Genomic DNA, 72,089 nt, shown 5'->3' on the forward strand with positions numbered 1-72,089 from the left:
AGAGGGACCTTGAGTCTTCGAAAGACTCACGCCATGTGACATCGGCAGAAATCCCTTTTTGGAGTTCTGCATGGCAAACCGAAGGAGTACCTTGTCAATGTATGTACTCTGACTTAGGCCAAGCAACCTCTTAGATCTATCTCTATAGATCTGTATCCCTAGAATGTGGGATGCCTCACCTAAGTCCTTCATTGAGAAGCAACTCCCTAGCCAGGTCTTGACAGACTGAAGCATAGGGATGTCCTTCCCAATGAGCAGTATGTCATCCACATTCAATATGAGGAAGACAACTATGTCCCCTACAACCTTCTTGTAGACACAAGGTTCATCTTCATTCTTGATGAAACCAAACTGTTTGATTGCATCATCGAATCGAAGATTCTAGCTCCGAGAAGCTTGCTTTAGTCTATAAATGGACCTATGCAGCTTGCATACTCTGCTAGTATGCTGTGGATCTACAAAACTCTCAGGTTGTGTCATGTACACATCCTTGAGTAGGTTTCCATTCAGAAACGCGGTTTTGACGTCCATCTGTCAGATCTCGTAATCGTGGTAAGCTGCAATAGCAAGCATGATCCGAATGGACTTAAACATCGCTACTAGAGAAAAGGTTTCATCATAGTCAATACCATGAATCTGCTTGAAACCTTTAGCTACCAAGCGACCTTTATATATAAGTCCATCCATGTCAGTCTTTCTCTTAAAGACCCACTTACACCCTATGGGTTTTACCCCTTCAGGTGGATCAACCAAAGTCCATACTTGGTTGGTGTACATGGATTCCATTTCGGATCTCATGGCCTTTAACCATTTCTCGGAATCTGGTCTCATCATAGATTTCCTGATAGGTGGTAGGCTCATCCTCTATGAGCACAATGTCATCATCGTCAGACAAGAGAAATGAGTATCTCTCAGGCTGACGACGTACCCTATCAGACCTGCGAATAGGTATGTCTACTTGAACTGGTTGTTCCTCAACTCCTTGTGGAACAACATCATCCACAAAACTTTGCGGTTCCAGTTCAATTTCCATCGAGGCATCAGTGCTATTGTTCGCATCTTGAACTTCTTCAAGATTGAGCGCGCTCCCACTAGTCTTTCTAGAAACAAAGTCCTTTTCTAGAAAGACCCCAGTCTTTGCCACAACTACCTTGTGCTGACTGGGAATGTAGAAGTAATATCCCTTAGTTTCCTTAGGATATCCAATAAAGTAGCACTTGTCGGATTTGGGTCCTAACTTGTCTGAGACTTGACGTCTAACGTAAGCCTCACAACCCCAAATCCTCATGAAAGACACCTGGGCATCTCTCCCAGTCCATATCCTATATGGTGTCTTTATCACGGCCTTGGATGAAACTCGGTTGAGTATAAAAACTGCCGTGTCTAGAGCATAACCCCAAAGGTATGTCGGAAGATCTTCATGACTCATCATAGATCGCACCATATCTAATAGGGTATGATTCCTCCTTTCAGATACACCATTCCACTGTGGTGTTCCAGGAGGAGTGAGTTGGGATAGAATCCCACACTCAGCTAGGTAGTCACGGAACTCATGGCTAAGGTATTCTCCACCTCGATCGGATCAAAGTATCTTAATACTCTTGCCAAGCTGGTTCTGTACTTCATTCTAGAATTCTTTGAACTTTTTAAAGGATTCTGACTTATGTGTCATCAAGTACACATAACCATATCTACTGAAGTCATCAGTAAATGTGATGAAGTACCTATAACCGCCTCTAGCAGCGACATTGAAAGGGCCACATACATCACTATGTATGAGTCCTAACAAATCAGTCGCTCTTTCGCTGTGCTCACTAAAGGGAGTTTTGGTCATCTTGCCTCGTAGGCATGACTCGCATATCTCATATGATTCTAAATCAAATGAGTCCAGCAAACCATCCTTATGGAGCTGGGATAAGCGCTTGACATTTATATCACCTAAGCGACAGTGCCAGAGATAGGTTTGGTTCAGGTCATTTGACTTGAACCTCTTGGTATTTATGTTATAGATAGGGCTCTCAAGGTCTAGAATATAGAGTCCATTCATCAGAGGTGCACTACAATAAAACATATCGTTTAAATAGACGGAACAACATTTTTTCTTTATTATAAACGAAAATCCTTTCTTGTCCTAACAAGAAACTGAAATTATGTTCTTAGTCAAGGCAGACACATAACAACAATCATCTAATTCTAGTACAAGCCCAGAGGGCAGAGATAGATGGTAAGTTCCTACAGCAATAGCAGCAACTCGTGCTCCATTGCCTATTCGTAGGTCTATCTCACCCTTCGTCAATGCCCTGCTATTTCTCAGCGCTTGTACATTAGTACAAATGTGCGAAGCACATCCGGTATCTAATACCCACGATGAAGAAAAGAGAGGTTGACTTCTATAACATGTATACCTGAAGTAGAAATCTTATTTCTCTTCTTCTTAAGATCTTCCAGGTATTCTTTGGAGTTCCTCTTCCAGTGCCTTGTTTGTCCTTGATATAGGTGACAAAGATGTTCAACCATATCGTAAGCGCCCATTAACTCATGTTGCTTCTGAAGCTCAGAGTTCATGGTCGCGAGCATAAGACAGGACACATCTAATGCGTCATCTTGATGCTTCTTGTAAGCATCTCGATCTGCTCGCGTGACAGTGGCAGGAGGAGCCTCCGGAATGGGCTGCTCCAGAACGTACAGTTTACATTCTTGGGTGAGAACTATTCTCAGATTCCTGTACCAGTTCAGGAAATTTGCTCCGTTGAGCTTGCCCTTCTAAAGGACAGAACGCAGAGAGAAGATGTTCGTGTTTGACTTCATGGCAATTATACAACAGAAATAAATGCAGAAATAAGTATCATATTCTTAATCATTTAATTAGGCCTTTAACTAAATGATGCTCCCACTGAATTCTATAATTCATGTGGGACAAGATCCACATCATACTAACCCTTGAGTTAGCTTTGGCTAATACGCCCAAGACTTAGTATGATCGATAGGTAACGATTACCAATTACATCTCTATGCAACTCTTGTTTATAGGTTCAATATCCGCATTTATATTAAAACTCGAGTTAGCTGTGGCTAATACGCCCGAGAGTTAATATATATGTGATTTTGACCTATCTTTCCAACCGTTGGAAGAATGCCTATAGCTATACTCGATCCAACCGAGTTAACTAGGAATACTCAATCTAATTGAGTTGTACTCACCCATGCGTTGATAGGAGGGACCAAGATTGTCCCTCCGTACCCTACCAAGACGTGATTTAGATCTAATATAAACGATGATGCGTATCATATACTCGATAGATCTAATCTAATCGAAGGGTGCATCATGTGCACGACTTAGATCTAATCTAATCGTAAGGCACTAATTAATTACTTAATTAACTAGCATGCATCACATACACACAAAACAATTAATTAAATAATTAATCAAATAATTTTGTGATTATGTCATGGCCCTAATACGATCTTCTCAAGCCAATGAGAAGATCGGATGGTCAACCTAAGGTCAACAGCTTCTCAAGCTCCTTCCTTTGACCACCTCGTGTTGCTCGCGCCCTCCTCGTAACTCCGTCTCTAGTGGACCTTCCACCGCTTCAAAATTTACATTACATTTTGAAACTCGAGTTACATTTGAGTCTAAATCTAATTTACAACAAGAATAAAAAGAAATGCACGACGCGCAGGTCGCGAAAAATAAAAACATACAACACGCACATCACATCACGGCACGCAGGCCGTATTATGAATTACAACACGAATTATCCAATCAAATTGGGTCTTTGGGCCATGACTATCATAAAAATAATATATAATTCAAAATTATGTATTTCTATAATTTTTTGTAATTTTTTCTATAATTTTTACAATTTTTACGAGTACAATTTCCCGGCGGTTCTGTTTAGCGGTTTTCGGGCGCAATCGCGGAACGAATCCCCTTGCGGGGCCAGGGGCAGCACCCCTACCCGCGATCTAACCATCGCGAGGGTTCCATTGCGATCTAACAGCACCTTAGCCAGCTGTCCCAAAAATTTTTGGGGCGAAACTTGGCCGTTTTGGAAAAATCTTCCCGGTAGCGGAAGCCAACAAGCGCCGAAACACTTGTGCTTCGCTTCTACGAGAAAATTACCCATAAAAACTATAAAAACATGAATTTACAGAAAGTTTACAGATCTATATTTTTCATAAAATTACGAATCTAAACTCGTACTCGCTTCGCACGTGGCTCTGATACCACTGTTGGATTTTTCGGGCCGCGAAAACCGTTTTTTCGCGTCGCGGAAACCCCGAATCACCCTAGCCAACGGATCTCGTGCGAAGAAAAATTCGAAAACATACGAGTACGAGTTACAAAACTTCTAGATCTACATGATGAAGATCTTTACCCTTGTTGCGTGCCCTTTTGCGTATCCCGCTCGTCCTCGGTACGCCGGATCTCGAAGTTGTCAATGTAGACAACTCTCTACACATATCCACACGAACACACTAGGTGGAGGTGACCAAAAAACCAAGGTGTGCTAGCACCTATGTGGTTCGGCCAAGGAAGGAGGAGAGGGAGAGCTTGAGAGGAAGAAGATGTAAAATTCCACACTTGAATGAATGTTACACTTGCAAAAATGAAACTCTTTTCATCTAATTAAGTGGTTTGTAACCTCCATGGGATACCAAGAGTCACAACTCTTGGTAACTCCCATGAGGTGGCACTTCACTTAAGTAACCATGATGATGTGGAGCATCATCATTGGTCCACTTAATGCCAACCCACCAATGAGGTGGCATAAAGTCAAGTCAAACTTGACTCTTCATCTTCCTCTCAAGTCAAGTCAAACTTGACTTAATCTCTCTCATGGTTGATCTAATCCAACCATTTAATTCAAGCCAATTTAATATAATGAATCTAATTCATTTAATTAAATTGATTCAATGAGTCATAATCTAAATTAGACTCATTGAACACATGAATCAACTTGAGTCCAACTCAATTAGCCCAATTAGGATTACTCTTAATCCAATTTGATTCATCAAATGAATCTAATCCTCTTGGTTCATCATATAAACCTAATATCCATCAACTTGTTCTTTGTGTGTGACTCAATAGGTTCTTGTAACGTTGGCAATGCCCCTAAACTCATTTAGAAACATAAGTAATGAGCGGTATCTAGCAATACATCATTACTACCCAAGTTACAAGAATGTTGAGATCCAACATCACCTTGTGACTACTAATTGTGACTCCTCACAATATATGACAAGTGTCCTTCTATCCTAGACATCTAGATTGATCAATGTGAGACATAGATCGTGTCATCCTCTAATCAATCTAAATCTTGAACTCCAAGTAGACTCACTCAATCAAATGAGCTCAATATCTCATATTGACTCATTTGGGCATGGCCATGCACTTCGTGGTCTCACTCTATCAAAAATACCGATGTCTCTCCCGTCATATAGGAGGGATAGATCCCATTTACATCACTCACATCCCTCCGCATAATTTGTTACATACCCATTAATCGCCTTTATAGTCCACCCAGTTACGGGTGACGTTTGACGAAACCAAAGTACATAACTCCTTATGTAGGGAACCATGATGACTTCAGGTCTAAGGACTAGTAGTCATACTAATAGCCACATGGAAAGTATATGACACTCATATAACGATCCATGATACTTTCTCATGGCGGGTCATTCAGTATACATTCTCCAATGCATACCCATGTGTCAACTTGATATCTCTATATCCATGACTTGTGAGATCAAGTCATCGAGTTGACCTACATTCTAGTCTTATTGCATTAACATTGTCCCTGAATGTTAATACTCGACTAGGAATGATTAAGAGTAGTGTTCCCTATATCATCTCACTATCGGTTCAACTAACCGATTGATATAGGTGAGAACCTTCTACTCAAGGACGTTATTATACTTAGTTTATTTGGCACAAATACAAATAAGTATAATAACCAAAAACCAAATGCCTTTATTTATATAGAATATGATACAACAAGTCCAAAATACAATCATCAAATAATTGGCTCTAGGGCTCTAGCTAACAATTTTAATATTTTTAATCTGGTTAAATCTAGGTTCTAATCAAATCAACCTTAGTTCTCAAATAAGGTTAGACTTAAACAATTACTTGATTAAGTTTAAAGTCAAAATTTTAAGTTTTAAGTTTTATCTTAGGTATAAATTTAAAGTTTTAATTCCAAGTTATAATTTAAGTAGTTTTAAATTTATGTTTTAAAATTTTAATTAACTTAAGTGTCTTAGTTTTAACATGACTTTAAAATGATGATTAAAATAATTTATAGAAGAAAATTTCAAAATAAATTTTTAAAAGAATGTTTATTTTAACGAATTTTAAAATGATTTTAAATAATTTTTGATAGTTTTTAAATTAATTTTTAAAAGAATTTTTAAAATGAGTTTTAAAAGTTAAAAATAAAAAGTATTTTTAAAATGATTTGTATAAGTTTTTAAAATAATTTTTAAATGAATTTTTCAAATAGTTTTTAAAGAGTTTTTAAACTAATTTTTAAATAATTTTTCAAATAGTTTTTAAAGAATTTTTAAAATATTTTTTTTAAAAAAAATTTAAAATAATTTTTAAAATAATTTTTAAAGAATTTTTAAAATAATTTTAAAAGAATTTATAAAGAATTTTTAAAGAATTTTTAAAATGGTTTAAAAATAATTATTAAAATAATTTTTAAAAAATTTTAAAATATTTTTTAAAAATATTTTAAAATAATTTTTAAAGAATTTTTAAAATAATTTTTAAAGAATTTTTAAAATAATTTTTAAATAATTTTTAAAATGGCTTTAAAAGAAGTTTTAAATAATTTTTTAAAGAATTTTTCAAACAATTTTAAAGAATTTTTAAACTAATTTTTGAATAATTTTTCAAATAGTTTTTAAAAAATTTGTAAAATAATTTTTTATAAAATTTTTAAAATAATTTTTAAAGAATTTTTAAACTAATTTTTAAAGAATTTTTAAAATAATTTTTAAAGAATCTTTAAAATAATTTTAAAAGAATTTTAAAACAATTTTTTAAATTATTTTAAAAATAATTTTTAAGGAATTTTTAAAATAATTTTTAAAGAATTTTTAAAATGGTTTTTAATGAATTTTTAAAATAATTTTTATAGAATTTTTAAAATAATATTTTTTTAAATTAAAATAATAATTTTTAATTTAAAAATTTTTAAAATAATTTATTAAGTTAAAAATTTTTAAAATAATTTTTTAGTTAAAATAATTTATTAAGTTAAAATAATTTTTAAATTAAAAAAGTTTAAGTTTAATTTTTAAAATAATTTTTAAGATTAATTCTTAAAATAATTTTTTTTGGTTTGAAAAAAATTAAGTTTAATTTAAATTTAATTTAATTTTAATTTTAATTTTAGTTTAATTGAATTTAATTTAATTGAATTGAATTTAATTTAATTTAATTTTAATTTAATTTAATTTTAATTTAATTTAATTTTAATTTCTTAGTCATCTTACCCGATCTATGTTTTCGTTCAGGGAATCCTATAATTTTGTGAGATGAATTATATTTAATTTTAGAGTTTGTTTTTAACTTGTGTTAGATTCAGGTTTAGCTTTGGGTTCAACAAATATGCATTCTCTGGATAAACTTTTGGGCTATGGTGAGTCACTCGGACATCATTAAAGTAACCATGCCTTCGAGGTTTTCCAAATAGTCCTATCCACTGGACTTAGTACAAAACCTTGGTCTAACTGGTTGTGATTCATAAAGGGTAGCTTCGGTCAGTTCCACTTAGCCAAATGCACCAGGTCGAAGCCATATCTTCCTAGACATGCATAGATTAAGCTTCCCTAACATACTATCATCCAATATTTCACCAGTACCATTTTTCAAGTTAAACTTGAACCCTTTTTAACTAATCCTAATTACCCTGTCGGGTAGTGTAACGACTCGGCCCTCTTGGCCCATTTGGTGGCCCATTTGGTGACCTCTCATGTCGTCGACCGTCGACCCTTATGTCGTCGGCCCATTTGGCGGCCTCTAATGTCGTCGACCGACGACCCTTGGCCGTGTCATTACTCACTAGGACTTTCCACCCCTGGCAATGGATTTTTGCCTCTCCCAGGATTCGAACTCTAAACCTCCAGGCTTAAGTATTAGAGTTTATGAATCCTGGTAACCAAGTGAGATCATTTCACTTGGTTACCAGGATTCATAAACTCTAATACTTAAGCCTGGAGGTTTAGAATTCGAATCCTGGGAGAGGCAAAAATCACTGCCAGGATGGAAAGTCCTAGTGAGTAACGACACGGCCAAGGGTCGTCGGTCGACGACATGAGAGGTCGCCAAACATAAACGAACCGAATGGAACGCCAAAAGAGCCGGTCGTTACAATAAAAAGGCGCCTTTTTATTGTAACGACTCGACCATCTTTGCCCATTTGGCGACCTCTCATGTCGTCGACCGTCGGCCCTTATGTCGTCGGCCCATTTGGCGACCTCTAATGTCGTCGACCGACGACTCTTGGTCGTGCCGTTACTCACTAGGACTTTCGAGTGACGACGACTTTTGAGTTCACAGGAGTGCCAAGGAAGAAGACCCAGAAACTTCTCTCATCTCTAGCAGCTCACCAGATGTTAGCTAAAGGGTGTGCAGGTTTTCTTGCATACATAGTAAAGGCAGAAGAGCAGAAGGGACTCAAGCAGGAGGAGGTCCGGGTAGTCTGCGAGTATCCAGAAGTATTTCCAGAAGAGCTACCTGGACTACCTCCCAACAGAGAGATGGAATTTGAGATTGAATTGGTTCCTGGAACCGGTCCAATTTCAAAAGCCCCGTATCGAATGTCTCCAGTAGAGCTGAAGGAGTTACAAGAACAACTACAGGAGTTACTTGACAAATGCTTCATTCGCCCCAGTCACTCACCTTGGGGAGCTCCTGTGTTGTTTGTCAAGAAGAAAGATGGATCAATGCGGATGTGCATAGACTACAGAGCTTTGAACCAAGTGACAATCCAGAACAAGTACCCCGTTCCCAGGATCGATGACTTATTTGATCAATTAAGAGGAGCAACAGTGTTCTCAAAGATAGACCTACGCTTTGGGTACCATCAGCTGAAGGTGAAAGAAGGAGATATACCCAGAACGACGTTCAGGACCAGACAGATATGGACACTACGAGTTTGTGGGCATGCCTTTTGGAGTGACTAATGCACCTGCGGTCTTCATGGACTTAATGAACAGAGTGTTCAGAGAATATCTTGACAAATTTGTCATCGTATTCATCGACGACATTCTGGTCTATTTAAGGACCCCAGAGGAGCACGACACGCACTTGAGGATGGTACTGCAGACTCTGCAGCAAAAGCAGCTTTATGCTAAATTCTCAAAGTGCGAGTTCTGGTTAAATCAGGTGGCGTTTTTAGGTCACATTATTTCTAAAGAAGGTATTCAAGTGGATCCAGCCAAAGTGGAAGTGGTCAACAACTGGAGTAGACCCAAGAACGTCAGAGAGATCAGAAGCTTCCTTGGTTTAGCTGGGTACTACAGGAAGTTCGTGGAGGACTTTTCCAGGATAGCCTCTCCACTAACAGCCCTCACCAGAAAGAACAAGAGATTCGAATGGTCAGATAAATGTGAGCAGAGTTTCCAAGAGCTAAAGAAGAGATTGATCAGTGCTCCCATTCTGACTATTCCACAGAGCGGCAAGAGTTTCGACATCTACAGTGATGCTTCCAAAATGGGCTTAGGAGCTGTACTCATGCAAGAAGGAAAAGTCATAGCTTATGCTTTCAGACAACTCAAAGATTATGAGAAGAACTACCCTACTCATGATCTTGAGCTGGCAGCTGTGGTTTTTGCACTTAAACTCTGGCGACATTATTTGTATGGAGTTCAGTGTAGAATCTTCACAGATCATCAGAGTCTTAAGTACTTCTTCACTCAGAAGGACTTAAACATGAGACAACGCAGGTGGCTGGAGTTGGTCAAAGATTACAACTGTGAAATCCTCTACCACCCAGGCAAAGCTAACAAAGTGGCAGATGCACTCAGTAGAAAATCCAGTGCATCCCTGATGTCTTTGTCATCATTAGCCCTGCTACTACAGAAGGAGTTGTCAGATTTTGGACTTGAAATTATTGAAGGGCAACTCTCTGCATTGACATTAGAGTCCACATTGCTTGAGGAGATACAGAGAAAGCAAAGTGAAGATCCAGACATCCAGAAAATCAAGCAAGGGTTACAGAAAGAAGACAAATCAAAGTTTCGAGTAACAGATAGCGGGATTCTTTATCAGGGGAGTCGCATTTGCGTGCCCAATGATGAAGAACTGAGGAAGAAGATCTTAGAAGAAGCTCACAGCACACCATACTCCATGCATCCTGGTTCTTCCAAGATGTACCAAGATGTGAAACAGAGGTTCTGGTGGTCAGGACTCAAAAGAGACGTTGCTAAATATGTCAGTACCTGCTTGACATGCCAGAGGGTCAAAGCAGAACACCAGAGACCAGGAGGAGTTCTTCAGCCTCTTCCAATACCAGAATGGAAATGGGAAGATATATCCATGGACTTCATAACAGGTCTTCCAAGAACCACCAATGGATATGACGCAATATGGGTAATAGTAGACCGATTGACCAAGTCTACTCACTTCCTAGCCATCAAGGTGTCCCACTCTATAGAGCAGTTAGCCCAGCTATATGTTAAAGAGGTATTCAGACTTCATGGAGTTCCTAAATCTATTATTTCTGATAGAGATGGACGCTTCACCTCACACTTTTGGGAGTGCGTTCAGAATGCACTAGGCACCAAACTAAAGTTCAGCACAGCTTTCCATCCACAGACTGATGGACAGACAGAGCGAGTGAATCAGATTTTAGAAGATATGCTCAGAGCTTGTGCGCTGGATTTCAAGGGAAGTTGATGCAAGTATTTGTGCTTAGCTGAATTCGCCTACAACAATAGATATCAGGCCACCATCAAGATGGCACCTTATGAGGCACTGTATGGCAGGAAATGCAGATCACTCATATGCTGGCAAGAAGTAGGAGAGAGAAAAGAGATGGAAGTGGAGTTGTGCATTCAGACAGAGATGATAGACGAGACCACTCAGGCGATCCAGAAAATCAGACAGAGAATTGAGACTGCCTAGAGCAGACAGAAGAGTTATGCTGACACACGCCGTAGGCCATTGGAGTTTCAAGTAGGAGATTCAGTTTTCCTCAAGGTCGCTCCTATGAAGGGAGTGATGAGATTTGGCAAGAAGGGCAAATTAAGTCCTCGCTATGTGGGACCTTACCTGATCATAGAGAGGATTGGGAAAGTAGCTTACAGGCTGGACTTACCACAAGATATGTCAGCAATACACAATGTATTTCATGTCTCCGTGCTAAAGAAGTGTCTCCATGACCCGAGCCAAGTGGTTCAGCCTCAGTCAGTGCAGATCCAAGAGGATCTTAGTTATGAGAGCAGACCTACATAGATAGTGGACAGAGCAGTCAAGAGATTGAGAAACAAAGAAGTACCACTAGCGAAGGTCGTCTGGCAGAACCAGAAGCACGAGGAATCACTTGGGAGCGGGAGGACAGTATGAGACAAAAGTATCCAGAGCTATTCTAAGTTCGAGGACGAACTTTTTATAAGGTATGGGGGATTGTAACGACCCAATTTTCCCTATTTCGAGTTCCAAATGTGCATAAAAATATTTGGAAATGCTTTTAAAATATTCTAGAGATTTTTAGGAATTTTTAGAGTATTTTTACGTAATTTTTAGAGATCGTTTGATATTTTTACAAAACGAAAGAAAGTTGGCAAAAAAATTGTCAAAACCGAAGCTCGAACCCACGACCTCGGGTCGGACTGACCCAACCAGACACGGCCCAACCAGCTGAGCTACACGGGCTTTGTTAACTAGGTAGGGAATAAAATATATATAAGCCATAGTTGGAATCGAATTAAACCGAGGTTATAAAGGGTTAATTTCTTTCCCCGAACCCTAATTCTCTTCTTCCTCTTCGTGCGTCGGCGTCGCTGGTCCCGGGCAGAGATGCAGCGACTTTGGAGTTTCTCTCCGGCAGCCGGCGAAGGCTTCTTCTGGCGAACCTTGTGGACCCGAGTTCCTCCCGTCGAAGAGAGCCGCGGACATAACAAAAAGCGCCGAGATTTGAGCTCATCCGAACCCTAGACCTCCTTCCTCTTCTCGGTTGTAAGTCCTAGCAATCAAGGGTAAGTACTACTCACCTGCTGTAGGATTGTTTCGGAATTTCCTATTCATTTTGGTTCCGAATTTTTTTGTGAAGGTAGTGGAATTAGGGTTTGCTGCCATGTATTGCTTGTTCGGTTTCATTTGCTATGCCTTAGTTCCGAGAGGGATCTGTGTTGGTTGGCTGCAGACTTTGGGTTGCAGGAGAGGAGGATGTTAGGGATCTTAAACAGGTTCATACCATTTCTTGTTTTGTGCCATTCGGATGAAACAGAATAGGGGTTTGGGGTTGCCTTACCAGAAGAGTTAAGCAGTGAAATGATATTTATGCTTGTTTTAGCTTTACAGTAAGTTGAATCTGGTCTTATGCAAAGAAAATTAAATACAGAATTGAAAATTTTGCTTTCCTTCTTGCTATCAGTTGCTGCATAGACATTTTACCATAGTATTTTTGTTTTCGAATTCTTTGATATTCGAACAGCCCCTAATTCCAGCCTGTAGTTGTGTTTTAAGCATGCATTTAGCACTTAAATGTTGTATCTGTGTATGTATACCTGTTGCCCATAAATTCCAGCAAGTTTGCTTTCCTTTTGGTCGTGCAAATGGGCATAAATAACCCTTAATTATTAGTATGCAGTGCTGGTTTTTGCTTGCTACCTCCATGAACATGAACAGCCCTGCACGGTTTAGTTTTCCTTGCCACCTAATGAACATGCATAACTTAGTATACTAGTATGTTTGGGTAGATTGTTTGTTGCTGTTTTAAGGGCAAGAATAACCTTGTAATAACAATTCAAAGTTAGCTTATTTTGCCACCCTATCCAGCATTTTAGTGATTGACTTTGCTTTATTTTATAGCATGCCTAGAGAGTTCAGATTTGCTATCCTTTGCTTTATTTTATAACATGCTTAGAGAGTTCAGATTTGCTTTCCTTTGTATTATTTTTATATAGCATGCTTGGTTAGTTGTAATCCTATACTTGTTAGATATATCTACAGGATTCTAATAAGCTCTAATAAGGGATTATAAGAAGTATGAGTAAATAAAAAGACTAAAGTCTAGTTAAAAAGAGATAACAAGTAAATTAAATAAAAGGCTAGTACCCGACTTTCAAGGTTGTCGTTAAATAAATCCAGGTGACCAATTCCAAGGTCTTGGCCCTGGTAAGACCAAGGTCTTTACCTCATAGGACTAGAGGCTCGCTACCTCAGTCACTATTAGAGAGCGCGCAAAACAAAGATGGTACTAAGCCTGAGCCCAAAGAAAAGAAAAGAAAAGAAGAACAAGAAGAAGGAAGTGAAAGAGAAATTAAAAGATTAATTTCTATTATAAGGATATAAGAAAATGAAACTAGTTTATGCTTAGAATCAATAAAAGTTTAGTTCTTTAATTCTAAGCCTACAGTAGTAGTTTCATTACCTTCCTGTCATTTAGTGAGCATGTTTAGTATTCAGTTTTATTCCTGTATACCATGAGTACATGCAGCTTTGCTTTAGCATTACAGTTTCAGTATTATTGCATTACTTTTATGCACTTCGAAGTTTTTGTGAGATAGATTAGTACTTACTAAGCGTTTTCTCTTATAGTTTTGTTTTCTTTCCTCCTTCTGCAGATAAAGGAAAAACTAAGATATGAAGGGAGACGACAGGGTGGTGGTGGTGATGAAGGTGTGTGGTGACTGGACTATGGAGAGATCCAGAGAATGCTACTAAACCTGCAGGACCTATTTGATCAGAGTTTATGCTTTAGTTCTTTTCTTTAACACTATTATGAAGTTTGTGAGATTGTAGTTGAGTTTATTTCCGCATATGCATTTAGTCACTTTAATTATTTGTGGAGTGATATAGTTGGTTGTTTTTACTGGAGTAGTTCTTTCTTTTACTGTTGTTTTTATAATTGCGTGGTTGTGAAAAGTGTGTTCCAGCCGCCTGTGGCTGTGTATATATCTTATGTACTATGGATTTGGTCACCGGTACAGGGGAGACTCTGCCGAAATTTTTCGGTAGAAATTCCTTTGAACCGTGATAAATCTAACTGATTCTAATAATAGTGTCAGTGACACTAGTAAGTAGAGTAGTAGTTAGGTAACGGTCGTCCTTAGAGAGTAGTAGTAAGAAAGGTGGGTTGTTACACATAAAGTATTTGATTTAGATCCAATTTTGACGGATTAAAAGATAGTTTGATTGAATTCAGCTCCTTAATTTTCCATCTCACCCAGTTTAGGTTATTAATCATGTTATACCTATGGGTGATTGTGAGATAGTTAATTTTTCATCTTTTAAGTTTGGTTTAAATTTTAGGTTAATTTTAATTTAATTTTATGTTAGTTTAATCTATAACTTAAATTAATTAAGTAAGTTTTAATTAAGTTAGTAAGATTAATTAAGTTTTAATTAAGTTAGTTTAATTAAGTAAGATTAATTAATTAAGATTAATTAAGTTGACTTTAGTTAGTTTAATTAAGTAAGATTAATTAAGTTGACTTTAGTTAGTTTAATTAAGTAAGATTAATTAAGTTGAATTAAGTTAGTTTAATTAAGTTGTCAACTAATTTAACCCTAGATCCATCTCACTCTTTTTTTATATTATCAATCAGGACACCTTATTTGTTTTATGAGATGACTAATTTTATCTTTACTTTAAATTAAAATCTAAGGATTTATTTACATTTGAATTAGACTAAGATTTAATAGTTAGTTAATTAAATATTCATTTCAATAATTGACTTCCAGGCTGTGGCGAGGCACTAGGCCTTCTTGGGTATTGGGTCATCAACCACTTCTAGACAAAACATTTTAAAAAAATTAAATATTTAATTTCCTTTATGAAAATCTTAGGTCTAACTAGTCAAGTGTGAATCAAGCTTAAATCCTTATCTATCCTAATCTAAGCATGAATAATAGAAAGCAGAAAAAGAACATACATCAAGCAAGTTTATTTAATGAATATAGTCTTTCTATTGACTCCCCCTGGATCATAGCCTCGATAGGGCCTATCAAGGTAATGAATTTGATCCTTAGGGGTCCTATATTGACCAAATCTAACTTGATTAATCAAGTTAGACTTGGGGACCCATGCTTGGACTATTCTCCTCTTTTTTTGATTCACAAGTGATAAATAAGATTTAAATTTATGCTTAGCCTTGTATCCAAGTCTGGATCGATTATATTTGACTTTTTGTTTTCCAAGAATCAAATCAAGATTCTTGGAACCCAAAGTGAATCGTTCCAATGTATCCTTTAGTTCCTTGACTTGACTTTTCAAATTGGAATTTTCTTCCTCAAGTTTTTGGACTTGAGTTGAAGTTTCAGTCTGAACCGATTCTGTCAAGGAGCTTGAGATAGTCACTTCCTTGAGGGCTTTGACCTCCTCTTGGAGCGACTTGACCCAGAGGTTGGACTTGGCTAACTTTCTTGACAGGTAAGAAATCAAGTTATGCGATCTAATTAAAGAGATACTTATATTGGTTTGGGAACCTTCTAAACTAGATACGGATCAGTGGTTTTGCTCGGACTCAACTTTTGATTCTGTCTTGGACTCATATTTGATGACTTGCTCTCAGGTCAGAAGTGCGAGAAAACTTATTTACTCTTGGTCTTCATCGGAGTCTTCTGATGATGATTCATCCCATGTTGCTTGTAGCACCTTCTTTCTTCGTTGCTTCTTCGCTTCCTTCTGATTTGGACAATTTGCCTTAATGTGTCATTTTTTTATTGCAGTCATAACAGGTGACTTCAAACTTCACTTTGGAGCTTTGGCTTTGTTGTGTCATCTTTGATTGGATCATCTTTTTGATCTCCCGTTTTGTGAAATCCTTCTTTTTCTTGCATAGCTTTCATACAAGGTTAACGAGTTCGGTGGTGATCTCATCGCCGTCCTCTGAGTCTGATTCGTCTTCCAGCTCAGGTTTGGTTCGACGCTTGACTTTTGGTTTCTTCGTCTTGTTTGTACCTGCAATAAGAGCAATTGAGTTTGCTTAGTCATCTCACCCGATCTATGTTTTCAATCAAGGGCTCTTATTATTCTGTGAGATGAATTAGTTCAATTTATAGGGTTTTGTTTAACTTTATGTTAGATTCGGGTTTAGCTTTGGGTTCAACAAGTATGCATTCTTTGGATAAACTTCTGGGCTATGGTGAGTCACAAGGAGCTCATTAAAGTAACCATGCCTTCGAGGTTTCCCAAATAGTCCTACCCATTGAACTTAATACTAAACCTTGGTCTAACTTGTTAGGATCCATTTAAGGGTAGCTTCGGTTAGTTCCACTTGGCCAAATGCACCAGGTCGAAGCCATATCTTCCTAGACATGCGATGCCCAAATTTCCCCAACGTACTATCATCCAAAAACTTCACCAGTACTGTGTTTCAAGTTAAATCTAACCCTTTTAATCTATCCTTATTTACCCTGTCGGGTAATCTACTCTTGTTTACCCATTTCGGGTAGATTAAGTTCGGTTACCCAGTCGGGTAAAGAGATTTCGGAGTTGCCAGCTATTCTGGACCCTCCTTCTATTTTTGATTTTTGGATTTTTGAATTAATTTCGAATTTTTGAAATTGAATTTTAATAATTGATTTTGAATTTTGAATGATTAATTTTGAATTTTGAATTTTGAATTTTGAATTTTGAATTTTAATAATTAATTTCGAATTTAAATTTTGAATTTCAATAATTAATTTCGAATTTTTAAATTTTGTGTTTTTAGATTAATTTCGAATCTTTATTTTTTAGATTAATTTCGAATTTGAATGAATAATTAATTTCGAATTTGAATTTTGAATTTCAATAATTAATTTCAAATTTTTAAATTTTGAGTTTTTAGATTAATTTCGAATCTTGAGTTTTGAATTTTGAATTTTAATAACTAATTTCGAATATGAATTTTAAATTTTAATAATTAATTTCAAATTTGAATTTTAATAATTAATTTCGAATTTTTAAATTTTGAGTTTTTAGATTAATTTCGAATGTTTAATTTTTAGATTAATTTCGAATTTGAATGAATAATTAATTTCGAATTTGAATTTTGAATTTCAATAATTAATTTTGAATTTTTAAATTTTGAGTTTTTAGATTAATTTCGAATTTTTAATTTTTTGATTAATTTTGAATTTTGAATTTTTAGATTAATTTCGGATTTTGAGTTTTTGAGTTTTCGAATTTTTGAATTTTGAGTTTTTGATTAATTTCAGATTTTTATTGTTTTAGCTCCCCCTGGATCATAGCCTCGATAAGGTTTATTGAGGTAATATATTTGATCCTTAGGAACCCAATAATATCCAAGTCCAACTTGATTGATCAGGTTGGACTTGGCAACCCATGCTTGGACCATTTTTCTATTTGGTTTTATTAAGGATAGGTAAGATTTATACTTCTTTTTATATCCTAGTCCAGTTCGATTGTAGATTGCCTTTTGATTTCCAAGAATTAAGTCAAGATTCTTGGATCCCAAGGAAAATCGCTCTAGAGTTATTTTCAAATCCTTGACTTGACTTTTCAGATTGGAATTCTCTTCCTCAAGTTTTTGAACTTGAGTTGAGGTTCCAGTCTGAACTTGATCAGTTAAGGATTCGTTGTTAGGCGTTTCTTTAAGGAGTGTTACCTCCTTTAGAAGCGCTTTAATTTGAATCTTAGACTTAGTTACTTTATGCATTAAATAATTAATTAAACTATATAACCGACTTTTACTTAAAGAGGGGTTCGGCCCTTCGGAAACGGATGCGGATCCGTGGCTTCTCTCGGACTCGGCTTCTGATTCGTCCTCACTTCCGAATCCGTTGGTGAAGTCCCGGGCTGTCAAGGCAAGAAAGTTCGTCTGTTCTTGTTCTTCGTCGTCGGATTCCTCGGAAGAAGACTCGTCCCATATTGCCTTCAATGCCTTCTTTCTTTTGGATTTCTTTGGATCCTTCTGGTTCGGGCAATTCGCCTTGATGTGACCCTTCTGATTGCACCCGTAGCATGTCACTTCGAATTTGTCCTTCGAGCTTGGTTGGGCTTCTTTAGACTGAATGACCTTTCTGAGATCCTTTTTGTTGAAGCCCTTCTTTTTGCAGAGCTTCTTTACTAAGCTGACTATTTCGATTGTGAGTTCATCATCGTCTTCTGAGTCTGGTTCTTCTTCTGACTCAGGTTCGGTTCTTCGCTTGACCTTTGACTCACGCGATCTCCCTGTTCCTGCAACCAAAGCCAACCCTTTCTCGGTCGGGCGTGCATTAGTCTGTTCGTGAAGTTCGAATAGCTTCTCCCACAATTCTTTGGCGCTGTTGAAGGGGCCGACGCGGTTGAGTTCTTCTTTTGATAGGCCACACTGGAGGGTGTAGGTTGCCTTGGCATTAGCTTCCACTTTCTTGATTAAGGATGCATCCCAGTCCTCGTACGGTAGTGGTTTGCCGGTGGTGTCAGATGGTAGTTCGAATCCAGTTTTGACAATCATCCAGACTTCAAAGTGAGTCTGGAGATATGCCTCCATCCGACCTTTCCAGTACCCGAAGTCGTCTCCGGTGAATAGCGGCGGGCGGGCAGTACTGTAGCCTTCTTGAAGGGCCATTTCAGTTTTACCTAAAGCGAAAAACAACCAAAAAATTGTCCCAGGACTTGGTCCTGGCTTAGTAGTGCGGTAGGGAAAAAGAATGGATCACGAATTCGGGTGGTGTTGCACCAATTCCGAGAAAAAACCGATTCGAGGAAAAAAAGAATTAGAATATAGCTATGAGGCTAAATTCTAATCGACTCCGAAAATAAAAAAATACCACAAAAAAAATATTTTGAATGGTGGTTGCACCGATTCAAAATGACCCCGCTCTGATACCAATTGATGGATCGAAAGCGCTAGAGGGGGGGTGAATAGCGCTCGTGGCTATTTCGTTTTTCGAAATCGTAAATCGTACGTGAAACTAATAGAGTAATAAGCAGCGGAATAAAGACAGTCAAACACAAAGACACAGGGAATTACTTCGTTCGGAGCCTAAGACGACTGCTACTCGAAGGCCCGCGATCCTTGATCGCTTCCGGTGGGCAACAACTATAATATCGTGAATAAGTACACGGAAATAATTACAACTGGAATTGAAATAATACCGACAGCAAAATAATAACTGAAGCTTTAGGTCGTCGGTGACTGTAACAGCACTTTAGAGTCGTTTCTTGAGCAGCACACAGCAGAAGGAAGGCTTGTTCAATTGTTGTTGTGAAGCTGCACCTCAACCCTCTTTTTATATGACATTCAGGGCGCCTAGATCCTTTCCGAGCGCCTGGAGTGTGACGTGGCCAACCAACCAGGATGCTCCACGTGGTGAAGTCGCGCAGGGGATAAAACTTGGTCCCGGGCGCCCGGACCTGTTCCGGGTGCCCGGACCTCCGAGCACCCGGATCCATCCCGAGCGCCCGGACCACCTTTTTCCAGCAGGTTCCTCACCTGCAAACAAAGGTTAGTCCGAGCAAAAATACCCTGCAAGACAGTGTTAGAATCTGATAAAATACAGTAAGTAATAACTGACAGTCTTCGGACTGTCCGAGTCTGACTTCGGATTTCCAACCGGAAACCCTAGGTCGACCCGACGCCTACTGTTCCCTCTACGGGGAACGCGTCCTCACCTACTCCCCTCAGGAGAGATTACCTGATGCCAGTCCGATCCTCCAGACCGACTGGACTTACCACCTAGGGTTATCACCCCCTAGGACCTAGGGTTACCACCCCCTAGGGTTTTTCTCCACCTAGGGTTACCGCCCCTTAGGGTTTTCCTCCACCTAGGGTTACCGCCCCCTAGGACCTAAGGTTACCACCCCTTAGGGTTTTTCACCTGCCTAACCGCAGCTAGGACTTTCCTGAAACACTCATTCAAACATGTTAGATCACACACTAACTTAACTTTGAATCCTTTACCATTATCAAAACCAAGGTTCGATCGTCGGATGCTTCCCGCACCAACAAAGGCAAGAGAATTTACTAGGTTTGCAATCAGAGGATTGCTAATCTTAGACAAATCAAGTTCACTCAAGTTTCCTTTGGGAGGAGTAGCCTCTTTACAACGTTGACAGTTCACAAAAGTAGTAGAACAAGAATAGAAGTCATTTTACAAGTGATGTTCTAAGCTACTGGAATCAGAGCTGTATTTATAGCCTTTATCGGGGCGCCTAAAAGGGTTCCAGGTGCCTAGACATGGATATAATTTTATCCTCTTCACAACGGATTGTGCCACGTCAATTTTTGATAAAATTTTTAGTCCGAGCACTCGAACCAAAGTCAACCTTTTGTTGACTTTCGGTCTGGGCTCTCTCTCCGACTTCGCTCGGTTGAGTGATTTCGGCCATCCGGAATAGGGCTCACCCGAACTCATTTTCTGGCCTTCATGAGCAACCTTCCGCTTCAACTTCTCGTCCCTCGGAAACGCTGTGCGTCTCCTTCTCGTCCGCCAACGTACTCTTCCATAGCACCTCACTCCTCAGATGCACTGAATCTGTCGACTCTCTCTCGTGCCTTCCTTTTCGCAAGCTGCTTCTTTCACTCGACTTCTTGTGCTCCTAAGTTTTTGCACACTTAGACACAGGGTATCAAAATAATAATACGGTTTAACTTGACTTGGTTGATTAAATCAAAATCATCATGGGGTATATACAAAATTTAAAAATAAAATCATGAAAGCTTAAGTCCAAAGTGGACAATATTATACCATTATGGAGATATTTGAATTCTTTTGATTATAACAATTAGTATTAGAGTCTGGACTGCCAAAAGGACTATTTGTCGACTGTACACAAGAGCCATAGTTCAATCGAGCCATGTGAATGAAATATTAACCTCTAACAAAGAAAGTGTGGACTCCCATGTTTAGATCAAGATGAGCTAATACTCGACAGAGAAGTAATAGGTCGGCTGGATCGAGGGCAGGAAACTACTACACTATATCTTAAGTTCAATGCACCCCTAATTTAAGATATAAATTAGAAATATAGGTGAGATAATAATAAAAATGCTATAATATAAAATAATTAGATAATAATACACGGCGGAGTGCCCTTCACATACAAATTAAAATGAAACGATGTTCGTGATTTTAAAAAGGTAATACTAAATGATTAAAATTTGATTAGTCAGAATAATTTTTTTAAAATTTTTAAGATCACGTGTCTGAATAATATTATATTTTATAAGCCTATTATATTCTTTTCCATCTATTTCCATATTTAGTTTTAAAAATAAATTTTAATTAATTTTTAATAATAATACTTAATTAAATTTTTAAATAATTTTTTAATTAATAAATTTATTTTCTGACTGGCCAGATTATTTACCGTTTCAAGAATACGAGGCGCCCTTTTTTGCCTAATAATAATTGAGAGGGCGGTAAGGCAGTGGGCTCATGCGGATGCACTATGTGAAAATCGGGTATAGACTTCGCCATATGTTACTTCAGCGATGAGAATTTATGAAGTAATATATAGTAATCAACTTCGGTTATAAAAATGATGAAGTAAATACTATTTTAGACTTCATAGGTTAAAAAATATGGATCACATTCTCATTTTAATTGATATTTTACTTTGTAATATTTATTTGATGAAGTAATAGATTATAAAATAAAATTTAATTTTGTAAGTATTGAAGTAATAAATTTGATCCAGTGAAAACACTTTTCCCTTCTATCCCTAATTTTTTCACTCAATCCCCGTTTCACAAAAACCCTACGTGCAGATTTTTCATCTCCAACATTCCATCACTGTGAACCCTAAAAGCCATGGATCTGCCTCTCTCGGAAGCAGCCAATGGAGGATCCTCCCTCTAGTGCTGCGTCTTTTGCTACCAAGCATGTTCCTTCCGTGTCTAGCATCGTTAATCCCACTCCTACCTCACAGCAGTCCAATGTGCACGGGAATGTAGAGGAGGATGGAAAGCAAGAGCGGATAGAAGGGAGGAGGCGGGTGAGTTTGTTAGGGTTCATTCTCAGGCATGGTGAGGGTTTCCGAGGATAAGGAATCCAAATCCATAGGTAATCTTCTTCTTCTTCTCTAAATCCCTAATCTTCTTTCCTCCTCCTTTTCCTTTCTTAGAACCCTCTTTTTTTCCTTCTCTAAATTTCTCAAATTGTCCCCTTCTTTACATTTGGAGTACTTCACCAGCATTGTATTATGATTTAAGATCCATCTGTGGAGTGGAAAGCACGCATATGTGTGTGAGCATGAGGCAACGCCACCAACTTGGTCTTGTCTCGCCTTTTTTTATAATTATTACTATAATATATTTTGTGTGCTCATACTTCATTGTTTGTTTTCAGTGTTACATGTGGTAATATCTAATGGTCCTCAGTGGATTTATGTTCTTTGATATCTTGATTCATAGGAACAAGTGAAATTATATACATTCTATATTTTCCCTAGCTTGCTTATTACTACATTTTTTTCCCTAACTTTGCTAGATAATTACATCATGGATGTATCTTTTTTCAATAAAACTCGGCAGAATGTTGATAAGACAAACACGACAGACGCATTGATAAGAGCTATCAAAATCAGTAAACTAAAGAATGAACTAAAGGATGTAAGAGATGGCTGCACTAGTAAAAGGTATTATTCATGGTGCCTTCTTTTTTTTTTTTGTTTTTGGTTTTTGCTTAATCAATTATTGTTATACAATCTACATACTTGTGTTACTTCATTTCTGTACATGGCACACTTGAATATTCTTGAATTTAAATTTGTCCTTGTAATAGAAGACAACATGGGATACCCAAATATGAAAATGAAGTTTTCATTGACGTTCTCAATCCTACTCCGCTTAGTAATTTCCTGCCTAATTTCAAGTAAAGAAAACAAATGTAAAGATATGGTACAACTTATTTAAGGTGGTGGTTAAGATAATTTAGAAGCGCTAACTGTAAGAATGGTGATAAAGGAATGTTTTTGGACTCTTGTGGGTGTGTTTAACACTTAGATCTATTTTCATGTTGGATACTCATGCCCAAGTTAAATTAATAGCTTTTTAATATATCAACTGTAATTTGATTAGTCTGCTTTTATTTCTACTTCATGTTTGTATTTCTAATGTGCTGGTTAAATTCATGGTTGAAATTGTTTGATATCATAGTTTATATCTATTCCACTTTTGTTTAGATTCTATTTCATAATTTGCTAGTTAGTTATGTAACACATTAATGTGCATATCATGCTAATTTTGGAAAGTGTAGAAACTCATACCACAAAACAATAAGATGAATGTTGAGTTATTTATATCCTTATTCTCAATAGTAGTAAGTTGTTGGTTATCGTGGTAATCAATAGTCTCCACTATCCCGGTATTGTTATAAGTTCCTATCTAGTAGAACTTTGAGAGAAAGGATATAAATAACATAGAGTTCCAATTTTGAGAATAAGGTTATATTTTTTTAGAACAACTATAATCTAGCAGAACTTTGAGACCAAGGTTATAAGTTCCAATTTTCTTCATAGAGTTAAAATGAACTACTGATGGACATTTATATTTTTTTTCCCCATCACTAGATCCATTCAAACTTCTAAAGGGTGGGCTTCCCCCAAAAAGTTGAAGAATAACTCTTTGATAATCATAAGTGGATAGATTCAAATGTTTGATCTTCAATTCTGGCCATTGGCAGGCACCTACTAAACTCTTTGATATGTAAGTTTTTAATAAATTTGGCTTCCATATTTTGCCCATATTTACCTTGATTTTGTTTGGAAGGTGAAGTCTATATTGTCCTTGAGGCTTCTTACTAACCTTCATTTTAGTTCTAAAATTATTTTTGTTTTATTCACTTGAATTTGGTACCCTATCTTCTTTAGCTTTTCTATCCATATTTAAGAATCTAATTGTAGAAAGAGGAAGTATGATATAGAGAATAATTGTACTGTTTTTCTAAATTCTAGTATTGGCTCCTTTCCTTTGAAATGTTTCCTCACTACTTGTTTACCTTATTTTGTTGTTCATTATGCTAATTGAAGAGATTATTCTGAAATGGATTTACTATAGAATAGATGCTCAAATAATTTTTTTGTACATATATATGCATCTATATTCATCTTTTTTTTCAGTGTTATGGACTTATGGATGAATACATACTAAATTATCTAAGGTCCTCTATCATCCAATTGGAGAGGAAGGTGAATTTTTTGTTTATGAAATATTTTCTTTATAAAATATTAAGTCATTTTTCATTGACCCTCAAACTTCTGTTAATGCTTCATTTTGCAGCTTCAAAAAATAAACAGTATTACAATCAATCTCAGTATGATGAAGTCAGAAGTGAATGGAGCGAATTCATCTACTTCTATATGGATGCCTAAGTGTAGGCTATGATATAAATTTTAAATTGTATTTAGAGATTTATAAATACAAAAGTTTTTAGGTTATGGTTAAACATGTCTTTTATGAATACACTTTTGGGTTGTATTTGATATATATTAGTGATATATTTGTTCAATTTTGATGGTGAAAAATATTGTGTTATAGTAAAATATTATGATATACACTTTTGTTAATTAAAATTGTATGTAGTAATATATGGTCAATTACTTCAACATGATAAATACAAATGATGGAGTAATACAACACAAAAGACTTCAATAAATTTAAATAGTGGCGTAGTTAAAGAAACTATTTACTTTGTCACTGATCAAATTTGTGAAGTCGTATACATATTTTACTTCGTCAGTCAATATAACCTATGAAGTAATATATCAACCACTTCGGTACTTTTATTGATCTTGATGAAGTAATAGAACCTTTTTACTTTAAAAATGGTTCGATTTTGAACCAGATTTGGACCGGTGATAGACTTCGGTAATTGTATGGAGAAGTAATAAATTGACCTTTTTACTTTACGTACGTCTACTTCGGTAATTATCTGTCTATTACTTCGGATAATATCCGAAGTCTATTACTGATTTTCACATAGTGATGATTTCTGCCTTTTTCTCCATTCACTGCATTCTGCTGCCGGTGGCCCGGTGCCATCCGATGGCTGTCATTGCTCGACATTGTCCAGAGTGGGCTTTTGGCATGTGAGAGTGAGATGAACATACTGTTTGTTGTTGGATGGGTGTTAAGTGGGACCATGGGAGGAGACCTTGGAATTTGATTCTAGATTGGATTAGTTTAACCCGTAGAAATTGGCCATAGATAATTTTGACCGAGAGAACCGAGAGGCAGATCTGTAAGAGACTACATAAAAAGAAATCAGGCATATTTTTTTTTAGAAATATTCAGCTCACTAAATAACTTATGTGCACCCCACACGGTGGTTAAAAAGATATCTACGAGTAATTAAGGACAAAGGACAAATGGTCAAAGAGGAGAACTGGAGCTCGAAGTTTGAGAGAGATTCTCGTTGATGATTGTGTCCCCAAGATGAGACGGTTTTTGTTTGATTCGAGCGAGTTAAGTCAGAGGCAGGCATGGCTTCTTCATCTTGATTGTTTTGATGGTTTCGAAAGGTTCTCTCCGGTGGGAGTGCATTGGATTCCCTCTCAAATCAGAAGCATGCCACTGGGCCGTGTCTAGTAAATTTCACAAGGGAGTAAAGAAGAGTTCCAATGGTAAAATGCTCCTCTTTTTTCCCAATTGACAGTGGACAGTGGGCAGGGAGGAGCCAATATAATTATTCAGAGAGTGATTCATCCACTGAAAATCATCGACTGATGGTTGGGCGAAAGAGTTGCAATAACTATGAACTCTTCTCCAGTTCGTAAAGAGAAAGCAATGGCCAATGATTTCCGGCGGGGGCACACACAAAGGTCTTGCAGCATGGATGGGTGTTCGATGTGGGCCAGTGCCCGACAATAATTTCTGGAATAACTCCTTGTTTTATCTGATCCGAGTAGTGGTAGGCAAGAGTACCCTGGCCACGGAATCCCTCAACCTCTCTTCATCTCACTGCTGCTCTCCCTCTCCCTCTCCCTCTCCCTCTCCCTCTCGTCTCCTTCGCACACCAGCAGGAAGGTCAACAGGACCTAGGAGTGGAAAGAACTGTGGAGCTGCCATTCAAGCAGTAAATGCGCCTGCAAACGAGTGAACCAAAGTAATTATGGCGAAGCAGACTATGATCTTTTGGCAAAGATAATTAATTAAACCGAGTGGCTTTTTCTACATGATACGAGCCGAGAGAGGAATAAGAGATTGGAGCTCAAATGCTCTTAAATTATTTCTCGGACCCTTTCTCTCAGTCAGGCAGCATTTGAGCTTCTCGTGCTGATGTAGCAGCGAACGCGATACAGCGTCAGCAGAAGGCATTCACAAATCTTGGCACAAGATTCACAGCATATGATAAGACAGATTCGAGCGAACTTTCTCGCCTTGAAAGAGAAATGCCATGAGAGTGTGCAAGGTCCTCACAGTGAGACTGGCTCTGGTCTGTACTGGTGTGACACCGCCTGTCTCCAGGAAGAGAAAAAAATTGTCACTACTTCTGCATTTTGTACCAGCTGTTTAACAGCAGCCAAATACAGTTTGGCGAGTTGGCAGCATATATTGTGAGAAATAACAAAGGGAACTGACTTCGAGTTTTACATCCCTATTACACAGGTTTAGGGTCATCATTTTACGATAAAAGAGTGACAGCGGCAAACATATGTTTTATGCTCACTAGCAATTCTCAATCATTTGTTTTAGGCACAGTATATCACACGATGAACTAGGAAAGATGAGAGAGTAGCAGTGGAGCCATAGTTGCGAGGGGAGGGAGATTCAAATCATGAACTTGGATACAGCAGTACAGCATTGTTGCTTGAGAGTTTTGAAATTGTGAGCATCGAGGGACACGGAAGCGAGAAGGCTGCATATATACGACTCGGTGACATGGTTGAAATCAGATTGTGTATCATAGATGAAATAACCTCCACATTCCCAGGCAGAAAGTTGGTACCTAAATGGTGCACGAACCTGCATAGATGGCATGGTATAGTGACCTACATATTTGAATTGCAAATAATTCTCATAATATCAAAAGGAACTGTGTAGGAATTTCACAAAATCTCATTATTTGCAGAAAATTTGCCGTTCTTTGGATGAAATCAAAAGAATAAATCCTTAAACAAGGAGAAAGATAAGAAGTTATCACCTGAGGAAACAAAAACACCTTTTTGCCGCAGTCAGAGATGAGCAGACTGAATGCACTACCGTTGTCGCACAAGTAAGCACATATTTCTCCAACAACTTGGACTGTTTTGTTGAAATTCTTGCTCACAAAGACTAAAGCTTTCAAAGTATAATCTGCTACTTCACCGATATATATACCTGTTGAAAGCAAATTACCATAAACAGGGATGCTGGGAAGAAGCTCCACAGGTAAAGGGTCTGCAAAGTAGCTCGCCTGTTCAAACATGTAAAAAGGTAAATGACTGGTGTTAAGAAGAGAGAGATATTGCTCAGGACAATTTAACTATCTAAGCACTACAAAACATTTTATAGATGACAAACAGCTCTAAGAGCACCATTTCATAAACAGGAAAAGGACACTAGTTTTTTGTACTTAAAAAAAAGGTCATGGAAGAACAGTCTGATACAGTTTCCAGAGGATAACAATCGAAAAGACAAATACAATATTGAGGAAGAAAAAAAAACGAACAAATGAAAGGAAATCAACGCAGGGTGAAATGAGTGTAAGATGGTCACCAAGCCAGCTTGAGCAGTGATTCGGGTAAGCTGGGGCAACAGCGTGGCTGGAGCAGCCCAAACAGCAGTCCAGTATATAATCAAGAATTTGTAACATTTTTCATTTAAGCTTATTGACTTTGTCAATACTACAACCACTCGAAATCCAGTGTGCATACATCAGAAAATGTAAGATCAAGGAACATTTCTCACCTAGAAAATAGCTCAGCATTTAAGTGAGTACCACAATTATGTGACAAACTTCACACTTCCATACTAGTTCATCCTTGAACATAATATAATTCTATTAATGCGCTGATCCTACTTCATCACAAACTTAAATTATGCCTGAAAAGAATATAAGTAATCAATTAGATTATATAGTTTTATTATGGTAGTCAAAATGTTGTGGATGATGAAGGATGCCTCATAAAGGAATAGTCTGGTGCATGAAGCTCCCGCCAATGCAAGGTCCAAGAAAGGTTGGACCACATTGGGTCTATTGTATGCAGTCTTACTCTGCATTGCAAAAGGCTATTTCCGCAACTCGAACATGTGATCAAAAGGTCATAAGGCAACAACTTTACCATTGCAACAAGGCTCCCCTTCATGAAGGGCTATGCCCCATGTTTGAAAAAAATATTGACTCTAAAGCAAGCTTTAACCTAGTAACTTGCTCATAACAATTAGGTAAGACTTGTAGTGAAGACTAAAGCTCAATGAGTTTTAAGTGAAGTCAACAATTCACATTACCAATGGGTTGAGACAAACAGACCATGACCATCATTTATTTAACAATACGAATATGATAGATTTCATGTAAAAGCAATATTTCATCAGTATACTTTTTAATTGTACCCACCAAGGACCAAGCCACCCACCTATGAAGAATAAGTGTTCAACTTCAATTTACGATGCAGGTAGTAGCTTAAGCAGTAGCTCAAGCAGTTCAGACATCTCCAGAGCACAATTTCTTCAACCCTACTCTACCCATCCTGATTAAGATGGCCATGTAACGCAAATTGGGAGCATGTGAGATTAAAAAAATAAAGTAACTCGCGCATGCGTGGTAGGGCAGGTATAAAATAAAACTTTTGTGCCCTTACTCACTTGCCCTACTTGACCCGCATGAAGCAAATTTATAATATACATATTTTATAGTTTCATATATACTTTATTGTTCAACCTTGACCCAACTTGCAAAGATGTTGCAATGCGGGGACAAAGAACAATAATTTATATCATAAGTTCCCGGTTTGTCCCATTGTCATCCCTCACTGCAGCTCACGAAATTTAAGCGATAGTTTCGGAGCAACCCAACCATTCACATACAATGCTTCGGACCTTATATTAGTTACCTTTAGATATTGGCTGATTAACCACTCTTAAGTTTTGCATAGATAGATGTCGAAGGCTCTATACAGCTACCCTACTTATAATATATTCCATCATCACCCACAAAAACTCCACACTATCTTTACATAGGAGTATTCATAGCTCGCAGATTGTCTATGGCATACACTATAGTCTACAGTAATATAGAGGTTTGCATACGAATACTCATATAGCTCACAGATTGTTGTGCCACAAAACAGTATTATTAGCTCAAAGATAATCAAAGCTAAATGCTTGATTTTAATATACCGGTGAAGTCCTAGATTTCACAAATAAAGGAATCGAGTAGGGTAGCCATGACTGGAAGACCAGAAAGCGCACCACAAAACAATGTACAATTCTAATATAAAATGAGGAAAAGATCAGAAAGCTGAAGATAAATAGGGATATTTTTCTCTATATATAACTAAGTTCTATTGTGAAGAGCTCCAATGAAAGAAAAACGTGAAATGGAGGAGTATGAGGTACTGACACACAAAAATGCCACAATTAAATGCAATACCAACTAAAAGTGAACATATCCCAAACAGCGTACAATACATGCCTATTTTTGTAATGCTTTCTTGAAATAAGGGTGAACTTATTGATATACACAAGTTATTTCCTCAAGTTACCATAATCTCCATTTGTATGACAACTGATAATTCCTACCATAAACACTTAAATAACACCAGTAAATCTACAGTGCTATGAACAAACTAATCAAACCACATCTATGATAACGCTAATTGCAGGAGAATAGTAACAACAGAATTTAAGAAATTGCAAATACCAAATAAAATTAAGGAACAAAAGAACTAACTGCAAAGAAAATTACCTGAAAACCTCTATGATCCATACTTTCAGAACCATCATAATCCACAAAGATATGAAAAGAGGAATTGGCTACTTCAGCCGCAATTTGTGTCATCAATTCAAGAACTCTCTTATCTAACAGCCGAGGCATCTTATGGACATCATATGGTACTAAGAATATGTGCCCATATTCCACAGGATTTGCCTTCAAAAAGAGATTAATTACGAATAAGAATATTTAATATAAGTTAATCCACAACCTTGGACGTGTGGACTACTCTAAAGAAGTGCCTTACATTTGCAATAACTAAAACTCCATCTTTAGGAAGGATAGATGATGAAACAAGTTCAGAACCCTCCTTTTCTCCAAAAGTCACACAAATTAGTAAATCCTCCCTGTGAGGTTTAACATCACTAAAGCAGTAAGGCCCACGGGCTTGAAAGCTTTTCTTCTCAAAGTCCATAAGGGTATTTAAGTTCCAATTTTCATTCAGCTGAGCAATGAACTTCTTTGCACCAGAAACTATCTGCAAAAAGCATCAAAAGCTATTCAATGGATCAATAATAAGACATTAAGCGCAACAATCAGTTGGAAAAGGGACCTTCATTTGACAAGTGCTGACATCATATCTAAGATTTCCCTTCAAGGCATGATCCTCCCACTAGACGTTCATGGTTAGCATTTCAATAACTTAATATATATAAGGACTTATAGAAGTAGAAGAAAACAAGCTCACTTTGCAGATATACCTGAGAAAGGAGAAGAATGTCCAATAGACTATGACTTCTTGCCTCAGAGCATGGCAAGTCACCTAAAACATCATCATCTTGAATAGATTTACCAAGATGATAGATATTCGTAATGCCTGAAAAATTCAAAATGATTATAAGTCCTGAAAGAAGTATTTACTAGTTTAGTAACAAAAATAAATTCATGCAAAACATGTCAAACACAAACGTAGCCTACACAGGCTTTAGAGCCTTAATTAAAATAGGCAGACTAATACATGCATGAAACTTACCATGTGGAAAATAATCAAAAGTATCTTGAAGTTTAATCAAGTTGGAACTACTATCTAATCAAAAACTTAATCAAAGAGCACAGTTTTTCTGTGTTAGTTAATCATTTTGACTAAACCTTGGCTAGTCATGCAGTCTATGTTTGTGTGAAAATCTTAACAGTTGCTAGGTTCATGTAACTCAGTGATGCCAGATACGTATTCTAAGTTGCATTTATTCATCCCTCCTTATCCTTTTATTTTGTTTTATGTTGTAATACTACAATATTTCATCCCTTTTGAGATGATTTTCTTGGCCTTGGCCAGTATTCAAGCAATCTTACTTGTCTAAGCTGATAGGAATAAATTTTACAGAAGCTGCAGTATACTTCAGTTAGTTAGATTTTTTAAAATGAAGACGTGCTTATGCAAGTAAATTATAAAGAAACAGATATCAAACAGAAAATTAGGAAAATCATATCAGCAATGTCAAATTGGAACAGAACCACCAATTCGTGAAAACCAGATGTATGTAGTATGAAGTAAACAATTCACCATTTAGTGAAATCAGCATGTAAATCTTGTTCATAAATATGTCAATTTCTATTCAAACAACAACTTCAGTAGCAATACCCAAATTAAAGTCAATTTTTTATCATAAAAAAACATTCATCACCTCCACTGACACTAGAAAAATGATTAAAATAAAGAAAACATAGGGGAATTCTGGGAGTGTAAAAAAACATATGAAGCAGGTTACATACTAATTTCTACAATAATAATTGTAAAACGATCCAGACTTAATATTATTGAGGCTCTGCTTATGCCTTCAATTTTCTTATACTGTTCCAACATAAACTACTCAGTTGTATCCAAAGTGTAACAAAATTTCCTAGAATATAAATAACAAATTCCCAATTAGAGGGCGGAGTTTATCCTAAATTACAAATGACAGATCAAAGCAAAAGAAAAGAAAGAACGCAAAAATGGGTGGAAGTAATTAATGCATGAAGAAGTTAGTTGAGTGAAAACAACTAACAATTAGGCACTTGATGACTTTTACACCGCTCGGTTCTCGTGCTCTCCCGTTGAAGCGTACATTCACTTTCAACATGCCCAACTGGGGCCATAACCGTCCTGCTAGAAAAGCTTAACCAGAACTAAATATCAGAAACTACACACTAAGATATAGTGCAGATCAGATTGCCCGCCACCAGCAAGGAACGTAAGATCCGAAGGATGCCCCCCAGCTGAAGGTAGGGCACCCCTGCCGCCGTGGAAAGAAGGGGAGGCAAGCAAAAACTTAGGAAAGTGCTGAAAGCATGGTCTTCCCCTACGATCTAAAGGACGGTATTCTTTTCTCGGAGCCGTGGTTGAATTAATGAAGCCAGCCCTCCTAGGACTAGCAATTTTCCGGCCGCGCGAACGAAATCTCAATCATCCACCAGCAGACGTAAGAGATCAATCGCCCATCAACTACCACTGCATAAAAAAGAATCAAATATCAAAATTCCATAAACACGATCAAAACCCGGAGAAGAAACAACGTCGACGAATACAAACTAGTAAAAACGACTTCACACACAAGATCCACACCAAAATATGGAATCGAAGAAAAAAACTCTAATAAATTCACGCTCCCTTAATAAATAGCTAAAAATAGGTGGTTTCCACCGGAACGACGCCGAAATCAAAACCCTATACGAAATCGCAGCGCAGGGGCTCCCCGGAAGAGAACCCAATCGAGGGAAATACGAGGCAGAAATAGAAGAAAGTCGAAGGGAGACGGCGGCACCTGGGCTAGGATTTCGCAGGAAGCGATGCGAGTCGAGGCGACGGATGGCAATTGGGATTTGGGAACGAAAGAAGGTCGCTGGAGACGACAACGGATGGTGGAGTTTGAACGATCGTGACATCACCGCATATTTATAGATAGCTGTGCAAGTTAGATCAGAAATGGAGGAAGGATTGTTTTTTCCTTCCTACTCAAAAACATATCTGTCAGACTCTTGGACAATGGAGTGGGGCAACAGCGTGAGTCAAGTCAGGTTGGGAGTATGAATTTGGGTAAGGGTTGTTTTCTCCAAGCAAAGTGCACCTAAAATGCTGGAAGAACCATACGTCATTATTTATCTTGCTCCTATTGGCTAGACAGAGTAGACCCTCTCGCCCTCGTCAACGCCAAGACCATTCTTAGTTATCGAATAATACACTAGTTTATGTTCTTTAAAAAAATATAAGATTATTTATAAATATATAATAAAAATAGTTTATTTAAACAAAAATATAGAAAAACCAAATGTACTAAGATTGAACTTGAGTCCAAACCTGCAAGAGTCGGACGGTCCAAAATAGAGGTTGAATATAATTAAGACACGTTAGACATTACTTAGGAATTGGCAGATTTGAAAGTTTCTCTAATTAATCAGAATACAAGAATTCATGAACTTGAAGTACAAATTGATCCCCAAATAACAACGGAGAGCACAATATTTGATTTAGCTACACTTAAACCTTATTCCTTCCCACATCAAAGGGTCTCTCTCATAAATCTAGAAAATTAATTTGCTAATAGACGAAATATGTGTTCCTATGTTTTAGGCAACAATCAGAATTTGACTGGGGGCCTTAACTTTGCCTAGTAAACCTCAACGTGCCATTGTTTGTTCTTCTTCAGCTGGGAGAGCTTGGCCTCCCAACTCTCGCCTCTCTGCTCCGCTACTCTCTTTAGTGTATCTTGAATTCCAGGCATCATTCCCTTCAAACCACAGAAGTAGATGTGCGCGCCTTTGTCTAAAAGCTTGAAGATTTCATCACTGTATTCCTCAATCTTGTCTTGAACGTACATCTTTCCACCACTCTTGTTCTTCTGCTCCCTGCTGAGTGCCTTGTCATACCTAACAAAAAAGTACCGATGATTTAGGAAAGACGTAAAGAATTGGAGTTAATTGAATGGATATACAAAGGGAATGGTTCAGCTACCTGAAGTTATCGGGGTAGATTTTAAGATAGCTGTTGAACTCCTCATCATAGAGAAGGCTGTCAGAGTTTGCAACCCCCAAGAAGAGCCATGACAGGCCACCAAACTTATACGAGGAAGTTACATCCTCCATGAACATGCGGCGAAGGTATCCACGGAAAGGAGCAACTCCGGTCCCTGTAGCTATCATGATATGAGTTGCATTTGGGTTATCTTCTGGCAGCAGCATGATTTTTCCAGAGGGTCCTGCAATTGTTCATAAACAATAATAAATATGGAGAATTAGTGGAGTGGGTCCTTCCATCGACTGCTCCGTATAGCCAAGTTAAAGTACTGAACTACACAATTCTGCTAATACAGATCCTCATGGCAACAATTTACTTCGAAAAACAAGTGGAGCTCAAAGTAGATCATATACTTTCTGCATTCTGTTAAGATAATAATCACAACATAACTCTGACACAATAGCTGAACTGGTGACCTTTGTGTCAAGCTTGCAGTTACAAATTTATTCTCAAAGGCATATATGGAGTCGTTTGTGTCGTGGTCCATTAAAAGATATCAAGAAGCTGTAGCTAAACTAGGGATGGGCATGTGTAGCTAGGGATGACAATAAGTCGGGTTTAACCTGGCCCCGTATTAAACCCGTCCCGTTCGGGGAGGATTTAAACCCGGTCAAATGGGTTATAGGGCAAGTTTAAACCCGCTAACCGGATTTAGAAGCGGATTCGGGACGGATTACGAGTTTCAATGAACCTGCCCCGAACCCGCCCTGTATATATATATATATATATATATATTGGTGGGTCCAACCCACCGGGGTTGGAACAAGTTTGGGGTGGGGCGGATTGAAAAAGTAGACGGAGCGGGTCCGGGTTCGGGTTCATTTTTTCTGGCAGGGCGGGTTCTCCTATGTGTAGCCCTAAACCAGTAAATTGAACAGAACCAAAACGACAAATACAATTGCTCACTTTTCCAATTTAGTTTGGAGTTGGAAAGTAGCCCATCTTTTCAAGTTTGGTTCCATTATGATTTAGAGTTTTGGTGAAACTAATAAAATTGAATCTAAGTGATTAATAATTATATAAATATATTATTATATATTTTAATCCACAATTATCCTAATATTTAGTACATATCACCGTTTATATTCTTTTTATAGGATGATAAATAGACAGTATAATGATTATTAGTTACTAATAAAATAACATATTGTTTAGTAACTTTGTAGTTACTATGTAGTTAGTTTGTGATTTTTTTTTAATAAAATTTCAGTTTAATCCTTACTGAAAATTGGGTTGATTTTGCTTTCAACACAAACCGTTTGGTTTCTGGATGGTTCTGGAATGATTGTTTCAAACTCAAATAAACCTATGAAACTGGTAAACCGAACCATGCTCTCAACCCATAAGCTAAACTATAAGTGATCAAATCATACCTGTTAGCTGAATCTTGTCCCCTGGCTTTGAATCACAGAGAAAATTACTGCAGATACCCTTCTTAGAAGGGTCCTCCTTCCCAGTCTCGGGATCATAATAAACAGCTCTTCTGACACATAAGCTGGCTGTCTTTCCATCAAATGAGTCACCGTATCTAGTTGATGCAATTGAATAGAGTCGGACATTGTGAGGATTCCCTGGCTTCTTCGGGTTCTCACCCTGAGGAAACAAATAGATAGATAAAAGACAAAAATTTCATAACCGCAAAAAAGGCTAATGTCTTCATTTGGATTAAAAGAGCTAAAAAACAAATGAACAACCACAGAAATCCAAGGGCTTTTTGACTATCAGAAGAAAACACGAATTCACTTCAACAGGCACCTTAACATTTGTGGACTTACTTCTAACATGAAACCTTCAAATGATCATTTTTGCATAACTCATGCCAGATTTGTCTAAAGAGTAAAACATGATAACTAATCAGGTAAAAGTCCAATTTAATAAGCACGTGGACGAAAATCTAATTACAAGGCGCATCGTGGTCATTACCACCCAATTTGTTGCCAATTAACTGTGTTTGCTATTTAAGAGGAGGGATCCAAAATTAAGCCGAGTGTGTGGTCATAAATCAGTCCATCAAGAGGTATCTTGCATTCACTTATATTAGTTGATCGCTAACATAATCACTGATGACTTGTATTTGAAAACAATGAAGTAATGAGCATTTATCAAAGGCAAAATCAAAATAAGGAAAGAATCAATTAAAAAATCTTGAGGAAAATTGTAACAAAGACAAACATTTAACTGTGAATTGTATTCTACCTACAGAAGGCTTGAAAGAACATTTAACAGGTTTATTTAATACAGTCTCATGAAATTTGAGTACCAAAAATACCACTTACAGGAGGGATAACACCATAGCTTTGACCTTCCCAATAAGGCACGTTGCCTCCATGATCAATCACAATATGGCATGTCTCACCAGGTGCATTTGGGCCCACCAGCCTCTCAACTGAAACAATCGTTGCAGTGGTGTATGGTTCCTTGGGCTTATATAGATTAAGAGGCGGCTCTTTAGCATTCTCAAGTTCCAAGGGCTGAACTGGGACTTTGTTTTTGACAGTTTGTTGGACAGACATTGATACAACTTTGCATCGATATGTGGATGCTGTCCTGCTTTTTAAGCATACTGATGTTAATGGCATCCATAATTTATTGTTGAAGCTAAGACTGTTCTGAACCTGAATGAGTGAAACAAGTCTGTTTAGTTGACAAAGCAAAGTCAACTGAACATCAAAATATATAAGATTGAATCATCAAATATCAAGCTACTTTAAGACATTGAGTCATATAGAGACACAAGTTATTTGTTACTCGCTACAAACAAATTCACAAAAGAATTCTCTTTATTTCAAGATGTGAACAACCACGAAGCAGCACAAGAATGCAGGTATCCCAAATTAGATATGCTCAAAAGAATTCACGAAACTGATGCTACTAAATGTTAACCAAGAAACATCTGCTAACGACCTGATAAGGTAGAAATGAAACTGAACAATCAATATAACAAATAAAGAAAGCAAAAAATGCCAGCTTGATAAGTACAAGCAAGAAACTTCATTTTCAACAAGATACTCATTAAATTTGGGTACAAAGTTAAATGCTTAAAATTTCCCGACAAAGTTTCAATTCCAGTCCAATCAAACAAGCCATCTAAGCAACGGACACTACAATTTATCTCACATTTGAAAAGTAGATTTGGATATTACAATTATCCAACTAAGCAACGGGCATAAATAACCACGAAACCAGTAAAAAGAAATCAATCTACTTAAGTAACATTAATCTTGACAGCAATCTAGTTTCACCTTCAATCCCGCCTTCCTCAGCGATGCATCCGGCGCAACAGATGCAGAGACGGATGCCTGCCAAAGAGTCAACCCATCAGACACTACGCCAACTCTAAAAACCGAACGCAACCAAAGCAGTCAAAAACTTGAAGGAGATGAAAGCCTAAGCATCTGCGGATGAAAAAGCAAAACCAAGAAGAAGATCGCATACCATAGCTCCTAGAGCGTGCGCCATCGTTGCGAGATCTGTGGAGATCGTCTCCAATTGCTCGGGGAAGCAGAAGGGCGAGGCGGCGAAGAGGGAAGCAGCCCTCGTTACCCGTTATTAAATACTTAGATTGTGAAATGTTGGAAATCATTCATGGAAACCCCTCGCCTATGAACAAATTACAGAGCAGTTCTATTCTGCTTACCTTCTTATGATGGAAAACTTTACTATTAGAGATACCTTTTTGTAAGAATTACAAACAGGTTTTTTAGGCCTTGCAAAGCAGTCTTCACTTTTTCTAATTAACTTCTTAATAATCTGATCATATAGCAATAGTTAGAAAATTTGGCATCTAAATAATCAACGTATGGGCATTAAGCTATTACATAAAATCATTTTTTTTTAAAAATTATCTGGTCTAATAATACAATATACAAAGGCAAACTTCGAGGGTCAAGCTGCAATAAAGAGGTGTTGATTTAAGAAAATAAAGAAAAAGGAGAGACTTTCTGAAAAAGTGACTTCCTACGGCAGTGGCGTGAGTCGTCGGGCGTTGCCTCGTGGACTTTCCTTCTGCCCCCGCAAACTTTGAATAATAGAGATAAGTAGACGACAAAATGGGAGAATTTTGGAATATTAAAGGATGGCATTAGAGCCACGGCACCATCTATATTTTAATCAAAAATGAAGATTGTGATTACTTAGGAAGAACGAAGGGGAGGGAAAAAAAGAGAGGCATTATGATCCTTTCAGAGAGGGTAAACACGGTTACACAGATCAAAGGAAGCAAAACATGAATCAATTTGCTTAATTCTTGCGCTGAATCAGAACGAAGATAAGAGAGAGAGAAAAAAAACTTCTTTTTTCTCCATAATTTTCGATGTTCCAATGTAGATGAAAGAAAGTAACTGAAAATTTAGGATAGCTATCTTTATGGTTGGACATGAAAGAGGTCTGAATATTATACTTGATTCAGATTAATGGTATGGGGTCTTTCGCGGTCAGGCCTTTGATCGATCATTTTCCAGTTTGTTTTCTAACACATCAGTAGATTGTGTCAAACGAAGACTAATCGGTGTATGACCGAGATCTTTGCTGCAGTTGAAGTGAAAATTTTGAAGCTCAAAACGCCGAAAATCATCACTGTTTTGCTGTCGACGGCGGCCGGCGAAAGGAAGGAGAGATGGCGAAGATCACCGGGAGCTTTCCGAGATCACTGATGGAAGAGCCATTGTGATAGAAGGCCTACAGTTCTCGCCTTTTGTCGCAGGGAGATAGACATCGTGATAGAAACACATGTGCTCTCTCCTGCAGTCGCCGGTGGTCGGCGACAGAAACGGGGGATGAACAAGATCACCGGGAGCTTCCGCGACAATTGATTGCGGTTGAACACTCCCGAGATCGTCAAAAGCCCAACCTTTGAGACAGAAACGGCCCAATTATGATCATCGTGATGACGACAGAAGAGTTCCATGAATCGACGGTATAGATTTCCCGTTCCCTTATTATATAAATCTCTCGTTACCCTGATTCGTAGTCATCGCCTAAACCCTTGGACCGGTCCGCCGCGGGTGTTCTCCGTTGCTCCCTCGTCCTCGTTCACAGTCGATCCGTCGCCTTCAAGTTCATCGAACACAATGGCTGCGTAAGCAATTCTGATCCCGTTTTATTTATCTTCTGATGCTATTATCCATGTGATGCATCTATCAAGATCCATTTTTTATGATAATTTGGTCATATACCTGCAAATTTCTATATCAACAAGCTTGTTCTTTTTCCCAAAATTGCAGCATAGTTTATCAAAGGACACGTTTCGATCTACGCCCTCTTCCTATCGATTGTCAAAAAAAAAATTTACTGTCAAAATCCTAAAATTTTCATGAGATGCTTGATTTTCAGATTTAGAAGAGAAAATGAAAAAGGAGGTTCTTTGACATTGAATCTCTGTATTAAGGATCATTTTAATGTTTTCTATCTGAGTTTTTCCCAACTATTTGGAGTCTGATTGCATCATTCTTAGATCTATACAAAGCTATATCACTGGTTGATGACTACTCAACCTAATCTCACGGGAAGCAGAAGCAAGATTCATCTTCATAGGTTTAGACAATTTAGAGTCACTGTATCATTCATATTTATTGTTGAGATCTGTGCAAGACTATATCACTAGTTGATGATGACTCAGTCTTATCTTACGGGAATTAGGAGTAAGATTCATCGTCATAGGTTTAAACATTTTAGAGTCGTTGTATCATTCTTATTTATTATTGAGATCTATGCAATGCTACATTACCGGTTGATGAAGACTCAGTCTTATTTTAAAGAAAGCAGGGCTAAGATTAATCTTTATAGGTTTAGACAATTTAGAGTCGTTGTATCATTCTTATTTATTCAAGACTATATCACTGGTTGATGACTACTCAGTCTTATCTTATGGAAAGTAGGAGTTTGATTCATCTTCATAGGTTTAAATAATTTAGAGTTGCTGTATCATTCTTATTTATTATTGAGTTCTATGCTTCACTATATCACTAGTGATGGCAAAACTCAATTTTATCTTACGGAAATCAGGAGTAAGATTCATCTTCCTATGTTTAGACAATTTAGAGTTGCTGTATCATTCTTATTTATTATTGAGATCTGTGCATGACTATATCACTGGTTGATGACGACTCAGGATTATCTTATGGAAAGTAGGAGTTAGATTCATCTTCATAGGTATAGACAATTTAGAGTAGCTTTCTCATTCTTATTTATTATTGAGATGTATGCTCCACATCACTAGTTTATGGCAAAACTCAATTTTATCTTATGGAAAGCAGAGTAAGATTCATCTTCATAGATTTAGACAATTTAGAGTCACTCTATCATTCTTATTTCTTATTGAGATTTATGCAAGAATTTATCACTGGTTGATGTGACAAATCAATATTATCTTATGGAAAGCAGGAGTAAGATTCATCTTCATAGGTTTAGACAATTTAGAGTCACCGTGTCATTAATTTCTTATTGAGATCTATGCAAGAATTGATCACTGGTTGATGACAAATCAATATTATATTGTGGAAAGCAGGAGTAATATTCATCTTTTAGACAATTTTTACATGAGTTGAAGCTTGTGAAAACTGCAACAGCTTAGTTGATCTCTGTACTAAACCAAAGCAAATCTTGTGGTTTGATCTCCTCTTTCTAGTTGCATTTGCTTGCGACTGGTAGTCAATTAGTTTTTTTTGATTTGGCAGTGAAGATGCCGCTGCCGAATCTGCCTCCGTGCTCGGCGAACCCATGGATTTGATGACAGCCCTGCAGTTGGTACTGAAGAAATCATTGGCACATGATGGACTTATCCGTGGCCTTCGTGAGGCTGCCAAGGCGATCGAAAAACACACTGCGCAGCTTTGCATTCTGGCTGAGGACTGCAACCAAGCTGACTACACTAAGCTGGTCAAGGCACTATGTGCGGAACACAATGTGCACTTGGTTACTGTTCCGAGCGCGAAAACTCTTGGCGAGTGGGCTGGGGTTAGTTGATTTGTTTTTTACTTTTTTTCAATCCAACACTACAATTCACATTGATCTTACTGCCGACAATGAACCAAGAATCCAAGATTTAGTAACCTAAACCATTTTGACTCATTTGATGTAACTATGCAGCTTTGCAAGATTGATTCAGAGGGCAAGGCAAGGAAAGTGGTGGGCTGCTCATGTGTCGTCGTGAAGGTAGCAACAAAGAACTTGCATCTTGTTTGTGGTTGCGATCAAGTTTGACAGTTAATAATCCTTCCAATTTTGTTTTCAGGATTACGGGGAAGAATCTGAGGGCCTTCACATAGTTCAGGAATATGTGAAGTCACACTAAAGTATGGAAGTTTTTTAGTTCTAGTCGGTGATCATTAAGGTGTCATGAGAGCTTTTAAGTGTTGAGATCATTTAAACATGAGGAATTTAGGGTTTGTGGTTGAATGTTTTCATTCTTGTTCTCGAACGAATTTTGTGATTATTTTGCTGGATCATATTGGCTTAATTAATGGCATTTGGTATTTGCTATAGTATATGAGATGTCACTGTTTGGCATTACACCAAATAGAGAAAACTGTTTAGTTATGATATTAATTAATGACCTGATTTATTATGGTATCTCTGAACTATTTAAGACGAATTGAACCTAAATATTCGATTATTTATGTTATTTTGTTTTATTGAAATTGAATTATGTTATTATTTATTTATTTAAAATATTTTAATGTGAGTGGAGTTTTAACCTTTAATTATAATAAAAAAACCTATTTTAATGTAATTATATGAGATACTTTATTTTATTTAATTATTTGCGGAGATATTAATAAAAGGGCGTGGGTGTTACATGATGTGGCATGACATGGACACTGATTACATTCTGAATGAACGGGTGGTCCCAGTTATGACTATCTATATAGAGGATAAATATTAGGGTATTACTAAATGGTCAGAATCTGGTCAGTTATATATGTATGAGTATTTTAGTAAGTTCATATGGACATATTAATTATATGCATGTACATGTATGCATTTTAATTGGGAGATAGAGATTTCTAGCTGGCCAGATTCTGGCCAGCAAGATTTACTCTAAATATTAAGTATCTGAATAGACGTTAAAATTCATATTCTTTCGGTGTACCCTTCTAGATAATCTTTATGTGTTGGGCGCTTAATGTACATGCTAATAAATCTCTCTCTTTATAAATATAGGTTTGTTATGTTGGGTAACACGCATAAGTGCCTCTCACGGGGGGAGGAGCTTCTGATCACAATGTCTTCGCGCGTGAGAGGCGCCCACGCATGTTGCCCAGCACAATAAAGCATTATATATGAATCTTGATTGAGACTTGCGGAGATGACGGTTGGGCACAGTAGATCAATGATTGACCGTCAGAAGACCTTTCTCTTCAAAAGAAGCTTCTCCTTCGATCTTGCGCATAAGGAGACGATATAACAAAACGTCAGTGCCTAAAAACTAGGGGGAGTCCCTGGCAAAGGCCCTTCGACGCTCAAGTCAATCTTAATTCGAACGAAAGGATGCAGAACAGTCAGAACGTATGCGTTAGAGTAGAGTTGCAGATGTAAGTGAACGTACCTTTATCACGGAGAGGACTCCCCTTTTATATACCACCTCACATAACCTTCGCGATTATGAGGTGGTTAAAATGTGTTAGAGTTTGTTTAGCAATTCATCATAATTGTCCAAAGAATCTTTATCTTACTCACATATATACTCTTTTTGTCGTTTACAACTTCAGTTATTATCGAAGTTGTCGAAAGAATATGATGTTATTATTGATCTGTTGATGGGAGACATAATGGTCCTTGAAGAAGTTCCCAGAAGAATATTCTCTAACACAAAGTTATTATTATGACAGGTTGAACATGATTCGTCCAGTCCTTAAGCTGGTCACCCTGTTGAGATGTTGTTGTTGATTGAATATAACCTGACCAGTCCTTAAGTTGGCTGCGTTGTTAGGATGATGTTGTTGGTTGAATATGTTTCGAACGGTTTTTAAGCCGGCTGTCCTGTTCCTGCCCTATTGAGACGTTCAGTTGCATTCTACATAAATTGCTTTGTCGTGTGTTATACTGCATGTATTTCGGTCGATCCTTAATTCCACCGCCTTGTTATGCTGCTATTCGCTGAGTACATTTGGCCAGTCTTTAAGTTGCTCTGTTATATTTTACGCACCCTTAAGACATTCGTTTGAGAGTGATATAATGTCTTAGTCATGTTGGAAATCCGCTCAAGAAATAATATAGTGCCTTATGCTTCCTAGAAGTCCTTCTAATAACATATGTTTTGCTAAAATCCTGCCCGGGTGGTAATATGAGGAGAGGTGTTGCAGGTCCGGTCGTCCTCTTCCTGCTCGGCATATAATGGGCTACCGAGAGATGCAACTATGTTCTGAAAAGTTTGGTTAGTATATTGAGCTGAACTACGTTGTGTCATTGCCCAATCAGACTTTTATATGGCCAGGGTATGTATACTCGCCCGACTTTGAGACTGTACAGATGCACATGCACATTGTCACTTATGATTGATATGTTGTGGAGTAAGTCAGTCATTCTGACCAATATGTAAGGCCGACCGGCCTTAAGCTTGACCACCTTAAGATCTGACTGCCCTTGAGACACTAGACTTCCCGGTTCGCTCGGCTTCAGGGTTGATCATCTTTCCCCGATCAGATTATAACTCAGTCTAATGGAATCTAAGAAGTTTGGCACTAGGCGATTTAATCAAAGCCGGATGAGGGGATTTTACTCTTTCTTGAGTATGACTGTCACCTTACATTAACTTTGACCGCTTCATCACTTGGACTTTGACTGACACGTTACCTTGACTCCTACTACCGTGTTAGCTTCCGGGTCCTCTCATTATAACCCGTATCACTAGCCTTCTCTTCAAGTCTAGTCGAAGGAGGTATAGCCGACTGATTGGACCTAAGTCTTATTCTTGCTCACCCGCTCGACCTTTTTGCAGAACTGTTTGGTGATTCGCTCTTCCCTTTTTACCTTAAGGACTTAGCATTTATTTCAAAAACTGCTTGTTCGCAACCGGTTCCTTTAAGCAAGGTTACCAAGGACATGCAGAGGGGTTCATGGTCAGAGGAATAATGTGGTTGTCACCTCCATTATAAATGTCCGTTTATGGGTTAGTGCCATTTGGTATTTTTCGAAATGACTTCTAACGCACGCTATTCTGTATGACTTAACGACACAACTTTTTGTAGTTCAACTGTGCACCAAAGCGCATGCCATTTCGATCAAGTGGTCGCCATTAAGCTAGTTTTTATAAAAACCCTAAGCGCTCGATACATTTAGTACTACACACTTCATTTTCTTTGGTTTCTTCTTCGATGAACTTTCCTCCCTAATCTTTTATTTTTCTGCACCTTAAGTGATCTAGTAAGATGTTTGCCTCCCATCAACTCTTCTTATGGGTCAAGAATCATTAGCCCTTTGATATACCTTTGCTTGTTCCACCTTCGATGATTCTAATAGGGCTTAGATCCAATCTAGGTATGAAATCCCTAAAGGTTATACCATCGTCCTCCCTTCTCCCGATGATCATCTTCACCATCCTCCTCCTAACCACATCACATTCTTTTCTGACTAGCTAGCAACTAGTCTACGCTTTCATGTCCATCCCTTTTTGTCAGAAGTAAGTCAATACTTTCATATCCTTTTGCAACAGTTCATCCCAAATGCCTTTCGGTATATTTGTGGAATGTTTATGTTGTTTCGTCTATTCGACAACCCTCCTACTCCTCACAATAGCTATCCATTTTCCTACCCTTAAAAAAATTGGAACCTGGGGCTTTCCTTTTCTAATATCGACTGAAGGCGGTCTTCTTTGAGGACATGCCATCCTCGAACAAGGGCTGAAAATCTCACTTCTTCTTTATGGAAATGCATGATCCAGCTACTTGGTTCACTAAGTGATAATCCTCCTTTCCTCTTCTCCTTGACCCTGGAGCGTTTAAGCAGGATCCCCTCTACATTTCTTACCTTCCCCAGCTAAGCCACCAATGTTTTCAAATTCATAAGTGGCTAAAGACTTTTTATATTTGTTTGGTTTAAGCCCCATCCGAAAGAAGCAATCTAGCTAAGTTTTGGTAATTTTAATCCTTACGTTATTCTTAACTAAGGTGTTTTTTGATTTGTGCAGTGGATTCTATTTTGAAAGCCAAGATTAATGAAGAAATTAAACTAACCAGAGAATAACTCCGTGCCAAGGAGCAATAATTATTAGCTGAACGAGGTCTCCCCCTGACCGCCCCATCTGAGGAGACATCCGAAACTCATGTAGCGGAATCCATTGCGACTACCGCTTCTAGGGAGCTACCTTCTTATCTGCTCCCAGTATTGGAGGATTTTCCTGTTGGGACATTGACGCCCGCTAGAGGGGGGGTGAATAGCGGCTCACCCAATGTTTGCTTCCTACAATAGTTAGTATGCACAACGAAAATATAAGAACAAATACTAATAAGAGAAAGCAAACCTAACACAATGATTTAACATGGTTCAGAGATAAAGCTCCTACTCCACGGCTGTTCGTAAGGTGGACGATCCCGATTGGTCGGTGGATGACTCCCAGGAAAACCTCTAGCTAGCTCACGTAGCTCCTTGTGGGTGGAGAAACCTCGCCACAAACTCGTACAAGCATGCTAGGCACACAAGAGCACTTTGGAGACTCTAAACACCAGTCGACTGCTACAATAATACTATAGTTCTGATACAATAACGCTACAGTAGTGCTACAGTATACACTTGAATTTTACCTTGAGTACAATCTCTCATGCACTCGTCATTGCCCGCACAACCTAGACCTACCCTTCTAGCCTCCTCCATTAGCCTCGTGTCCCTTGGATGTCTCCCCATCCTTCACGCCTTGCCTTCTGCAGCTTCCATCGACCTTGTCATTATTGTCGGGTCTTCCTTTGCCAAGTGGTCGTGCCTCTGGGACTTCATCCATTACCAAGTCACACTTGGATTTACGTTGTTGTACCTGTATACTGTACACTCACAATGCATATCAAATACAACAATAAACCTAACTTAAACTTTTGTCCAAACATCAAAACCTAGGGCACCTAGATTGCTCCAACAATCTCCCCCTTTTTTATGTTTGGCAACCCGTTTAAGTTAGGAAAATATAAATGCAATAACAATGCAAAATAACTATGCAAATCACACATGCATAAACATGGAATTTAACTCTAGGCTCCCCCACAAAGGCAAACTTCTCCCCCTTTGCAAATAAATGAGCAATCGCTCCCCATTCAACTAAGCTCCCACTTGAGTTAGAATTTTTTGCAAAGGTATTTTAAGTTTTTCACTTAAACCTAATACTTCTCCCCCTTTGCCATACATCAAAAAGAGCTCCAACAATATCCCAATTATTAGACTCTTTAACCTCTAATGACCATAAACATCATATATTAATCTCCTATAAGATTACATACATGTTCACCACTCTTTTAGTCTTTTTCGAATACTGAAAAACTTTTTTCAGACCGTATCAGTCGACTGCCAGAAGTCCCAGTCAACTGCCATAGTTCAAATGAGCTTACAGAGATATTCTGTGCTTAAAATTACTGTTACTAGTCGACTGCCATAGGTCCCAATCGACTACCCTTATCAAAACAAGCTTACAGAGACCTTCTATACTCAAAAATACTATTACTAGTCGACTGGTATAAGCCCCAATCGACTGTCCTCATCAAAATAAGCTCACAGAGACATTCTGTGCTCAAAAATACTGTTACCAGTCAACTAGTAACTGCACCAGTCGACTGGTACTTTATTTCAGCAAAAATTAACCTTTTCGACCCAACTTTAGAAATGCACTAGAAATTTCACAGACCTCCAAAAATTCTCAAATTTTGTGGAGATGTTTGCTTTTCCAATGTATACTTGAGAAAAATATATAAAAAAATATATTTATCACGAATCCTAAGATTGACACAAAACTCGAAACTATCTAAATGGTTCGATTTAACCTTGACTTAAGTCCTAGTTTTGACTTCCTCTTGATGTATCTGACTGATACTAAATCATAATGCATCCCTAGCATTAATTTATATAACATATATACATCAAAAACTAATTTTCATGCAATATGAACTCAATTCATATTTTGATGCATGAAACACATCCCAATTGTGCCAACCCACTAGGTTAGAGACTTAAGTCCGTCTCCTAACCACTTGACACATTTGATAATGTTAGCTAGAGCCCTAGAGCCAATCATTTGATGATTGTATTTTGGACTTGTTGTATCATATTCTATCTATATAAATAAAGGCATTTAGATTTTGGTTATTATACTTACTTGTATTGGTGCCAAATAAACTAAGTATAATAATGTCCTTGAGTAGACGGTTCTCACCTATATCAATCGGTTAGTTGAACTGATAGTGAGATGATATAGGGAACACTACTCTTAATCATTTCTAGTCGAGTATTAACATTCAGGGACAATGTTAATGCAATAAGACTAGCATGTAGGTCAACTTGATGACTTGATCTCATAAGTCATGGATATAGAGATATCAAGTTGACACATGAGTATACATTACAGAATGTATACTGAATGACCCGCCATGAGAAAGTATCATGGATCGTTATATGAGTGTCATATACTTTCTCATGTGGCTATTAGTATGACTACTAGTCCTTAGACCTGAAGTCACCATAGATCCCTACATAAGGAGTTATGTGCTTTGGTTTCGTCAAACGTCACCCGTAACTGGGTGGACTATAAAGGCGATTACTGGGTATATAACAAATTATGCAGAGGGATGTGAGTGATGTAGATGAGATCTATCTCTCCTATATGACGGGAGAGACATTGGTATTCTTGATAGAGTGAGACCACGAAGTGCATGGCCATGCCCAAATGAGTCAATATAGGATATTGAGCTCATTTAATTTAGTGAGTCTACTTGGAGTTCAAGATTTAGATTGGTCAGAGGATGACACGGTCTATGCCTCACATTGACCAATCTAGATGTCTAGGATAGAAGGACACTTGTCATATATTATGAGGAGTCATAATTAGTACTCACAAGGTGATGTTGGATCTCAACATTCTTGTAACTTGGGTAGTAATGATATATTGCTAGATACCGCTCATTACTTATGGTCCTAAATGGGTTTAGGGGCATTGCCAACGTTACAAGAACCTATTGGGTCACACACAAAGAACAAGTGGATGGAGATTAGGTTCATAGGATGAACCAATTGGATTAGGTTCATATGATGCACCAAAGATTGGATTCGGATTAATTCAAATTAGACTTATTGAGTTAGACTCAATTAGATTCAATTGTTGAATGAGTCTAATTTAAATTTGATTCATTGAGTCAATTTATATTAATGAATTGAGATTCATTAAATTAAAATTGACTTGAATCAAAAGTTGGATTTAACTCAACAAGGAAGATAATTGGTCAATTTTGATTTGACTAAATGGAAGTTGAAACATCAAGTTTGACTTGATGTATTGCCACATCATGAAGGTTGACTCATCCTACATGGCATGACTAACCTTGCCACATCATTTCCACCTCATAATGGTGTGCCACCTCATGGGGGTTACACATCTTATACCACTTAATGTGGTATGCCACATTAAATGAGGAGGTTACATTGTGTGGCCGGCCACACTAATGTGAGGAGGGGTTTTTCATTTGGTGGCATTCATGTGTGGTAATTGCTTCTTCTTCTTCCTTGCTTCTTCCTCCTCTTGCTTGCTGTTGCCGTGGGTTTCAAAGGAGGAGAAGGTGGTTGAGTGAATTCCAAGAGCATAAGGAAGAGTGAAGGTCACAAAGGAGGATACTACTTCTTGAGTGTATGAGATTCTTTTGCATTCTCTCTTTTTCTTCCTTTCAAATCCTACCCGAGAGCCCTAGAAAGTGCTAGCACACTTGGGGTGCTCTCTTCTCCATCCTTGAGTGTTAGAGAACACTTCTTGTTCGTGTGGATATCACTAGAGAGTTGTCTATGTTGACAACTTCGAGATCCGGCGTACCTTGGACTTGCGGGATTGCGAAGGGCACGCATCGAAGGTATAAATGTTTTTCCTTTGTAGATCTATTGTAGATCAAAGTTTAAAACTCGTACTCGTATTTTCGAAAGTTTTTCTTCTCACGAGATCCAGTGGCATGGGTGATTCGGGGTTTTCGCGACGCGAAAAGCGGTTTTCGTCGCCCGAAAAACCCAACAGATAACCCATTTAACATGGGTCCAAGAGGCTCTTCCTAACCTTAGAAATCTTAACCTTAGTCACCTCCCTTGGTGACTCATCCATTATGGCTACACCCATATGGTGTACCATAGGTGACACTTGGCCTACAAACTTGACTTTCTTAACCTTAGACACCTTGTCTTTGGTAAATTTCTTCTTGTCTTTCGCGTTGAACACCTCATCCTTGCCATAATTATATGTCACCCTAGCATATTCCTTTTTATTGGCCTTGGATGACTCTCCCTTATTCTTTGTCACACCTCCCTTACCAATGTGATGTGTCACTTTAACACTTGACCTCCTTTTGATCTTGGAGGGACCTAATTTGATATTTTTGGGTCTTTGACCACCCACATGTTAAGTCCCTTAGGTCCAATAATGAACCTCTCTAGGACTTTATCCATTTCCTCAAGCTTTGTCTTCAAGGCTTGTTTTTCCAACTCTAAAGTTCTAACCCTAAAGTTAACATGTCCACCTTGGACACCCTTAGACCTACCAACCTTCCTAGGCATATGTGTCACGTTCCGCAAGTGTATGAAAATGTCGCAAGTAATATAAAAGATTATCGTATCCACAGGGACTGGAATAAGCACTAGAAATATCTCAAAGCAAATTAGCTAAACAACTAATCAATTGGTTTCAAATGCTAAGGATGAAAAACAAATCTAAAATGAAAGATTAACAAACAAGAGTTTGGAGTTTGAGTTATGATAAAGGGAGGTTCTAGGAGTTTTGGTTTCTTTGTAAGATCTCTTGAATGTATATGGTTTACCAATTCTTATTTCTCAATTGTCTAATATTTGTAGAAGGTTGCCGGTTCTCTCTTGCAATAGATAACCGGCTTAGGACTGAAAAATGCACCTAAATGTGATCACTTAGATATGAACCTACGTTGTCCTTACACAGGATTGCACCTATTACTATGCTTCCCTCGGATACCAACATAGAAGTTCATAGCTTCTTAACCCATAAAGATACAAGGATTGAATCATAAAATCTATCCTACCCTCTTGAATATTCTCATTTCCCCTTCAAGGTTATCCCTCAAACGTCCTTACACGGGCTTGCACCTGTCACGTGGATCCCTCGGAAAATCAAGTGAGAATTAATCTCTACAAAGTCTATAAGATATCCAAACAATCAATCAAGAATGAGAATTAAGCCCTAATCATAATTAATCATTCAAGATCCAATCGATACAAACTAGGCAACATCATATAAACAAAGAAATGGCAAATCCACAAGAGTTTATATCAATTTATCTCACAAATACTCCCTCCATCCTAGAACAAAAAGATCTACTCCATAAAACGAAGAAAGAAAACCAAAGATAAGAAGATTACAAGCATTTCTTCAATCCCAATCTAAGAAGAGGAGAGAAATAAAACTTATCTACAATATAGCTCCATCTTCGGATCCAATCCTCGCTCCCGGAGTCGAATTCGCCAAGATCTCCCTTTAGATAGCCCAAAAATCCTTCCAAGAATGGGAGGAATCCACCTAATCTTGCTTTCTCCAAAAGGGGAGAAGATCCCCTTTCAAATCTTCAAAGAGGCTTTAAATAGAGGGGGCTTTCGGGCGCCACACGACCCTGAGGCATGGACGTTTGAGGTTCACACGGCCAGAGCCTTTCCCCTCTCTTCCATCCATACACGGACGTGTGGTGTACACGGCCGTGGATAACTCCCATCAAGACCTCCAAGCACGGTCATGTAGATCCACACGACCTGCACTGCCCCAGCTTCTGGAAACCTGGCACGGCCGTGTGGTGCCCATGGCCAGAACACTTTTAAGCGTTGGGAACCCTGCACGGCCGTGTGATGCACACGGCCAGGGCCTTCTTGGTCTCTGGAAACTTTACACGACCATGTAGATCCACACGACCATGTAAGGATTGAACTCTGATTTGCTTCAAAACTTGGCACGACCGTGTGAAGTTCACACAGCTAGGCCAAGTTCCTTGTCTGTTTCTCCTGGTTGACCACACAGCCAGAGCACTCCACCCAGGCAGGGTCGTGTGTGGCACACCACCAAGTGCTTTCTCCAATGCTTAGCTCATAAGTTTGTCCAAGAATGTAGAATCTTTACCAAATTCGACTCCTGTGTACAAAAAATGCACAAAAAGCAGATCTCCGAACAAAAAGAGTAAATATGCTAAAAGAAAAGCTGGAAGTATAAAAATGCATAGATCAAGCAAGCTCAAAGTATGTAAATGTGCGTCAAAACATGCATAAAAGTATATAAAATCTACGCACATCAATATGTCTCCCTTTCTTGGTATTAATGCTTAGGTTTTCATTCACTTTCCTTCCCTTAAGCAAAGTAGTTTAAATCTTATTAGGTCCACCTTTACTAGATTTAGCATGAATAGGTCTCCTAGGATTATCACCTGCATTAACCCTATTCCTATCATTGTACCTAAATCCATGATTATGCTTAGGTAAATAATCTACATTATTTATAACAAGCATATAAGAATTAGAGCTTGGATTAAACTTTAAAATAGGGATTACCTTCCCTTTTACCTTTGAAGCTCCTCCTTGACTTGAGCTCCTCTTCTTTTTTCCATTTCTTCAAGTGCGCCAATTTCTTGAGCACTCCTCTCCTCGGGCACTTTGTGTGGTAGTGACCCCACTCACCACATGTAAAACACCTAATGTACTTCTCCTTCTTCTTCCTACAACTCACATTAGTTTCTAAATTAACTTTAGTGAGTTTAGGGTTTACCTCCTTTACCTTCTTGAGCAAAGGACACCTACTCTTGTAGTGCCCCATCTTACCACACTCAAAGCATTTGATGTAGTCCTTTGTACTCTTCTTGGTAGTTGAGATGGAGGGTTGAGCTTCCAAGATCTCCTTTTCCTTAGATTGCTCTTCGTTCTCTTCACTTGATGATGTGGACAGTTTCACTTCTTCCTCCCTTGAAGATGTGGATGATACCTCCTCATCTTCCTTCTCCTTCTTAGATGTTGAGTACATGTCAACATCCGATTGGTTCTTCTCCTCTTGAATAATGAGTCATTCTCCTTGGGATCCTCTACTTCTTGGACTTGTGTAGGACAGTCATGAAGCGCAATTGCCATTTTCCAAAGGCCGCTTGCGTTCTTGTATTCACCTACATTTAATACCAAATTAAGAGGTAATAAATTAATCAAAATTCTAGTTACCTCCTTGTTTGCCTTCGATTGCTCCCTTTGTTCCTCGGTCTAATACCGAGGCCGGAGTCACTTTCCCTTCTTATCCATTGGAGCTTTAAACAGTTCCTCCAACACAATCCATTGGTTCTAATCTATTTGAAACCAAGTCTCCAACCGCTTCCTCCAATACTCGAAATCATCTCGATCGTATGGAGGTGGGATTCAGATATCCCATCCTAGAGGTCCTTCGGACTCCATCTTCCTTTAGCGCTTTGCTCCCTCGGCGATTAGTCTGTAGAAGAGCGACCCGCTCTGATACTAATCGTTAGGACCTTGATGTCCGCTAGAGGGGGGTGAATAGCGGCTCACCTAACATTTTCTTCCTACAAAGATTAGTATGCACAGTGGAAATACAAGAACAAATATTAACAAAAGAAAGCAAACTTAACACGTTGATTTAACGTGGTTCGGAGATAAAGATCCTACTCCACGGCTGTCCGCAAGGTGGACGATCCCGATCCGTCGATGGATGACTCCCCGGAAAACCTTCGGCTATCTCATGTAGCTCCTTGTGGGTGGAGAAACCTCGCCACAAACTCGCACAAGCACGCTAGACACACAAGAGCACTTTAGAGACTCTAATAGGGGTTAGCCACCTCTATTTTCGTCAACCATGGCCAAGCACCTCGAGCTCTCTTAAATAGAGCTCGGGAGGGAGCACCTAGCTGTGTTTCTCGCCACTGTACCAGTCGACTGGTCCTAAGTGAAATTTGACTATTACAAGCCAACGGTCGTCAACAAGTCGACTGATGAAAACACCAGTCGACTGCTACAGTAACACTACTGTACTGCTACAGTAACGCTGCAGTAGTGCTATAATATACACTGGAATTTTACCCTGAGTGCAGTCTCTCATGCACTCATCCTTGCCCGCACAACCTAGCCCTAGCCTTCTAGCCTCGTGTCCCTCGGACGCCTCCCAATCCTTCACGCCTTGTCTTCTGCAGCTTCCATCGACCTTGTCATTATTGTCGGGTTTTCCTTTGCCAAGTGGTCGTGCATCCAAGACTTCATCCATTACCAAGTCACACTTGGATTTACATTGTTGTACCTGTATCCTGCACACTCATAATGCATATCAAATATAACAATAAACCTAACTTAAACCTTTTCCCAAACATCAAAACCTAGGACACCTAGATTGCTCCAATATTTCCTTCAAAGAAAAATGTTTCCCCAAAGAAAAAATACAAGGGGTGCAAACTTATCCTCGCACATGCCCCATCTCCTAAGAGGCGAGCCTCCTCCTTGGAAAAATCTTCTTTGCCTTTATCTTCAACCCAAGAAGAGTCCATCCAAGAGGAGGCGCAATCTTTTGAACGAACTTTACTTGTTCATCCTTCTATCTATCCAACTCCAGGGGATAGTCCAACACAAGAGGCTCTTTCTTGATCGGACAATTTCCCAGAGCTAACATTCTTTACGTCTCCCAGTGCAAAAACTACTACTACCACCGCGAATTGGCCCCATCAATCGTTGGTCACCTTCGCTCTGCCATCTGTCCAGGATGTGGTTGTTTCAACACCCTCCTCTTCAACTGCTATCCTGATACCGTTAGAGCGTCGTTTAATAGACGGTTGGGCGGATGTAGGAAATCAGTTTAGTGAGCTTGCTCCTAAGGATTTGGCAGACGAGTATTCCTATTAGTAAACCAAAGTAATGTGATCTACTTTATTATTTTTTCACTCATATTGAATACTCACAGTGATGCCTATCTTTCAGTGCTAGGCCATAAGTATGGGCGTGGCCTAACATCTGTATGCCCTAGCTCAAGAAAATGACTTATTAAAGTAGCAAGCTTATGAGGCAGTTGCCACGCATGCTTCTTGATGACTAAAGGAGCTGGAAGCTCAACTTCAAGAGGCTCAATAGCTGCCCAAAGCTGAACTTGAGAAAACGGCCAACCTGAGGACTACCTTGAACGCTTCTAAAGTTCAACTTCAATCAGAAACAAGTCTTTAGATAGAAATGACGACAAAGTTGGATGAGAAGATTGCGAGCATTTCCCATCTATTCACCCAACTACAAGAATTAAAGGCTACCCATGCCACCGAGCTAGCAACCAAAGAGTCCAAACTAACAACTCAACGTGATGAGCAGGACTCCCTGCGTTCAGATTTATGAACTACTCAAACTAGATTAATAGCTTCCTAGATGTAGTTGGCCATCTATCGGGCTGGGGAGGTCGAACGCTTTGAGACGAAGAAAAAAGATCTCTTTTGGACACACGTATTTAATGCACCCATTGCCCGCTCCATCACTAGACCACTTTTTATTGGAGCAAAGGGTGTAATGGAGCAATTAAAGAAAGTGGATACTTGACTTCCGATCCCCCCCGCCGACTTTTTGGATCTTAAAAGGATAACTGATAATGGTCCACCTAACCCGTTTCCAAACCTTGCATATTTTACATTGCTTTTTCTGTGTTGTCTTTAGTTACTGAACCAGATACATGTATCCATTATAAATACAACTGAATTCTCCCTTGAATGTCTTTGCCATGAATTGTATCTATTCAATAATTTATGTATATGATAAAGATACATAAGTCTAGTTAGGCAAAAACCCAGACAGAACAAAACAAGAATTTAATCAAAGAAACATCAATCCTCTTAGGTTTCCTTTGGAGTAAAATTCGTTCGACCCTTAAGGCTGAATGAGAGTATTACCTATTCAGAATGAAACCTGGTCGATACTTTACTCACACTCTCGAATTGATTCGACACGATTCTGGCCAGGTTGCTCTACTCATTATCCTCCCGGATGTGTCATAAAAACTCACACAAGCTTATGGACAGCGGCAATTTGAAAAAGGTTACACAAAAAACCAAGTTTACCTCAATAAGAGCACCAACTCTTCGAGAGGATTGCCTGTCGAATAAATTACGACAGTAGGCTTCTGATTAGTGCCACATGTGTGTTCATCATTACGAGTATATGCCTTTTCCTATACCTACTACTTTGTCTTCATCATCTAATATTCTAGAATATAACCCACCTTCTTTCTATTACCATCTAATGACTCTGCTTGATAGGTGAGCTTAACAACTTCCTATAAACATTTTCCGAAAAACCCTAAGGTTTCTACTTCTTCTGCTTCCTCAGTATTTTTACACTTTCTATTTCTCTCATCTTCTTATTCACTATGACTGAAGCTCACTTGTGCTACACCTAATCACTCACTCATTTTTATAGCGAAGGCCATTACTCTAGCTTTCCTCTTCAAAAATACTCGGCTAACAAAAGAAGCTTTAAACCGAATAGGTGAGAACCTACTAAAGGAGCGTTATCTTAGACAGGCCTCTACCTCTGTTGGTCTACTCCCTCCAGCAGAACCTTCCTATATAGTTCTTCCTATAGCTATACAAATTCGGAGGCTCCTCTTATAATTAAGCACAAAAGGCCCCAGGCAGAGGCTCTAGGTTGGGATATACCTGAACAACACCAAGCGGGATCCTTTTGCTTCGGCCGAGATCTCTTTTGCTCGAGGTAAAGAGCCTGGATCTCAAAAACATAGCCGGTCTCATTTTATAATTGCCATGATGAGGCCAGACATTCTTATACCTATGTCTCATGTGACTACCCCAACTATCAGGCCAATTGAGACAATGCCAGCTCCTCTACCTACTCAGTCAATTCCGCCACAGGCCCCCCCAAATGAACTCCTAGTACAAGATCGGTCAGCTGTACATCCGGACAATCAATACCCGAGTAAAGTCCTAGGCTGGTCGAGTAAATATCAAATCTTTACCTATTTAACTAACTTCCATTCGTTCACAATCGCCTGGGATCCCTCTTGCTCTTCCTTCAAGACCTACTCCTCCCCTAGCTCCCAATGCCATTTCAAGGAATCTATGGGTTACCATCCCAAAAAGGTATGGATACTACTTCTTCCCCATCCTACGAGATACTTAAGTTGAAGGGTCCATTAGCCGAGTCGTGGGTGTAAGCATATAGACAAATACAAGGGACCACCATATCAGAGTGTGCTGACGAACACACTCAAAATGCTATTGTGATGAGTCCATGCCTAAGTCTTTTTACATTTCCTTTATGAACTATATGTTAGGGTCGATTTGTAGCTAGAGGAGGGGGGGGGGGGTGAATAGCTCGTCGTGCTCCAGTTGCTTGCTTCATGATGATGATATGTAGCGGAAATACACACTAAGCACACTGACAATCGCTAACACTAGGATTTACTTGATATCCACCTTAAAAAGAGGTGACTAATCTAAGGATCCACACACGATGCACTCTCCACTAAGAAAAACACTCCTTTTTGGTAACTACCAAAGGCGGAGAAGCCTTATACAAACCCATACAACAAGATACAATACACGCAAGAAGAAAAATACAAGAATACAAAGTAAAACCTCTTTTTGCTTGACCTTGTTGCTGAAGAACGCCTCTTGAACCTTGGAAGTGCAACAACACTTGTTCCCAAGAGCTTCCAAGAACTGGCGATGAGTGCTCGGAGAAATCGCATGAAGATCGGGAAGAAGAGTTGCGGAGAAGAAGCTCGCCAACGACTATATACTTCGCGCTTCTAGGGCTCCCAATCGATTGGGCATGGTCCCAATCGATTGTCACGTCAGATTTGTGCCATCCCAGTCGTCCATCGCTCGCTACCTGTGCAACGGTCACATCCCAATCGATTAGCTGATCGATTTGGGAAGGCTTGAATCGATCGGTTGATCGATTCAGAGCACCTCTGTGCTCGTTGGAAGCTACCTGAATCGATTGACCGATTGATTCAGGCGTTCTCGCGATTGCACAAGAAAACCAACTGCCAATTGATCGACCGATCAATTGACAGTGCCTGATCAATCGGTTGATCGATTGGGCAGCTCTCTATGCTCGCGATACTTGCTCCCAATAGATCGACCGATCGATTGGGTCGCTACTTATTGCAACACTCTCCCAATCAATCGGTTGATCGATTGGGCTTGGGTCAATCGATCAACCAATCGATTGCCACAACCTTGACTTGCCAAACTCAAGTCCAAGGTTCCCAAACCCAACATCCGGTCAATCGTGACCTGTTGAGACTCTTTCTGCCTAGCATCTGGTTAACCTTGACCTGTTGGGACTTCTTCACCAAGTGTCTGGTCAATCCTTTGACTCACTTGGACTTTTCTCCTTGTGCCAAGTATCCGGTCAACCTTGACCCACTTGGACTTACTGTCTCGTGCCAAGTGTCTGGTCCTCCATGACCCACTTGGACTTCCACCAGATGTCTGGTCACCCTTGACCCATTTGAATTTCTTCGTGCCAAGTATCCGGTCAATCCTTTGACCTACTTGGGCTTCCCAACACCAAGTGTTCGGTCAACCTTGAGCCACCTGGATCTCTACTTGCTTGGCTTCACTCACCAGGTCTTTCCATCTGCCTAGCTTCACTCACTAGGGCTTTCCATCTGTCTGGCTTCACTCACCAGGACTTTCACCTAGCTTCACTCACTAGGGTTTTCACCACTGCACGACTTCACTCACCGGGACTTTCACCTGCCTAGCTTCACTTACTAGGTCTTTCACCTGGCTTACCAGGATTTTTCAACTGCCTAGCTTCACTCACTAGGTCTTTCACCTGACTTTACTCACTAGGATTTTCCCTTGCCTAACATCCAGTTAGGACTTTCCCAGTTAAGTATCCAGTCAAACTTGACCTACTTGACTCTTCCTCACATCAAACTGGTCAGTCCTTGACCAAAGGGGAATTGTATCAACAATCTCCCAAATCGGACGATTGCACCTGCAATCTCCATGTATTGTCAAACATCAAAACCCAAACATCAAGACTCAAGCTTGAGTCAACTCAAACTTAATCAACCTGGTCAACCTTGACCCAAGGATGTTGCACCAAAAATCACTCCCTTTTTTATTTTTGACAATACTTTTAAGTTAGGCTAATCCCATAGCCTCAACTTCTTTTTCACGGCAATGTCCTTTGGATAATGAAGGTATAATTTAGATCCTACATTCTCCCCCAAACTTTTCTTAAGGGATAAAGGCCTAACTTAAACCCTAGATTTCTACCCCTATTAGCACACATCAAAAACTCTTTCCCTGAAGAGTTACTCAACGTTGTTCACAACCTTACATGTTGTTCACAATACCACAATGAAGGTCCAATACCCTTCACGGTATCCAATGCTCATCCTTGAGCATTAAACCTCTTCACAATGCTCATCTTAGAGCATCCATCATTCCAACAATGAAGGTCTCATACCCTTCATTATAGCCAATGTGCACCCTTGAGTATTAATCCACTTCATAATGTTCATCCTTGAGCATTCACAACTTAACAACGAAGATATCCACTCTCCATTATTTTTCAATACTCAACCTTGAGCATTTTTTTCTAAAGAAGGTTATCCACCTTCTAAGGTTTATGAAAAATTAATTTTCATGTCCTTAAAGAGTAAATCCCCCTAAAGACATGCTCCAAACTTCTATCATTACACCAGCAATGACTTGAAATCCCTAAACCTTTAGGAAACTCAAAATTTAAAATTTTAAGGTTCAAAAAGTCAATATTGAAGCCAAACCTCATCCTAAACTTCAACTTACCAATCTTTAACCATTTCTCCTTGTTTTCATTATGAAAACTCCCCCTAAATGTGTACAAATATATTTCAAGGGGTTAGGAATGGTTAAAGAGGCTAAAAATAGCTTAAAGTACTGAAATAAGACTTTTCCAGTCAAAATCAGCCTTTTCAATCGATTGGGTTGGGTCTCAATCGATTGACATTAGTTTTAATAGATCGCCTGATCGATTTCACAAGCTTCTGTTCACGAAAATTTTCTCTGAATCGATCCACTAATCGATCGAGGCAAGGTTGAATTGATCGGATGAACAATTCAGTGAGCTTCAGCTCGTGATAATACCAGTCTCAATCGATCGCCCAATCGATTGGAGGTCTGATTTTATGGAATCCAATTTTAGTGAAATTCAGAAATGCCCTAAAAATTTTACAAAATTCTAAAAATCATGAAAATTATTGTAGACATTATTTAGGATATATACTATCAAGGAAAAATAGTTTTCTAAGAAAATATATCTTATTTTCAAAGATTGACACAAACTTGGTAACTTGTAAAAACTTCAATGTTTCTTTCAAGTTTGTGTCTAACTTTTCAATGATAATTACTATCAAAAGATAGCCTTCACCAAGGTTTTCCAAAGTATATTTAAAATGTTTTCAAAACTAATTTCCAATCATGTTCTTTGGGCTAAATGCACATGACTTATACATTAGCTTTCCCAATAATTGGAGTATACATAACTATGTGTTTTGATGAAATCAAAACTCAAATAAATGCACTAAATTAACATCTTGAGTCTTGTTCATTATCCTAGCATCTCACTTGTATTTAATGTGTACTAAAACATATACAAGTCACCTTATAGTTTTTGTAAGATGTAGATTTTGATCTTGCCGTAAACTAGGGATCATGCGTATCTATCTAGGCATTTTGAATTATGAACATCCACCTAGGATGCTGCTTGTTAGTAAATTCCATTATCCTTAGTTGCAAGGAATTAAAAAATAATGCATGATAATTTATGGCATACATCAACATAGAAATAATTTTTGAAAGAAAATATTGTTGGGGTTGCAAGGTTGCAAACATAGTCCCATATTGGAAACACATGGGAAAGATCATGGGTTTATAAGAGAAAGATATCTCCCTTGGCATGAGGCCTTTTGGGTAGAGCCCAAGAGCAAAACCATGAGGGCTTAGGCCCAAAGTGGACAATATCATGTCATTGTGGAGATATCTAAATTCTTTTCGATCCAACAATTGGTATCAGAGCCTGAACTGCCAGAAGGTTTAACCACCAACTGTGCACAAGAGCTATGGTCTGATTGAGTCATGTGAGTACAATATTGACCTCGAACAAAGAAAGTGGGGGCTCCTATGTTCGGATCAAGAGGACCAGACACCAGGCAAGGAAGTCTTAGTTGCGACTAGGCAAGGAAGTCCTAGTAGGTCGGGTGGACCGAGGGGCAGGAAGACCTGGTGGGTCGAGGATCGGATGTGGGAAGCCTATGGTCCTTTGTTTGAGGGGGGGATTGTTGGGGTTGCAAGGTTGCAAATATAATCTCATATTAGAAACACATGGGAAAGATCATGAGTTTATAAGAGAAAAGATATCTCCATTGGCTGAGGCCTTTTGGGGAGAGCCCAAGAGCAAAACCATGAGGGCTTAGGCCCAAAGTGGACAATATCATGCAATTGTGGAAATATCTAAATTCTTTTCGATCCAACAAATATACTATAACTACATGATGTATATATGACATGTCATGATATTTTTATGTTTTTCATAATGAAAATGAATGCACACATGATGTCATGGCATATGATGAGCAAATAAAGTATGACAATTTAGCATAAGTAAAATACCTATGATATGGGTCAGGTTTAATAGGTCCCCGGTGAAAAGGGGAATGAAAAGAGATAGAAGAATTAAGCAATGTAAATATCGGTCGAGGTAGCAGGTTTAAGAAAGTATAGGCCAATATCAGCTAGGACAACACACTTAAGAAAATATAGGCCAATATCATCCGGGACAACAGGTTTAAGGAAATATAGGCCAATATCGTCCGAGATAACACGCTTAAAAAATATAGGCCAATATCGGCCGAGATGACAGGTTTAAGGAAATATAGGCCAATATCGGTCGGAACAACAGGCTTAAGAAAAGATAGGCTAATATCGGCCGGGGTATATCTTGAGAAGGGTAGGCTAATATCAGTCGGAATATACCTTAAGCAAGAAAGGCCAATATCAGCCGGGATTGTCTGAGCTAACGCATGCAAATATAGACTAATATCGAGCGGATGCATATGATCGTCCGGGAATGAACAGATATAAGACCATACAGGATTTATAATATATTATCGGATGATGAGGACATGTGTTAAATAAAAATAATAATCCGCCTGTACAAAACCTAGGGTCAATCCCGACCGATACAAAACATAGTATAATATCGGGCTGTCCACAACATAGTGAAGACAGGATAATCGAGCAGGGGTGATAAAATATAACTTATGGGATAGGACGAGAACAAACATTTTGATGATTTTACAACTTATGAAAATATCTACTTCATGTAATTGTATAACAGGTTTGCTAATTTAGCGGAAAGAATGTTTCTAGACTCTTCTGCAGATACTAGACAACAAAGAGGGTATATCTGGGGTACAAAGAAGATTCCTTAAAAACTATTTTCTGCAAGTACGTGGCTTACGTCATCTCATAACAAACTCTAACAAACCGGGGTTCACTTCATGACTACGGAGGTTATATGAAGTGGTATAAAAAGGGGAATCCGCTCTGTTGGCCAGGTATGCTCACATTCATGCTCACACTCACAACCCACATTGTAAACCCTAGTTTCAATTACTGTTCATCTTTTTCCTTCTTCCACACCAAGAGAGATCACTAACTTGAGCGTCGGAGGGCCTAGCCAGAGATTCCCACCCCGATCTTAGGTCACTGACGATAGTGTTGGCGGTTCTCTTGTGCACAGGAAGTCATTGGAGCCTTCCTTTCGTCTTTAGATCGTGGTATGAGGAGGGCGTTCGGTGAGTTCATTCTCTTAGATCCACTTTGGGTTTCTCGGATCGGTAGTCCACAGGTATTATTCTTCGTCAGCGGTGAGGTTTTCTCCCAACTTTCCATTTTGTCAAGCTTCTCAGACATGATCAAATTTGACGTCGTCTGTGGGAATATTCACCTGAATCTGAGATTGCAATATGGAAGACGCTGGAAAATCGAACCTACTCACCATTAGTCACGAAGATCTAGATTTCCTCATCAATACTCATGTCCAGAAGGCTCTACAGCAACAACAACAACAACAACAACAACAACAAGCTCATACTGGAGCTACTTTGGCAGTGGCTCATAATTCGGCAGTCTCAACCACTAATCGACTAAAGGGAAAAGAGGCGGAGGAAGAAGATTGTGTATATATTACTCCATCCACTGCTTCTCCGACCCGGCACCCTCGAGCCTTTCTTTATACTCCTTTTGAATAGGGAGAACGAAGGCCTGTATTTCAAGAGTCCTCTGGTGAGGCACCAGATAAAGAGAAGCGTAAAGCTAAGATGATGGTAGCTAGTGATAACTCACCGAAAAGAATTATCTCTCCATTTTCTCAAAGTGTATTAGATGATCCACTCCCTAAGCGGTATCAAAATCTTCAAATCGGCGAATACATTGGAACCACAGATCTAGAGAATCATTTATTAAAATTTGAGAATGTAGCATTATTGCAGTAATTTTCTGATGGAGTGAAGTGTCGGATGTTCCTTACAACACTTGGAGGAGCTGCTCAACGACAGTTCAAAAGATTGCCGGAAAATTCTATCCGAAGGTTTAAAGATTTAAGAAGATTTTCTTACACCATTTTTCTAGCAACAAGAGGTATCATAAAACTCCCTAGAGCTTATTCTCAATTAAACAAGGATCCAAGGAGGCCATTAGAGCCTACATCAAAAGATTCAATCAGGTAACCATCGATGCGCCTAACGCTACCACTGAGATATTAGTAAGTGCTTTCTCTCAGGGCCTGAATGATAATGATTTCTTTAAAGATTTGGTGAGAAATCCTCCTGTAAATTTTGACTTATTAATTGAGCGTGCTACTGAGTTTGTTAATGTTGAAGAAGCTCAGGCTACACGTAGAAAAGAAGATACTACTTCTTCTCCTGCTCCTGTTAAGGAGAAGGCTATCACTCCAGTTCCTCCCCCAAGGGGACCTCGAGTAATCTCTCCGCCCCATCGTCATCCAGAATATCACTCACAAGTGGTACAACATGTGGAGATGCAACAAGAAGCACCAAGAAGATGGTGCAATTATCACAAGACTAGCAGTCATCATACAGAAGACTGCTTTGTTCTGAAAAATAGGAAAGCAAATAGGGATCGCTATCAGAGGCAAAACTATTATCACCAGCAATATCCTAGGCAGCAAAGCCCTCTCAAATTAGAATATCGCTCGGTCGAACCTCAACAAGGTGTATTACCAGTCTCGGTCGGTACAACTCAAGTGCCTGAGAAGACTCAGCCTGAGGCCATGACCACCCGACAGGAAGAAAATAGGAGCAATGCCGCCCGAGGCAGCATTAATATGATCATGGGCGGGCCCACTGATGGAGATTCTAACAGGGCCAGAAAAGCACACGCACGAAGACTCGAGATCCATGCTGTAGGATGCAGCATGGAGAGAGCAGCAGGGCCAGAAATCAGTTTCGGGCCCAAAGATCTTGAAGGGGTAGAAATACCCCATGATGATGCATTAATAATTAAGGTTGTGATAGCCAATTATGCTATTTCTTGTACCTTCATAGACACTGGTAGTTCTGTAAATATAATTTTCAAAAAGGCTTTTGATCAACTGCAGATCGACCCGAGTGAACTCCAACAGATGGTGACTCCTCTATATGGATTCACTGGTAATGAAGTACAACCGTTGGGTCAAATAAAATTGACCATATCTCTAGGGGAGGAGCCCCTCATGAGAACAAGGAGATCTTACTTCATGGTGGTGGATGCCCCATCTATTAGTTAGAGCCCTAGAGCCAATCATTTGATGATTGTATGGACTCATGTATATCATATTCTTGTATATTAATAAAGGCATTTGTTTGGTTATTATACTTATTTATATTAGTGCCAAATAGACTAAGTATAATAGCGTCCTTGAGTAGAAGGTTCATACCTATATCAATCGATTAGTTGAATCGATAGTGAGATGATATAGGAAACACTACTCTAAATCATTTCTAGTCGAGTATTAGCATTCTGGGACAATGTTAATACAATAAGACTAGCATGTAGGTCAGCTCGATGACTTGATCTCACAAGTCATGAATATAGAGATATCAAGCTGACACATGGGTATGCATTAGAGAATGTATACTGAATGACCCGCCATGAGAAAGTATCATGGATCGTTATATGAGTGTCATATACTTTCTCATGTGACTATTAGTATGACTATTAGTCCTTAGACCTGAAGTCACCATGGATCCCTACATAAGGAGTTATGTACTTTGGTTTCGTCAAACGTCACCCGTAACTGGTTGGACTATAAAGGCGATTACTGGGTATATAACGAATTATGTAGAGGGATGTGAGTGATGTAGATGGAATCTATCCCTCCCATATGACGGGAGCGACATCGGTATTCTTGATAGAGTGAGACCACTAAGTGCATGGCCATGCCCAAATGAGTCAACATTAGATGTTGAACTCATTTGATCGAGTGAGTCTACTTGGAGTTCAAGATTTAGATTGATTAGAGGATGACACGGTCTATGCCTCACATTGATCAATCTAGATGTCTAGGATAGAAGGACACTTGTCATTATTTTGTGAGTAGTCACAATTGGTAGTCACAAGGTGATGTCGGATCTCGACATTCTTGTAACTTGGATAGTAATGATGTGTTGCTAGATACCGCTCATTACTTATGCTCCTAAATGGGTTTAGGGCATTGCCAACGTTACAAGAACCTATAGGGTCACACACTTAGGACAATTAGATGGAGATTAGGTTCATATGATGAACCAAGAGGATTAGATTCATTTGATGAATCAAATTGGATTAAGAGTAATCCTAATTGGGCTAACTTGAGTTCGACTCAAGTTGATTCATGTATTTAATGAGTCTAATTTAGATTATGACTTATTAAATCAATTTAATTTAATAAATTAGATTCATTATATTAAGTTGGCTCGAATCAAATGGTTGGATTAGATCAACCATGGTAGAGATTGAGTCAAGTTTGACTTGACTAGAGAAGGAAGACCAAAGGTCAATTTTGACTTGACCTTTTGCCACCTTATTGGTGAGTTGGCATTAGGTGGACCAATGATGATATTCCACATCATCATGGATGCCACCTCATGGAAGTTACAAAGCCATTTTCTTATTAACTTCACATTAATTGCATTTAATGGGGAGTTACACGAGAGAAGAAAAGTGGCCGGCCACTTTGTGAATGGGTGTGATTTCATTTTCATTCAAGTGTGGTTTTTCTTCCTCCTTCTTCCTCTCAAGCTCTCCCTTTCCCTCTCCTCCTTGCTTGGCCGAACCACATAGGTGCTAGCACACCTTGGTTTTTGGTCACCTCCATCTAGTGTGTCCGTGTGGATACTTCTAGAGGACCGACACTTGACGGTCTTGAGATCCGGCATCATTTGGACGAGCGGGATTCGCGTGGGGCGCGCATCAAAGGTATAATCTTAACTTTAGTGTAGATCTAAAGTTTTTACAAACTCGTACAAGAAAAAGTTTTTTTCGAAAAGTTTTTGTTTCCGAATCTTTGCACGAGATCCATGGCTTTGGGTTACTCAGGGTTTCCGCGACGCGAAAAAGCGGTTTTCGCGGCCCGAAGAACCCAACAGTGGTATCAGAGCCACGTGCAAAGACTTGTACGAGTTCGTTTGTATTTTTGTGAAAAATATACCTTCTGTGATTTTCTGTAAAAATTAAGTTTTTAGAGTTTTTATGAGTAATTTTTCCGTAGAAGCGAAGCACTTGTAGCCTTCGGCTACCGGAAAGTTTTTTGTAAACGGCTTCGTTTTGCCCCAAATTCGTTTGGGACAGTGGGGTCGGGTGCCATTAGATCGCAAAGGAGCAACTCACGATGGTTAGATCGTGGGTAGGGGTACTGCCCCTAACCCCGCAAGGGGATTTGCTCCGCGATTGCACCCGAAATCGCTAAAAACGAACCCGCCGGGAAGATTTTTCCGAAACGACAATGTCTCGGCCCAAATCATTTTGGGACAGCGGGTTTAGGCGCTGTTGGATCGCAAAGGAACCCTCGCGATGGTTAGATCGCGGGTAGGGGTGCTGCCCCTGGGCCCCGCAATGCGATCCTTTCCGCGATTGCGCCCGAAACCGCTAAACGGGACCGCCGGGAGATTTTACTCGTAAAAATTTTAAAAATTAATTTTAAAAATTATAGAAAATTATGAAAATATATAATTTTGGATTATATATTAAATTTGTGATAGTCATGGCCCAAAGACCCAATTTGATTGGACAATGTGTTGTAATTTATAATACGGCCTGCGTGCCGTTATGTGATGTTCGTGCTTGTAATTTTATTTTATTTTCGCGACCTGCGAGTCGTGCCTCTCTCTTATATTCTGGTTGTAAATTAGATTTAGACTCTAATGTAACTCGAGTTTCAAATTGTAATGTACAAATTAGAGCGGTGGAGGGTCCACACGAGACGGAGTTCCGAGGCGGGCACGAGCAACACAAGGTGGTCAAAGGGAGGAGCTTGGAGAAGTTGTTGACCCTAGGTTGACCATTCGATCTTCTCATTGGCTTGAGAAGATCGTAGTAGGGCCATGACTAAATCACAAATAGATTAATTAATTAATTGTTATGTATTTGATGCATGTTTAATAATTAATTAATTAATTAGTGCCTTAACGATTAGATTAGATCTAAGTCGTGCACATGATGCACCCTTCCGATTAGATTAGATCTAAGTCGTGCACAAGATGCATCCTTCTCTATTAGATTAGATCTAGATCGAACCAACTCTAAAATGCCTAACCGTGCCGTGATACCTATCACTACCTCGATCACATGTATTGTTGAATCTGCCAAAGCAGAGCAATACATATTATCTTAGTAGGGTACGGAGGGACAATCTTAGTCCCGCCTATCAACGCATGGGTGAATACAAACTCAATTAGATTGAGTATTCATAGTTACTCGGTTGGATCGAGTCAACTATAGGTATTCTTCCAATAGTTGGAAAGATAGGTCAAAATCACATCTATATTAACTCTCGGGCGTATTAGCCAAAGCTAACTCGAGTTTTAATATAAATGAGGATTTTATTCTATAAACAAGAGTTGCATAGAGATGTAATTGATAATCGTTACCTACCGATCATACTAAGCCTTGGGCGTATTAGCCAAAGCTAACTCAAGGGTTAGTATGATGTGGATCTTGTCCCACAAGAATTATAGTATTCAGTGGGAGCATCATTTAATTAAAGGCCTAATTAAATGTTTTAAAAGGAATATGATATTTATTTCTGCAAATTTTCTGTTGTAGATAACCATGACGTCAAACACGAATTCCTTCTCCCTGCGATCTGTCCTTGAGAAGGACAAGCTCAACGGAGCGAATTTCCTGGACTGGTACAGGAACTTGAGAATAGTTCTCACCCAGGAGCGTAAGCTGTACGTTCTGGAGCAGCCCATTCCGGAGGCTCCTCCTGCCAATGCCCCGCGAGCCGACAAAGATGCTTACAAGAAGCATCAAGATGACGCATTAGATGTGTCCTGTCTAATGCTCGCGACCATGAACTCAGAGCTTCAGAAGCAACATGAGTTGATGGGCGCTTTTGATATGGTTGAGCATCTTCGCCAACTGTATCAGGGACAAGCGAGGCATGAGAGATTTGAGATCTCGAAGGCACTGTTTCAGTGCAAGATGTCAGACGGGGCTCCTGTAGGTCCTTATGTACTCAAGATGATTGGGTACATAAAGAACCTACAAAGACTGGGGTTCCCACTTGGTCAAGAGCTGGCCACTGACTTGATCTTGCAGTCCTTGCCAGATAGCTATAGTCAATTCGTTCTCAACTATAACATGAACGAGATTGACAAGCCACTGCCTGAGTTACTTAGTACGAACTACTGAGATTAACCTTAAGAAGGTTAAACCCATTCGATGGTCGATACACAAGGGCAAGGGCAAGCCCAAAGGTAAGGAAAGTCCCAAACCAAGGGCAAAGGCAAGGTCATTGAAGCCTAAAGGAGGGGTCGCCAAGGATGCTACTGCTTCCACTGCGGTCAGACACCGCATTGGAAGAGGAACCGCAAGGTATACTTGGAAGATCTTAAGAAGAAGCAGTGAGACTTCCACTTCAGGTATATATGTTATAGAAGTCAATCTATCTATTTCTACATCATGGGTATTAGATACTGGATGTGCTTCTCACATTTGTACTGATGTGCAGGCGCTGAGAAATAGCAGAGCATTGGCAAAGGGCAAGGTGAACCTACGAGTAGGCAATGGAGCACGGGTTGCTGCTGTTGCTGTAGGAACTTATCAGCTATCTCTGCCCTCTGGGCTTGTACTAAATTTAGATGATTGTTGTTATGTGCCTGCTCTTACTAAGAACATAGTTTCAGTTTCTTGTTTAGACAAGAAAGGATACTCTTTTATAATAAAAGACAAATGTTGTTCTGTTTATTTAAAAGATATGTTCTATTGTAGTGCACCACTAATAAACGGACTCTATATTCTAGACCTTGAGAGCCCTATCTATAACATTAGTACCAAGAGGTTCAAGTCAAATGACATGAACCAAACCTACCTCTAGCACTGTCGCTTAGGTCATATAAATGACAAGCGCTTATCCCAGCTCCATAAGGATGGTTTGCTGGACTCATTTGATTTTGAATCATATGAGATATGCGAGTCATGCCTACGAGGCAAGATGACCAAGACGCCCTTTAGTGGGCATAGCGAGAGAGCAACTGATTTGTTAGGACTCATACATAGTGATGTATGTGGCCCTTTCAATGTTGCTGCTAGAGGCGGTTATAGGTACTTCATCACATTTACTGATGATTTAAGTAGATACGGTTATGTGTACTTGATGACACATAAGTCTGAATCCTTTGAAAAGTTTAAAGAATTCAAAAATGAAGTACAGAACCAGCTTGGCAAGAGTATTAAGGTACTTCGATCAGATCGAGGTGGTGAATACTTAAGCCATGAGTTTCGTGACTACTTAGCTGAGTGTGAGATTTTATCTCAACTCACTCCTCCTGGAACACCACAGTGGAATGATGTATCCGAAAGGAGGAATCATACCTTATTAGATATGGTATGATCTATGATGAGTCACACAGATCTTCCGACATATCTATGGGGATATGCTCTAGAAACGGCAGCCTTCATACTCAACCGAGTTCCATCAAAGGCCGTGATAAAGACATCATATAGGATATGGACTGGGAGAGATGCCCAGGTGTCTTTCATGAGGATTTGGGGTTGTGAGGCTTACGTTAGACGTCAAGTCTCAGACAAATTAGGACCCAAATCCGACAAGTGCTTTTTCATTGGATATCCCAAGGAAACTAAGGGATATTACTTCTACATTCCTAGTCAGCACAAGGTAGTTGTGGCAAAGACTGGGGTCTTTCTAGAAAGGGACTTTGTTTCTAGAAAGACTAGTGGGAGTGCATTCGATCTTGAAGAAGTTCAAGATGCGAACAATAGCACTGATGCCTCGATGGAAATTGAACTGGAACCACAAAGTGTTGTGGATGATGTTGTTCCACAAGGAGTTGAGGAACAACAACCGGTTCAAGTGGACATCCTCTTCGCAGGTCTGATAGGGTACGTCATCAGCCTGAGAGATACTCATTTCTCTTGTCTGACCATGATGACGTTATGCTCATAGAGGATGAGCCTACCACCTATCAGGAAGCTGTGATGAGACCAGATTCCGAGAAATGGCTAGAAGCCATGAGATCCGAAATGGAATCCATGTACACCAACCAAGTATGGACTTTGGTTGATCCACCTGAAGGGGTAAAACCCATTGGGTGTAAGTGGGTCTTTAAAAGAAAGACTGACATGGATGGACTTATTTATAAGGGTCGCTTGGTAGCTAAAGGTTTCAAGCAGATTCATGGTATTGACTATGATGAAACCTTTTCTCCAGTAGCGATGTTTAAGTCCATTCGGATCATGCTTGCTATTGCAGCCTACCATGACTATGAGATATGGCAGATGGATGTCAAAACCGCGTTTCTGAATGGAAACCTACTCGAGGATGTGTACATGACACAACCTGAGGGTTTTGTAGATCCACAACATACTAGTAGAGTATGCAAGCTGCATAGGTCTATTTATGGACTAAAGCAAGCTTCTCGGAGCTGGAATCTTCGATTTGATGATGCAATCAAACAGTTTGGTTTCATCAAGAATGAAGATGAACCTTGTGTCTACAAGAAGGTTGTAGGGGATATAGTTGTCTTCCTCATATTGTATGTGGATGACATACTACTCATTGGGAAGAACATCCCTATGCTTCAGTCTGTCAAGACCTGGCTAGGGAGTTGCTTCTCAATGAAGGACTTAGGTGAGGCATCCCGCATTCTAGGGATACAGATCTATAGAGATAGATCTAAGAGATTGCTTGGCCTAAGTCAGAGTACATATATTGACAAGGTACTCCTTCGGTTTGCCATGCAGAACTCCAAGAAGGGATTTCTGCCGATGTCACATGGCGTGAGTCTTTCGAAGACTCAAAGTCCCTCTTCTAGAGAGGAGAGAGACCGCATGGATCAGATCCCTTATGCCTCAGCCATAGGATCGATCATGTACGCCATGCTATGTACTCGACCTGATGTCTCGTATGCTTTGAGCATGACGAGCAGATACCAGTCGATCCGGTGAAAGTCATGGATAGCGGTCAAGAATATTCTTAAGTACTACGAAGGACTAAAGAATATTTCTTGATATATGGAGCAATGATGAGCTAAAGGGTTACAGTGATGCCAGCTTTCAGACCGATCGGGATGATTACCGATCGCAGATCGAGGTTCGTATTTTGCATTAATGGTGGTGCTTGTCAGTGGAAGAGTTGAAGTAGGATCTGATGGTGATTCTACACGAAAGCGAGTATATTCTTTGCATCGAGGCAGAAAGGAGGCGATTTGGATCCGCAAGTTCATTCTTGAACTTGGGGTGGTTCTAGCATCGCTGACCAGTTGAGCTCTATTGTGACAACAATGGAGCTATAGAACAGCGAAGGAACCTCGCTCACACCAGTGGACCAAGCATATACTAGCGCTTCCATCTCATTCAAGAGATTATCGATAGGAGATGTGAAGATTTGCAGACCCACAGAGGCTAACATCGCAGATCCCTTGACCAAGGCTTTGGCACAGAGGAAGCATGATGGTCACACTAGGTCTTTAGGCCTTAGAGCCTATACTGATTGGCACTAGTGCTAGTGGGAGATTGTTAGTTAGAGCCCTAAAGCCAATCATTTGATGATTGTATGGACTCATGTATATCATATTCTTGTATATTAATAAAGGCATTTGTTTGGTTATTATACTTATTTATATTAGTGCCAAATAGACTAAGTGTAATAGCGTCCTTGAGTAGAAGGTTCATACCTATATCAATCGATTAGTTGAATCGATAGTGAGATGATATAGGGAACACTACTCTAAATCATTCCTAGTCGAGTATTAGCATTCTGGGACAATGTTAATACAATAAGACTAGCATGTAGTCACTCGATGACTTGATCTCACAAGTCATGGATATAGAGATATCAAGCTGACACATAGGTATGCATTAGAGAATGTATACTGAATGACCCGCCATGAGAAAGTATCATGGATCGTTATATGAGTGTCATATACTTTCTCATGTGACTATTAGTATGACTATTAGTTCTTAGACCTGAAGTCACCATGGATCCCTACATAAGGAGTTATGTACTTTGGTTTCGTCAAACGTCACCCGTAACTGGGTGGACTATAAAGGCGATTACTGGGTATATAACGAATTATGTAGAGGGATGTGAGTGATGTAGATGGGATCTATCCCTCCCATATGACGGGAGCGACAT

The 72,089-nt window shown here is 39.0% G+C and overlaps 3 protein-coding genes across 3 annotated transcripts; 1 reads left to right on the forward strand and 2 right to left on the reverse strand.

Annotated features, from left to right (window-relative positions):
- Positions 1–26,627: 26,627 nt before the first annotated feature.
- Positions 26,628–32,900, reverse strand: LOC122001505 (GDP-L-galactose phosphorylase 1-like). Its single transcript, XM_042556279.1, has 8 exons — positions 32,776–32,900; positions 32,020–32,462; positions 30,733–30,848; positions 30,585–30,644; positions 30,279–30,509; positions 30,005–30,187; positions 27,260–27,511; positions 26,628–27,081 (listed from the first exon to the last, which is right to left on the reverse strand). Exons 2-8 carry the CDS (start codon positions 32,108–32,110, stop codon positions 26,887–26,889), a joined length of 1,128 nt encoding a protein of 375 aa, XP_042412213.1. The 5' UTR covers positions 32,111–32,462; positions 32,776–32,900; the 3' UTR covers positions 26,628–26,886.
- A 476-nt stretch (positions 32,901–33,376) lies between these two features.
- On the reverse strand, positions 33,377–37,581 carry LOC122001506 (ferredoxin--NADP reductase, embryo isozyme, chloroplastic-like). The gene is made up of 6 exons (XM_042556280.1): positions 37,461–37,581; positions 37,268–37,324; positions 36,302–36,640; positions 35,399–35,618; positions 33,963–34,206; positions 33,377–33,877 (listed from the first exon to the last, which is right to left on the reverse strand). The coding sequence occupies exons 1-6, from the start codon at positions 37,482–37,484 to the stop codon at positions 33,619–33,621; spliced, it is 1,143 nt and encodes a 380-aa protein (XP_042412214.1). The 5' UTR covers positions 37,485–37,581; the 3' UTR covers positions 33,377–33,618.
- A 971-nt stretch (positions 37,582–38,552) lies between these two features.
- LOC122001507 (40S ribosomal protein S12-like) lies at positions 38,553–41,509 on the forward strand. The gene is made up of 4 exons (XM_042556281.1): positions 38,553–39,102; positions 40,700–40,979; positions 41,112–41,177; positions 41,257–41,509. The coding sequence occupies exons 1-4, from the start codon at positions 38,930–38,932 to the stop codon at positions 41,314–41,316; spliced, it is 579 nt and encodes a 192-aa protein (XP_042412215.1). The 5' UTR covers positions 38,553–38,929; the 3' UTR covers positions 41,317–41,509.
- The last annotated feature ends 30,580 nt before the right edge of the window (positions 41,510–72,089 follow it).

The sequence above is a fragment of the Zingiber officinale genome, chromosome 7A, assembly GCF_018446385.1.
Source record: "Zingiber officinale cultivar Zhangliang chromosome 7A, Zo_v1.1, whole genome shotgun sequence".
Classification (NCBI taxonomy): domain Eukaryota; kingdom Viridiplantae; phylum Streptophyta; class Magnoliopsida; order Zingiberales; family Zingiberaceae; genus Zingiber; species Zingiber officinale.

What these genes read in the sequence shown, in the direction of transcription:
- LOC122001506 (XM_042556280.1), bottom strand. Translation starts at nt 37,484, where the DNA reads ATGGCGCACGCTCTAGGAGCTATG. An exon ending in TGAGGAAGGCGGGATTGAAG is followed by an intron (nt 36,641 to 37,267) that starts GTGAAACTAGAT and finishes TCACTCATTCAG; the next exon opens with GTTCAGAACAGTCTTAGCTT. An exon ending in ATCTACCCCGATAACTTCAG is followed by an intron (nt 33,878 to 33,962) that starts GTAGCTGAACCA and finishes CTTTTTTGTTAG; the next exon opens with GTATGACAAGGCACTCAGCA.
- LOC122001507 (XM_042556281.1), top strand. Translation starts at nt 38,930, where the DNA reads ATGAATCGACGGTATAGATTTCCCGTTCCCTTATTATATAAATCTCTC. An exon ending in CTCTTGGCGAGTGGGCTGGG is followed by an intron (nt 40,980 to 41,111) that starts GTTAGTTGATTT and finishes GTAACTATGCAG; the next exon opens with CTTTGCAAGATTGATTCAGA. An exon ending in GCTCATGTGTCGTCGTGAAG is followed by an intron (nt 41,178 to 41,256) that starts GTAGCAACAAAG and finishes TTTTGTTTTCAG; the next exon opens with GATTACGGGGAAGAATCTGA.
- LOC122001505 (XM_042556279.1), bottom strand. Translation starts at nt 32,110, where the DNA reads ATGGCCCCAGTTGGGCATGTTGAAAGTGAATGTACGCTTCAACGGGAG. An exon ending in TCAGCACTTGTCAAATGAAG is followed by an intron (nt 30,510 to 30,584) that starts GTCCCTTTTCCA and finishes TGCTTTTTGCAG; the next exon opens with ATAGTTTCTGGTGCAAAGAA. An exon ending in GAGTTTTAGTTATTGCAAAT is followed by an intron (nt 30,188 to 30,278) that starts GTAAGGCACTTC and finishes CTCTTTTTGAAG; the next exon opens with GCAAATCCTGTGGAATATGG.